At 39.3% G+C, this 72,089-nt stretch overlaps 2 protein-coding genes across 2 annotated transcripts; one reads left to right on the top strand and one right to left on the bottom strand.

The window, feature by feature from the left end:
• Positions 1–43,941: 43,941 nt before the first annotated feature.
• LOC141602550 (2-oxoglutarate dehydrogenase, mitochondrial-like) lies at positions 43,942–44,828 on the top strand. The gene is made up of 3 exons (XM_074422779.1): positions 43,942–44,070; positions 44,158–44,490; positions 44,589–44,828. Exons 1-3 carry the CDS (start codon positions 43,946–43,948, stop codon positions 44,701–44,703), a joined length of 573 nt encoding a protein of 190 aa, XP_074278880.1. The 5' UTR covers positions 43,942–43,945; the 3' UTR covers positions 44,704–44,828.
• A 13,226-nt stretch (positions 44,829–58,054) lies between these two features.
• LOC141600772 (uncharacterized) lies at positions 58,055–58,884 on the bottom strand. Its single transcript, XM_074421022.1, has 2 exons — positions 58,855–58,884; positions 58,055–58,600 (listed from the first exon to the last, which is right to left on the bottom strand). Exons 1-2 carry the CDS (start codon positions 58,882–58,884, stop codon positions 58,055–58,057), a joined length of 576 nt encoding a protein of 191 aa, XP_074277123.1.
• Between the last annotated feature and the right edge of the window lie 13,205 nt (positions 58,885–72,089).

Below are 72,089 nucleotides of genomic sequence, written 5' to 3'. Positions count from 1 at the left end.
CCTCCTTGCAAGAAATTCGTCCCCAAAGTTCACCACACTACCCGATACTAATGTCAAAATAAAAACCCACTAAACCAAATAACACGGTCTTACCCAACAAAATAAAACAAAAAAGGGATATTCTCTCGTATACTCCTGAACTTTTTCGTTTTCTATTGTGTACCCCTCGTTTTTCATAAAAAATCTTTGACCGACAATAATTCTCTGTTACGAGTTCAGGAAATGGTAATTTTTTTTTTCAAACCAATTATCTCATCAAGGCCTTCAATTTGAAAAAAAAAATTCACCGCTTTTTGAACTCGTAGCCGGTAGTTATGGTTGGTCAAACATTTTTTAAGGAATAAACTTTGACCGACCATAATTCCCGACTATGAGTTGAAACGTCGGTGAATATTTTTTCACACGGAAGACCTCTTAAAGTCGGTCAATTTGAAAAAAAAGTTTATCGTATTCTGAACTTGTAGCCAAGAGTTATTGACGGTCAAAGTTTTTTGCATGAAAAGAGGGGTATATCATAGAAAATGAAAAAGTTGAGGGGTACACGAGAGAATATCCCAACAAAAAAATAGCGGGTATTACATATGCTAAATCTCACGCACAATTTTACTAAATTCCCGCACTTTTCCTTCTTATCCCAAAATTATCCCTCTCATTTTTCATGGGAGAGATAAAAAACCCCACAAAACAAGAACTCTCTTTGTCAATCGTCCTTCTTCCAATCACCCAGCCACCCTTCCCCACCCCCCCCCCCCCCCTCTGCATTGGCCGCCTCTTACCGTTGCCCCTCTCTACTGCAAGAACCACCAACAACTGGTCTGAGCGACGTCCTCCGATTCGATTCAATTAGCAAATATTCAATTCACCCACCACCCGTCGAAAACCGCATCTGCTCCGACGTTCATCGACGATGATAGCGTTATAGAGTGTCGTAGTTGTGCTTAGTGTTTGTGCAGGAGGAAATGGTGTTCGTTTTTGTGTTGGGTTGATGTCGGATCTTATGAGTATTCCCGAAATTGTTGTAACGATTGCGAGAATAAGTTGAGACATAAATCAGTACAACTGAAATTACATGCAATCGTGGGTATTGGTAAGTATACAAGTGTGGGAATTCAATTGATTAGGTGAATTAAATATCTAAACCTTATTGTAAAAAGCTTTTAAAAAACCCAACTTTGTAAATTTGTGTACATGATACCCTTTATGTTTGATTTTTATGCACAACATGCCCGTTTTATCGTTATTAGAAACCTCAATTGCGCATAACTCCTGACCGGAATTCAGAATCGGCCAATTTTTTTCCTAAAATGATTATCTCGTAATAATCTACGATTTGAGAAAAAAAAATTGTCGACTGACACTTTATAGGGTTTTTTTAACGAAAATCTCAAATTAACCATATCTTCGATCTTAAATTTCCGAATGACCATTTTAATTTTATCATTTTATAGATCTCGAAGAGGTAATCGATTTGAAAAAAAAATAGTCAATTCAGATTTCTGGTTTATGATTTATGCTCAATTGAAAATTTTAAGAACGATAAAAAGTGCACGTTGTGCTTGAAAATTAAATCTCAAAGATATCATGCGCACAAACTTAAAAAGTTGGGTACCACGTGCAAAATGGCAAAGTTTGAGGGTAGCACACTACCACGTGAATTTTCCGTTTAAAAAATTAATTCAATCGATTAAAAGATTACGTGTATTAATAAAATTGTTGATAAGACGGATAAATTATATGTGATGTGTGTGAATTACGATTCGTTTAGTTAGTAAAGAATTGATTAGGTTTTGAGAGAGTAAGAGGGAGAAAACTTTTTTTAATTTTTTTAAAGATGAAGGGTAGTTATGGAATAATAGGGGTAAAGTGCGTGAGATATAGTAAACTCATGCACGGGATTTAACAATTACGAAAATTCATTGTTGTTATGTGAAGTTTTTGACAAAAATATCAACTTATGATAAAATGAGGTGGATTGGTTGAAGACCCACAAAAGACGATAAAAACTTATTGTTATCGTGGATGCTATTACATGCACTTCTTGACATTTGACCAACATAAATTAGGCTAGTATTTACCGTATTTTTTAAGTAATGAATAAAACGTAATAGGATTTGTCCAATCAATACTATATATTAAATCCAGAAACCAATGGGTTTAAATGTAATTAAAGAAAGTTATATAAATTAATTATAGAGAAATTCCCACTTGTACCCCTCTGCTATAGGCTAATCCCACTTGTACCCCTACTTTTCGGGAAAGTCCACTTATACCCTTTAATTTACTAGTTATTCTCACTTATACTCCTCAAGTATACACTAGTTTCACTTGTACCCTTACTTTTAAGGAAAGTCCACATTCCAACATCATAATACTAAGCACCAACAACTAAAGACGTTAAGTGAATTCTCGCTTGTCATTATGAAGCGGGAAATAAGTGTTAAGTACCCTTACGTACGATGTTAAGGGCTATGTAAATAATATGATACTTTAATTGAAATATTTGTTTTCTCTCCAACAAACATCCATTTTCCCTTTAAATTCATTTTTACATGCCTCCACTTCATCTTCAACGTTCATCTTTTACCTTTTTACCACATTTCATTCTCAATATTCATCATTTACTATACTTAAGGAGTATATGTGAGAATAATTGGGAAGTTGGAGGGTAAAAGTGAACTTTCCTAAAAAGTAAGGGTACAAGTGAGATTAGTTTATACCGGAGGGGTACAAGTGGGAATTTTCCTTAATTATACTATATAGTTTTAAATCACTAGCACTGTGTGATGGACCCGATTAAGGGATCTCAATGCAAATATTATATAGTTTGGGTTAAAATTAAACTAGATTTTGTGCCCGTGCGTTGCACGGTTTCTAAATAATGTTTTATTTTTAACTGAAGTGGTAGAATATGTAAGTTCTTGAATGTGAGAACGGTAAAATTTGCTATTATAAAGTAATTAATGACTTTGAAAATAAGTGTAGTCGACGTTGTGAATTAATTTCAGTTAGTCTCTCTAATCTCAATTAGTCTTTTGTACGATTGTGTTATATACTGCTCCGTATTATACGGTCTTCATTGGCATATTATAAATCTTTATTGTCATCTTAGATATGCATGATCGTGTTTGTCAGTATGTGGCTTTAATTTATATAGGTGGTGCCCTAATTATAATCAACAAGTCTCAATTGTGACGATGTTTTGTCTTAACTAAACACATGAGTAGTACTTGACCCGTCGCAAGTTTGTGATGAATATACCCGTTATAAATGAGAATATGTGAATTATAATATGATAAGGTTTCCAATATGTCAAACTTCACACGTGTAAACAAAATGCAATTAGTGAAGAACTTAGGGGTCGTTTGGTTCAACAAATTAGAATGAAGTTTGATAGTATGGTGGTATGAGGTTCTAAATCCATACTTGCAAAATCTTGTTTGGTTCATCATAAGTTATAGAAGGATGAAAATGGAGTTTGAATCCAAGGGGGGAAAGGTAGGTGTGGGATTCCAAGGGGTTGAGGTGGAGTTAGAAACCATTGGGTATCTAACTCCATTCCAAATCACCCCAACCAAACAATGAAATGGACTAAATCCATTCCATTCCATTCCAATATACCCAACCAAACACCCCCCTTATACAATCATCTGGCACACACCGCTGCTTCCATAGTCTTGCACACACCGCCGCTTCCATAGTTATAGTTACAAATCAAACATTGAGGATAAAAATAAAATAAAACGTAAAGAGCATATTATATAAAAAAAAATCGAAGATTTGGGATATACCGGTAACTTAATACATACATTAATATATTATCTTTTATTTTATCTTTTAAGGTTAAGATTTATTTTTGGTATTTATTAATATGGTACTTATTTTAGATTAAAATTAATATTTACAAATTTTGTTTTTTTCTAAGACTAATAGTACGTACAGAGTAATATCGTTTGGAGTAAACGGAGATGATGATTATTGAGATTCTCTTTGAGTATATTACTCGGGGAATCAACCCCACTCATATATTATATCAACTAAATAATTAAACTCGTTGCAATAATTATTTTACATAGATATGAAATTTGTACATGAACGGACTATATACTCCATACATATAGAGATGGAGTGCCAGTCAAGACATAATTTCCATGGTTGTCAATTCGCCATTCATCAAACCGTGAATGTAGATGGTTCATCATTGTAATGACTTAAGAGAAATCAAAAGTAAAATTATTAGTGCTAATACCATAAATCCGTAATCATAACTTATAAACAAACCAACTATAAAAAAAAGTTACGAAGTTGTATATGGTAAAAGAACAAAAAAAAAAGAATTTGGAATGTATGCGTATTACATGTACCATAAAATACTGCAGTGTGAATATGTGATATATAAAGGCGCATAGCACAAGAAATCTGCAAAATTTAATCACATCATTAATTTGTGGTGAGAAAAAAAAAATATGTACCATCATCAACTCACGAAAAGAAGCAGGTAACATCCACTAATCTCAAGAATTAAAACGTTATTTTTACATATCAATATCTATATAAATCATACCAGTAAGAATAATTTATTTAAAGATCAATCATCCTGAATTCATCCATCTTTAGTGCTTGTAGTACCTGAGAATTCAATCCAAATTATTAGTATAGAAAATGATGAGCATAAAATACATGAACAGTAAATATATCCATCTAAATGATGTAACATGCTACATGGTTCTATACAAAAATTAATATACAATTATACATATATATACAGTCTATATAAGACCAAAAAAAGGAGTCAACTAAGCTTGGAATTAAGAATAGATCGTAAATCATAAAATAAAATTTGAAATTTCAGTTATGCATCAATGCATGTATATATAATCTTCCTTATACGCTCCTATTGTAACACCCCCATATACCGAGGAGACTTAACCAAACCTTCCTTAGCATATAGAGGCATTACCATCTCGGTTGCCCGAGGTAAGTAATCATCAAAAGTCGATAAAAGAACAATTCTAGTTATATTACATGCGTTACAACCAACTAATATACAACTCGTCAGCTACATGATATCTCTATCAGAACTCGTGACGTCACACCCCTGTCAGGACTCCAGCTATCAACCATATCAACACCTGCTAAGACTGACTGCTCACCATAAGGGATCACGGCAGACACATAAACAAACAAGACAACCACACAAGGTCAGTAACTGAGGCAAGACACAACACTAACCAACAACAACCGTCAAAACAATACAAACACAACCAGTCACACACAATCATACCCACTCCAATCAATCTCCGTCACCGACTGTCCACTGGACCAGCCCTGCCAGTGGGGGACCGCAGCCATTCCCACCTAAGCCCCGCTCATCATACCGAGCGATAACCCTGTCCCATTAATGTGCACATCCCCTCCCGTGGCGGGTTCCACGGAGGGCGAAACTAGGGCGTGAAGTCACTCCCGCAAGTGACTCCACTCAGCCGAGGACGCACCTCGAGAACCAGAGACAAACAACCACAGACAGCTGCAATACAACAACAACAGACACCCAGTCTACACCAACCAACTACCACGTATACTCAACTATACGGTCACAACAACAACACAACACCACACAACAACCAACACTCTAGACATTCAACAGAAACTGAGTAGACGAACCTACCTTTAAGCGACTGCGACGATTCCATGTCCATACACGCAACACCCAGCAAACAAGCAACACCTATACACACAATACAATCATCTATCACTACCATTCTAACCCTAACTGAAAAGACAAAGATACGGGTGATGATGACGACATACCTACATGGGGAAATATGGCAAAGGACCGCTACCCGACTCAAGCTATGCACTCCTAATGCACAAGGACCTTCAAAGGCTCCCATGGAAGGCATATGGTGAAGGGAAGAGGAAGGGACGACATCTAGGTTTAGAAGAAAGAGGTGGAAATGATTTGCGGTTTTAGGAAAACACGATTATAAACCCTCGCTGAAAAGACGCTACTCGATCGAGTAACTAACGTACTCGATCGAGTGGCCCCTGCTCGATCGAGTATCCAAGATACTCGATCGAGTAGTCTTTACTCTATCGAGTACCACCCATAACTCAAGACACAAGATAACTTTGGCACGAATTCCTAAGGATTATTACTGCTCCCAAGGTCGGTCAACGCTGGTCAACGGGTCCCTAAAAGGGCGGGTATTACAGTCTTCCCCCCTTAAAAAGAACTTCGTCCCCGAAGTTCAACTCACCTATCCCAAAGCACAAGATACGGAAACAAGGCGACATCACTACTTCTTCGACATAGGTCACTATTCCCCCGAAATACCATCTCCCATGTCATCATCATCAACTGTCTAACACCCCATCTAGATCGACTTCTACACTCTACCACATAAAGTACCAACCTCACAACATTAAGTACCAACCTCAAGTACCAACCCCACAACATGAATCAGCACAACTAACGTCTACACTGCTACTCCCAACTCTTAGCCACGCAATACGAGATTACACTTTCACTAGCACACGACCATCAACACAAAACATGTCTCATTGACACAACTATGTTACCCAACGATACGATTCTATTCAGACGCATGACATCACAACTATCTCAACCTTTACTTCAACATACTAATTACCCAACAAACAACGAAAATAATTATAGCTTCGTACTAGGAATGTAGCAGAAATAATAGAAGACATTATAAACAGACAACAAACTAATTGTAATATCGACCTTTTTATTGCGACATTACTCTTCCCCTCTAAAAAGGAACTTCGTCCCCTAAGTTCACCACCGAATTATTACTCACATTACTTACAACTTGCCTCTTGTCATTTATCCAACACATACAACGCCTTATGGACATTACTCATTAATCATACAAATATTAAATCATAAAATCATTTGCCACTTGATTCGAATAATTAGCCACAGTTACGAATGCATGTATATATCAATTGTATATATATATATATAGGAAATACACAACTCCGGTGGAATGTAAGTAGAAGACATTGAGGAAGTAAAATGAACACACTAAGAACAAACTACTACTTACACTATTCGTTACGGATCCGTATTCAAAATCCAAACACGACTTCCAACATATGAGATTAACGGTCCAAATATGTTACTGATCATAAACAACCATATTAGACATCAAAACGTGCAATGATATAACCATTAAAACAAATTTAATTCGCGAAATGTTCCTGTAACAGTGCCACTCGATCGAGTATATAGGGTACTCGATCGAGCTGACCCTACTCGATCAAGTGTCTTAGGGTACTCGATCGAGTAGCCTCAAATCAGATTACTCCATCCCCGTCACACCTGCAGCTACTCGACCGAGTGAGGGGCACTCTGTCAAATGGCCACAGGTCAAAATCCTCGAAATCTTCCTGTCATAACACAATATATATATATATATATAGAATGTCACATACGCGCGAGTCGGGATAACACCCCGACCCCCAAAATCCTGCAAACAAGTTTAATCTAAACAAACACGGCCTTATGACCATCCATACAAACCAAATGTAAGAAGTACGAACCGAAAAAGACTACTACCATCCAACACAACCAAACATCATAAACAAAGAGAAAGAAAAGGATTATCACTCCTGCTGCTGCTGCTGCTCATCCATCATCTCATCCCCAGCTCCATCCCCTCCCGAGGTGCCTGCTCCTGATGACCCAAGACCCGTGTCGACCCCCGCTTCCACTCCTGGACTTTCATACCACGGGGTCAAACCACCAAAAGTAAAGGACTGTGGTGTCCCCCATGCCGCCATGTCCACCCCGTAAGAGTGGAAAACCCCACTGTAGTCCCCAACTCCGCTCCACCACACTAGATGCGGTCCCTCGGTCCCAATACCCTGAGCATATGCCATCTCGTTCATGTTCGGGAGTGTCAAGGTAGAGGACACTCTCTTTGCCAAGTAGCTCGAACGTGTCTCCGGGGTATCAAGGTAGAGGTAACAAGGAAATGGGTACTGAGGTGGTGCTGCTGGCTGTGGCAGGGTCTCAATCGTCCTCTCCCTCACACGACGTGGTCCCCTCCCTAGCCTCGGCTCGGGCATAACCTGAAGGATCGTGTCGTTAATGAGGTACGTCTGACGCTGCCGAGGTACATCATCATCATCCTCCTCATCGGAGTCAACAGCTACCACCACTGGGTCTAACGGCTCTGTCGGTGGAAGGTGCTCAGGGGCCGGTATACTCATCCAGCTCATACCCCACACCCTCCAAGCTAGGCTATAATCCAGCAAGGTTCTCAACCATTTCAGGTCGAGGTAGTAATCTCTGTCCATGGTAGGCACTGGAGTGGCTAGAGGAACGTACTCAGAATAAGCCTCAAAGGAAGCTAGCTTTTCAGCTAACAGAGTGGCAAAAGCACCACAACTCAAGTGCCGAGTGGTAGAAGAAACCATCAAAGCAAGGCTGGCACAGACCATGGCAGGAGCATTAAAGACCACCTTCTCGGTCCGCTCCGGGTTAAGATAAGCCATCAAAAGCAATAACTCGTGAGAGTTTAACTTACTCATGTCAGGCCGCTCATAAAGAAGATTCGATATGGAACGAAGGAAGATCCTCAAAGTGACATGCTGCACATCATTAATCAACATGTTGCTGGCGGTGGGAGCTAACTTCCCAGTAAGACAAGGCATAAGGCGGCAAACCCCGCACTCAGCTGGAATCTCGCGGATGGATCCCTTGGGAGGCTTAGCCAAACCAAGGTGAGAAGCAAAGAGGTCCATGGTCAACACAAAACTCGTGTTCATAAGACGGAATTGGACAGACTGCTCATTCGGCTCGTATTTAAACGAGCTCATGAACTCCAAAGTCAGGAAAGCATAGGAATGTTTCCTTAAACGATACAGCCCCGTGAACCCCAAGGTCTCAAAAATGTGACGGACATCCGTCTCAATCCCCGAGTCATCTAGAAGTGTGGTGTCCACACAACGGGTGGGTCTTAATTTTCGGGCCTGCAAAGCTACAAACCTCTCCCTCTGCTTGTAGTCCACAAAGACTACTGAAGGGTATTCCGGTACAGATGGTACTACTGGTGAACTACCCTCCCCAACTTCGGGCTGAGAAGCCCTTCCCCTCTTACTTTGACGGGTTCCCAGGTTTAGTCTCGGCATCTGTTTCAGCATACAGTTTAAGCATACTTACATAGGCACCTAAAACATGTAATTTACACAAATTGAACATGGAGTAAAAACATTTATGTATACACTATCACCGACAATTTCCCAAATTACGAGTAAAATTCAAATTTCTCTAACATTCAGACGGTATTTACAGCTGCGAAAATTTAGCATAATTATCATGAATTACTCAACTACTACAACTTTCAACATGGGCTCAAATACAACCACACATATACTTGAAATCACGTAAAACATTCTTGTATGCTCACAGAAAAGAGTAACCAAGCATGCCCTATGACTGACAATCCAAACTATAAGTAAACTTCTCAATTCTAATCATCAGACGGTCTCTACAGCTGTAACAATTTTGACTTATTTAGCATGAATTAGCATCACTACTACTACTTCAAAGGTTTAACTCTTAACATATAGTCATATTCAACACAAAATTCCAATCCTAGAAAGCTAATTTCAATTTGGGGCACTTTTAAGACGGAGTTTTAAGGCAAATTTTGAGGTGAAAATCAAAAAATTTGACTTCCCACATGATATATGCAACATATACTACTCAATTACATCACTAAATCATGTAAAAGACACACAAAAATTAATTTGATTTCACAAACCCTAGAAAATTCGTCCCCAAATTTGCAATTTCTATTCAATTTTAGCACCTTAGACAACAACAATCATAAGAGGGAAGCATGTGGATCATATTACAACAATTACAAGCAACTTTCCTCCCATATCAACCGAAATTTCAGATTATTCCACCATTCCAATTATTTCTAAGTGATGAAAACATGAAAATAAGAAAGAAATTCATACCTTGCTCAGTTAGGAAGTGAAAGAACGAATCAAAGCAATGAAAACTACCCAAATAAATCACCACAACACAAGAATGCAAGAGTTTTAGAGAGATTTAGGAAGTTAGGGTTATGAAAGATGAAGGAGAAATAGGAAGAATAAGGAAGAATACGGGTTTTATGAAACCCGTGGAAGTCACTGTACTGTAGCCTACTCGATCGAGTGCCCTCTACTCGATCGAGTAGGCGCTATTTCATCGAGTAACCGTAGGAAATTCCTACGTCTCGACGTCATAGCTTCCTAAATAGAGCGAGTGAGGTCTACTCGGTCTAGTAAGCACTCGCACTCGGTCAAGTAAGGTTGAGTATACGGTCGGAATTACAAAATTAACTGAAGGTTCCTGCAAAAACAATATCCTTTGTCGATTCCAAACCAAGTTCGGAAGTTGTCACTGGTTATCGTACTCATTCATATATTACCACTTCTAACCAATTATATCATACCGTCTTATCAAATAAGATTCACATCACATCATTCTATCATGAACTTCACTCAACACGATTTACCTGCTACCGAGTCGTCCATACATGCAACTATCTCATTATATCATGTCTAAATTTGTTTTACTACATTATTAACAAATTTATACTCACGCTATTTGAAGCACATAATTAACAATAAATTTCCATGTATTGTCCAAGTGTATTAGCAACATATTCATGCCTCAACATAAACAAATTATTCTACATAAATTAATCACCACACAAGCGGAAACTTTCAACCATTAAACATTGCATATACCCATTACTATTTTGATAATTCTCACTACAACTCAACACTTCTTTAGCTATCATTATTACGGCTACTGTAAGACTTATAACCCATATAAAATCACCATCACTAACAACCTGGAACAAACACCAACATTACCACATTTCATATCATAGCACACGTCTCTACTCTTTTCACTCGTTTCTACCGTTGTGGACATGGCCCACCTGCATATGCCCAGCGGATCTGTGGACAATGGCAGCGGTCTTTTTTGAAAGCCACGCTCGGCGGCGTAAAAATGCTTTCGACCGGATCGTTTTAGATCAGTCGGTTTCGTCTCGGTAAGGGTCTCGAAACGAGTAGAGATGTTCGGAGTCGCCACCAAGCATTTGTGGGATGCCTGGAACCCGTTCGAATTCCACTTTATACCTCGGTCAAATCGAAGCACAAAGCAGCGTTTGACATAGGTATTAAAGATAAATAAATCGTCCCTCTTTAGCATCCTATCTCTAGAATGACTCTCGTACGCCCTGGATAAGGTCGTCCACTATCCAAAGTTTCTGAGTAAGAGGTGAAGGTACGTATTGGGAAGCCCTTTAATCAGACACCCAATCCCGCCCGCGTTTAGCGGCCTCTACTGATCGATCTTTGTTGGTTGAATGTAAAAGTTGATAAAACGGTTTAAATGCATGAATGCGCATCCAATGATTTAAACCTAACATGTGAGAGCTTTCTAAGACGGTTGATTTAATCCAAGTATCAAGTATAAGATGTCGAGTTGGATTAATGATTGATTTGCATGCAAGACGGAAATTAAACATCCATTTACCGTATTAGGTTTAGGGTGCATAACATGATCCACTTGTCTTAGTAAGGCATTTTGCAAATATGGTTTTGAATAATCGAATAGTCATCTGATCCGTCCTATATCCGGGTTAACCGGAGTCAGGATCGTCCTAGACTAATGCTGGAAGGGAACAGGCCTTATACCAGACGGCTATAAGAGGCGCGAGCCAGCCGGCGGTGTAAGGAGCCTCCCTCTGGTTTTGAAAATGAGAAGGCAAAGGCCTGCTTGAGGCGCGGGTTAGCCAACGGTTGTATGTCGTGTTCTGACTGTTTAGAAAACGTTATAAAACGTGTTAAAAATGGGTTTTTGAACCCGATCTGATTTTGAAAGGGTCGTTTAGACCGCATTTGTTGATTTGAAGAATTAGACTCGAATAATCATCATTATTTGATAATATTCGGTGTCGGGTTCGATTTGACAAACTTAACATGAATATTTTTGAAAATGATTATGGACTAATTGTTTTAAGTCCATTTTGAATGTAATTAGTCGATACTCATCATCGTACCCGGGTTAAAATCCGGCATGGTATGTAGAACCAAGGATGATTTCGTGTTGGTGACTAATATGTTTATTTGAAAATATGAAGAAATGAAATAAAAGGCTTTAAAATATCTTTTAAATGTCATTAACCAAATATTATCACCGAAATACGGATTTAACCGTCATGGTATGAAGAACCAAGGGTGAAAAATGTTTTATGGTTAAAAAATGTGAAATGAAACAAAAAGGTTTCGAAAATACTTGAAATGGTAAAAACCGATTACAAATATGAAAAATGGATTGAGGGAAATGACGAGAACAAACACGGTTGATCTCTGGTCTGAGTACCCCTTTTAGGCGCGAGCCATTTGGCGACCTAAGGGGCTTCTGCCTCAGACCAAAAATCGGTTTTGGCTCGTTTATTCCATGCTTCGGTTCATGTTATGCATGTTTTAGCATGTTAGAGTCATGAAACAAATGAAAACATAATAAAAGAGGATTTTTACACCCTCATACTTACATGTTTGGCTATGGCGAGTGACCGACGTAAGTGTAACAACTTGTTTGATCGGAAAAAACTCGGTTTAAAACCGTTTTGGTAAGTAAAAGAGTGTTTTAAAAGTTTAGTGATGGTGTAGTGGTCGAAGTGGTAGGTCAAGTGGTTTAATGCACGATGACGGTACCAAACAATGTGTAAGGCTCGTGTTTACGATCGGTAGGTCGTAAATACGCGTCGGATTGTGACTTTAGAAGTCGAGTCGAGAATTTTAAGGGAGAAAAGAGGGGGCGGACACTCGCGTAACACTCAAATGGGTGGCATTTGAGGGGTATTTATAGGAGAATGAGTGGTTGTGTGAGTTTTGAGCGACGTGGCCACCTGGGCTGCTCAAAGAGGCGCGAGCCACGTCGCGGGTCTTCGAGCTGTGTTGTCGCTTTCACAACAAACGCAATCATGATTTGTTCTATCCTAGGTTTTGTAGTCACTTGTTTGGTACTTGACCAACATTAATCCGGGAAAACTTAGCATAGAAGGCTTTGAAATATTTTGTTTTTGTGGTTGACTCGGTTTGACTCGTTGTTGGAGTCGGGATTTGAATTTTCGAGTCGGTTTTTGGTCCGGTGCCGGTTTTGACTCTAGTTAGTGTCATCGCGACCCCGTCGCCGTGCATTAAACACTCCAGGTATTTTTGAAATGTTTTGAAGTGTTTTGTTTTTGAAATCGTTTCAAGTTTTCCGACGTAAAGTTGTACACAAACTGTCGATCAAACGCTGCGATCCCAAAACATGTTGTAGTCCGATAATCATCGGGTGTTTGTTGGAATCTTAGCAGATACTGGATATCTACAGAGCCCCCACTTTGACTGAGGCTTGGACAGGGCGAAAGTCAAAGTAGAGTCCCCAGGTCAATCGAAGATTACAACCTGAAGACCCAAGCGACGTCGAGGCGGCTCGAATGGATTCGGGCCAAGGACCTGCCGTCGGGAAGGGCGACGCCAAGGCGACTCGAGGGTACGAGTCAAAGACCTGTCGTCGGGAACATTTTAGAGTCTGTCGACTGTCCGTGCGGGTCGTTTGAAGTCCGTTAGACTACGTACAAAGGCTCGCCAGCCATAAGAAGGAGTCATACCTGATGCATCTTCGGATATGTCCTTGCATGGTTGCGGATAAATGCTCGCCAGCTGCGGTGCGTATGTGAGGAGGGCTCGCCAGCCGCGGTGCGTTGTAAGGCTCGCCAGCCGAGACAAGGAAATGTACCCGAGGCATCTTCGGGATCTGTCCTTGAAAGGGTGCGGACAAAGGCTCGCCAGCCAAATGATTAGGAAATGTACCCGAGGCATCTTCGGGATCTGTCCTTGAAAGGGTGCGGACAAAGGCTCGCCAGCTGCGGTGCGTACGTGAGGAGGGCTCGCCAGCCGCGGTGCGTTGTAAGGCTCGCCAGCCGAGACAAGGAAATGTACCCGAGGCATCTTCGGGATGTGTCCTTGAAAGGTTGCGGACAAAGGCTCGCCAGCCATGGTGCGTATGTGAGGAGGGCTCACCAGCCGCGATGCGTTGTAAGGCTCGCCAGCCGAGACAAGGAAATGTACCCGAGGCATCTTCGGGATGTGTCCTTGAAAGGTTGCGGACAAAGGCTCGCAAGCCATGGTACGTATGTGAGGAGGGCTCACCAGCCGCGATGCGTTGTAAGGCTCGCCAACCGAGACAAGGAAATGTACCCGAGGCATCTTCGGGATGTGTCCTTGAAAGGTTGCGGACAAAGGCTCGCCAGCGATTGTGCGTATGTGAGGAGGGCTCGCCAGCCGCGATGCGTTGTAAGGCTCGCCAGCCGAGACAAGAAAATGTATCCGAGGCATCTTCGGGATGTGCCCTTGAAAGGTTGCGGACAAAGGCTCGCCAGCTGATGGTAAGGAAATGTACCCGAGGCATCTTCGGGATCTGTCCTTGAATGTTTGCGGACAAAGGCTCGCCAACCAAATGATAAGGTCGGTTGATGGACCATGGGAGTAGCCGCGTCAAATGGGCTTACATGATGCCGCTGTGGAAATAGTGAGCTTGGATTTTCACTATCACTGTTTTTGGAATGAGCGAGTTCCGCGAGGAAGCCCCGTGCTGGTGTTGGAAGGAAATAGTGAATTTGGAATCTTCACTATTGATTGAAGTGACGGTTTATGCGCCACCGTTGACATGTGGTGAAAATAGTGAATTTGGAATCTTCACCATTAATTGAGGTGACGGTTTATGTGCCGCCGTTGACATTTGAGAGAAATAGTGAATTTGGAATCTTCACTATCGATTGAAGTGATGGTTTATGTGCCGCCGTTGCTTTCAAAATAGCGGTTTTTGAATTTTCGCTGTTATTTTTGAAGTTGGATGAAAATAACGATTTTGAATTTTCGCTATTATTTTTGAAGTTGGCGGTTTCGATCGCCGTTTGCTTGAAGTTTTTGAAAATAGCGAATTTGAATTTTCACTATTTGGTTTTGTTTGTTTTCGAGGAAATGACGACATTCAATATCGTCAACGAAAATTCGAATTGGTTGTGGGGAATTGGGCCAAAGCCCAAATTTCGCTGAAAAAGCAAAGGGGAGGCCTGGTTTAGGCGCGAGCCATCTGGCGATAGAAGTCGGCTTCCCTATTTTCTGTTAAAAAGACGCGAGGTTGAGCTGCGGATGATTATTCATCTTCAACCTCAACAATCTTGCAAAATCGCCATTAAAGGACCTTCTAGCTTGCTTTCGTCTGTGCCATTGTCAACAAATGTCATCTTAAGGTAAGTATTTCCTCTTGAATCCTTTAAAATTTGTCGATTTTAGCTTGATTAAATTAGGTTGAAATTTTGCACTAAAAATCGAATTGGGCGTTTTTGATTGAGCCAAATTCGAGTGAAATTGATGTTTGCATTAGGTTAGAAACCTGTTTAGGAGTATAGGGGTGCTTTTAGTTTGCATTTTGGTCCCCGTTCCCGCTCCCTATGCTCGAAAAACGTGAGTGAGGCGAGAAACCGCCTCATTTCACAAAGCCAAGTTTATTTGCTTGGGTAGTGGGTCCCACTAGGTTGCATTGTAGTTGGGAAAACTCGTGTTTGCCATTTAAGGACCTTCGTTGGATGTTTGTGGGCAAAATTGGATTTTTGCCTTTTGCGACGGTCTTACGTCTGACAAAATAAGCGCCTGTTTGGGCTTGAATTGAGTCACTTTGCCTTGAAATGGACCTCATTGGTATTTTAGGTCACCTTGAGGCGTGATAAAATCACGTTTGCCTTTTTGCGGTCGTTTTTGAATTTTTGACCGGTTCGGGCTCAAATTAGCGTATGAATTGCCTTTTTGAACCGTAGAAAAATCCCCATTGTGTCGGGAATGTATTTTGGGGTTGTTAGCGGACCTTGTATGGGTCTTGAAATGCCGTTTTTGTGGTTTTGACTCGTCTTTTGCTTGAAAAGAGGGGCGAGTCGTTTTTGTGCTTTTTTGTGAATGGTTTGGGGCAGGATTGCCCCTTGTTTTTTGTATTGCAGGTTGTTTTTTGTCTTTTGGGTTTATCCGTTTCATGCCGTCGTAATGCCGAAATTTCGGCTGACGTTTTTTTTGTTGTTGCTTTTTGATCGCAGGGTATCGTCGGGGACCCATGGGGTCCGTCATTGAGGCTTTGGAGGAGGAAGTCGATCCTGGAGGGGGAGAGACGACTGAGGAGGCTGCCGTATTCGAGGCGGTGGTGGAGGATGCTTCTGTAGAGGAGGATAGGCGGCTGATATGGCCGGTTTGTCCTTTTCGTTGTGGCTCATAGACAGGGTGGCTGATGAGTGGGGTTCAGTATCGGAATGGTGCATTGCATCATGGTTCTGGGCCTCCTCATTATCCGAAGTCTGCAAGACACTGTCTTCTTTTTTGTCGTGGAGCAGGAGCGGGGGGTTATCGTCATGGTAACCTCCTCTACTTTCGCTGTTGCTCCTCTGTTTCCCTTGTTGCTCTCTTTCTTTTCCGTTTGAGAGGATAGAGAGTGCTTAGTTCGGTAGGTGGCGGATAGCCCCCAGTTCATTGTCTTAGGCCAGTGTCTGTATGATAGACGTTTGTTTTAGGCCAGTGTCTGTATGATAGACGTTTGTATTTTACGTAAGGCGGTTTGTATATATGTGTTTTTGGATTGTAGTTTGTTTTGTGATTTTTGGCTTTTTTTGTGTTGCGTTTCGGAGGAGCGCTTGTCGGCTGTTGATTCTCCTTTTGCTTTGCACCAGTTCCTGCATCGTTAGTGTAGAAAAACAGGCAACAGGCAGCACATACGCAAAAACGTAAACACGGAGAAGCATTTTGTTGAAAACACGTAAAGCATTTGTTTGAAAATCAAAATTAACCAAGATAACTTGAAGTTAAAATTTGAAATTTTGAAACGAATTTTGAATATTCCGTGACAAATCGTCACGTTCGGAATTCAAAGGAATTGTTGAGAATTTGAGCAATTAACTCGTGTCGTGAATTAAATTGCATCGAAATTTTTGAAAATTGACTCGAAAAATATAAAATTCAAACCGTCAGGAAAGAATTTTAGAAAATGATTTTTGCGAGTATGTTTGGCTTTTGATGTCAAGACTCGAATTTGTGAGCGCTTGGATTTTTGAGGGAAAATTGATGTCGTATTATCAGTTTTCGATTTTGATAGAAAACGCGAAAAAGCGAAAATTTTTCGGAATTTCGACTGACATGGAAACGATCCATCGCGGATCGGGGCGACTAGCCCTTCCCCCTTTAAAAAAGAAAGAAAAATCCGTATGTTTAAAGCTGCGTCATGGAAACTGCGTCGGATTTCGTAAAACGCTAAAACAAGGAAATGAGAGTATGAGGAAACACAAAATTTCCTGGAATCATCCCGAAGAGGCGCGAGGTTCCTGGCGGGAGGTTTGAGGTATCAGGAGAAAACACATGTTGAAAGAGACAAGTCAACAGCGGGAATCCTGGAGAAGCCTCAAAGAGGCGCGAGCGTCTTGGCGATGGAAGCCGACTCTCCTCTTTTTCTGAAAAAACGCGCTGATCATTTTGTATAAATTGGGACATTTGCGCTTCATTGTTTCATCATCCGAAACACAAAATCATCTCTACAAAACCTCTTCTTCTTCCACAAAAATATTTCATGGATGCTTTCGAGAACGCCTTGCGACAATGGTGCCGGGATTTGTCGCCTCCCGAGAAGTATCAACTTGATTGCATGGGAGTTGGTCAATTGTTGGTGCTTCGTCAAGTCAAGATGCAACCTTCGTTTCTTGAAGCATGTTCTCGGTTTTGGGATTCGAAACACCATATTTTCGTTTTCCCGAAAGGGGAAATTTGTCCTCTTGTCGAAGAAATTGGAGTCATTGGTGGGTGGCCGGGTTGTGCTCCGGTGCTTCCTCCGACTCGGTTGTGCTACAAGGAGAAATTTCGTTCCATGTTGGGCTTATTAACAAGCCAAATCAACTTTCTTCTTGCTCCACATGGTGTGGATATGTTGGCTCTTATCAACATCTTTTCGAACCGGTTAGATGCTAATGTCTCGGAGGTTGCTAGGAAAAGGGCTCTTGCATTTTGCCTTGTCCATGTGTACCTCTTTGTTGATGTCTTGAAGAAGGAGGGGCCAATATGTCATGGTAGCATGACCCTTATCCATGTGATTGAGCAAATGGAGCATGGTAGAGATCCATCATGGTTGGTGCTTGGAGAGATTATCCAAGCTTTGGACAAAGAAGGCTCTTGTGGAGAAGCTCCCTCTTTTGGATCGCCAAGGATCCTCCAAGTGTGGCTATTGGAGAGGCTAAGGTATGTAGAGCCTCCGGTTAATCCTTCTTCTTACTTCTTCCGTCACCTTACTATGAGAAAGAAGTTGTACCCGGATAGTTTTGCTTCCATCGGGGCCTATTGGGCCGCAAGATTGGCGGAGGAGGGCGGTCCTCATATTCGTTGGGTGGTGCCGTGGTGGCACTTGAGGTACTTCACGGGGTTGCCCGCTTCGGGTGCTAGCCCTCGTTCTTTGATGGTGGTGGGTTTGAAGGTTGTTTCCTTCATATATCCCGAAAGGCTCATGAGGCAAATGAGGCGTCAACAAAAGGTGCCCGTTCAAGATACTCTTGTTCAAGAGAATGTGTTCCGGAATTCCGAGCTTGTGGAATTCTTTGAAAGGTGGTGGGCCACTCGGCCACTTTGGGAGGTGCCAAACCCCGCTGCCACGACATGGGTGACTCCCTCTTATGTCAAGTGGTCACGTGCTCCGTCCTTGGAAGAGAGATCCAAATTTCGTAAGGACGAGGTTGTCGACTTGAAGTACCGAGAGGTTGGCAAGGCCAACCGTGCCTTCTTTGAAGAGTATGTTGATGGAGCTACTCCCGATGTGATGAGACCACCGAAGAGGAGGAGTTCCGGCCCCAGGAATATGGTGGGCCGTGCATTGGCTCGTCTTGGGTCGAATATGGGGTCTTGTGCTAGACCCGAGGCCGTCGCCGTCCTAGATCCGTTGAGGATCCGTTCCGAGGAGGAAATCCATGCTAGGCGGACCAACAAGAAGAACAAGGGGAAGATGTACGAGGGAAAAGGCAAGGGTAGAATGGAAGAGTGAAGACCTCCATTACCCACTTTATTATTATGTTGTATTATTGTTGTAGGTTTTTATTATGTTGTACTAGCTAGTTGTTATGTGTTTTGTGCTAGTTTTATTAGGTGAGGTGTGTTAGTTGACACCTTAGCTTTGACAAGTTGTAGACTCGTCGAGCTTTATTTGTTGTTGAAATTGTAATCCTTCCTATTATTAATTAAATAAGAGGATTGCTCGTGTAGAAAATTGTGAACGCTTGTTTCTTCCATCCATTTTGTAAAGGCAATTCGATTTGAATCGTCCTAAATGTTTGCACTTGGGAAAGTGGTATTTTGTGGAAAGGGAGAAAGGCTCATTTTTGTATTTTTGTGGGAAAGGAAACGGTTTTCCCTTTCTTCCTTTTTTGATAGGGTTTTTTGTATGTGGGTAATGTTTTTTTTTTTGATTGTGGGGATGGTTGTATCCTTCTTGTGTAAGAAAGGACTGCCTACGTATCCACCTGAAGAGGTGAAATCAAACCATGATCGTAGTTCGAAATGTTTTGTGAATTCGAATTGGGTTTTGTGGTTGTATCCCTCAGGCATAAGAGGGACTGCCTACGTATTCACCTGAAGAGGTGAAATCAAACCATGCTCGTAGTTCAGGGGGTTTGTTTTTGGTAGTGCAAATGGACGTTGCCTTTGACGGATCAAAGGACATTTGAAACGGGCAAGGTGTCGCAGCTTAGACTCGATAAAACATGCAATTTCAAATCAGAACGTATTGAGGAACTTGACTTGAAAAGGGTTGAGGTTGATGCTAGTTTGCAAAACTAGGCTAGGTTGTTGGTTGCTATAGTTCAAGGGTAGTATTTCTTGAGTTGGTCTAGGTTGGTCAGGTTTGTAAAGTCCTCCCCGTCTAGGTCACTCAGTCTCACAGCGCCTCCCGAAAGTATTTTCTTGACCAGGTATGGCCCGGCCCAGTTGGGTTTGAATTTTCCCCTCGGATCGACGGGTAATGGTGCTCGGACTGACTTGAGGACCAAGTCGCCCTCCCGGATGTTTCTGGGTTTGACCTTCTTGTTGAATGCCCATTGTATACGTCGTTGGTATAGCTAGACGTTGTGCAAGGCGTTGAATCGCCGTTCGTCTAGAAGAGTGAGTTGTTCGTACCTTCGACGGGTCCATTCCGCCTCAGGGACTTGACTCTCTAGTAGGATGCGTAGAGAAGGGACCTCTAACTCTACTGGTTGAACCGCCTCCATACCATATGCTAGGTAGAAGGGTGTGGCGCCTGTCGGTGTTCGAATGGAGGTTCGGTATCCCCAGAGTGCGAATGGGAGTTTGCTCGGCCAATCGCGGTAGTTGTCTTGCATTTTCTTGATAATGGTAACAAGAGTTTTGTTCGCTGCCTCCACCGCTCCGTTGGTTTGGGGACGGTAGGGGGAAGATCGATGTCGTTTGATCTTGTATTTGTCCAGCAAAGCTTGAGTTTCCGCCCGGAAGTGCAAGCCTTGATCGCTGATGATCTCATGGGGTACCCCATATCGGCAGATGATGTTGTTTTGAATGAACTTCGCCACTTGTTTGGCGGTCAAGATTGCATATGACTGTGCTTCTACCCATTTGGTAAAGTAGTCGATGGCGACGAGGACGAAGCAATGCCCCTTGGTGCCTATCGGGTTGACTTTCCCGATGATGTCGATGCCCCAGGTTGAGAAAGGCCAGGGTGATGTCATGGTGTATAAAATGGATGGTGGTATGTGTTGTATGTTGGCGAAGCTTTGGCAATTGTGGCAATGTTTGACGTAGTTACAGCAATCGGCTTCCATGGTTGTCCAGTAGTAACCTAGTCGCATGATTTTCCGTGTAAGCATCATTGCACTCATGTGAGGGCCACATTCTCCGTCGTGAACCTCTCCCATTACCTTCTTGGCTTTGTGATGGTCAATGCAAAGGAGGAGAATTCCTTGGGGTGTTCTTTTGTATAGTTGATTTTGGTTTATCACGAATTGTGATGCAAGTAAACGGATGGCTCTTTGTCCTCTTTGATCAAAGTTGGGAGGAAATTCGTTTTTGGTTTTGTAATTGAGGATGGCCTGGTACCAAGGTTCATCATGGCTTTCCTCGTCGTCGATAATGGCACAAATATGAGTTGGCTCGCTCCGTCTTTCGACACACAGAGGCATCGATGTCATGTCGTCAGGTATGTTGACGAGCGAGGCAAGTTTTGTCAGGGCATCAGCAAATTGATTTTCCTCTCGTGGCAAGTGGAAGTAGTCGACTTGGTCGAAGAACTCGGCCTCTTGATTGATCTTTGCTCGGTAGGGAGCTAAGCTGTCAGATCGGATTTTCCATGATCCGGATACCTGATTGATGATGAGTGAGGAATCGCCATGGACCCTCAATCTCTTGATGCCAAGTGTGATGGCTGCCTGTAGGCCGATAAAACATGCTTCATATTCAGCGGCATTGTTAGTGACGGCGAAGTCTAGCTTGACCGAGATCGGAACGTGTTCTCCCTCTGGTGATATTAGAAGGATTCCTACCCCATGCGTCGGAGTCGGCACAAAGGATGTCTTCGTCCGGAAGTGACCATGTGTCGGTCGTTGGATCCTCGTTGACGGGATTTTCTGCTAGGAAATCGGCGACTGCTCTTCCCTTTATAACCTTGAGGGGTACAAACTTGAGATCAAATTCGGACAGCATGAGTGTCCATCTAGACAGCCTTCTGTTTAGTACGGGTTTTTCGAAGATGTATTTAACCGGGTCCATCTTGGAGTAGATGTGGACCGAGTTGCTGAGCATGTAATGTCGCAGCTTCTTTGTTGACCATACTAGGGCAAGGCATGTCTTTTCCAGTTGGGTATACCTCGTCTCGTACTCAATGAACTTTTTGCTGATGTAGTAGATGGCTCGCTCCTCGTTGCCAACTGTTTGTACTAGCATTGCTCCCATGGCTGTGTTGGTAACAGTCAGGTATAGGGATAGAGGAATCCCCGGTTGAGGTGGCATGAGGACAGGAGGTTTGGATAGGATTTCCTTTAACCTGTCGAAGGCTTTCTGACAGTCGTCGTCCTAATCGGTGTGATCGGAGGCGCGAAGCTTCTTGAATATCGGTTCACAGATCATAGTGAGCTTGGCAATGAACCGGCTGATGTACTGGACCTGACCGAGAAATCCCCGAATCTCCTTCTCGTTCCTAGGCCGAGGCATTTGTTGAAGGGCTTTAATTTTGGTTGGATCAATCTCAATGCCTCTTTTCTTTGACACATGTCCCAAGAGTTTTCCGGAGGTGACCCCGAATGCACACTTCTGAGGATTTAGTCTCATGTTATATTTCCGCAGACGAGCGAAGAATTTTCGGAGGGCATTGATGTGGCCGTCCCGTTCTTTTGATTTGACGATCATGTCATCGACATATACCTCTACCTCCTTGTGCATCATATCATGTAGGAGAGTAGTAGCGGTTCTTTGATAGGTTGCCCCGGCGTTGATGAGGCCGAAAGGCATGACCGTGTAGCAATATGTACCCCACTGTGTAGTGAACGGAGTCTTGTGCATGTCTTCCTCAGCCATCTTAATCTGGTTGTACCCGGCATACCCGTCCATGAATGATAGGAGAGCATGCTCGGCAGTGTTGTCTACCAGAATGTCAACATGTGGCAAAGGGAAGTCGTCCTTTGGACTTGTGGTACGGTCGTCAGGTACCAAAAATAAATACCTAAGTACAACTAACTAATAGCTAGCAGTAAGCAGGGTCGATCTCCACAGGGAGGCTATTTTGCTAATTATCTGTTTAATTCAGTCTGTCGGGTGTCACAATTTGGGGGTTTTGAATGTGATTTTCTAAACTAATAAGAGTAAGGAAAAGAGAATTAAAAGGGAAGAATCAAGCAGATAAGAAGAAACAGCTAAGACAGACGGTTCACCATAATCATTCAGTCAAGTAATTCTGGGTCTCAGGTCAATGCAAATACGGTCTAAGGGGTAGCGAACGTCACCTTTCGGTCCTTAATTCACCCTAAAGCGTAAACAGCTTAACTTTCGCCCTCACTGCAATACCCTATTGTTCGCTACTAGTCTCGCCTTTTCCAACCTTTCGGTCCAGGTCAAGGATCACTAAGAATTAAATGTCTAATTGCGTCGACTCAATCAGACGGATACAATTAACTGCAGCATTTAACCAACAAAGACAATACCAGCATTAACTCAATAAATCGATTACTCTCCCCTCATAATTATGGATCCCCTATAGTCTTAGCATAAGAAAATTAGCTACTCATGATTAACGAATTAACAATAACAAGAAATAGATAATTGAAGTTCAACATAATAAAAGACTAAAGAGAATTGAATTAGAATAATCACGATAACTAATATATGGAAGAAGGGATTAAAGCAATAAAAAGGATTAAAGATTTAAAGAAGGATAATAATACCAATACAATAAATGATCCGAGAAATAGAGAAAATGAAGAACAAGCAGTCGTCCGTCCCCTCTACTGACTCCAGGGAATGAATGAATGCTTTAGGTCTAACTTAGTATCTCTTATATAATGAGAGATAATTATTATTAATCTAATTATAAGATAAAACTAAGATATAATCTAATTATTATCGACTAATATCTTCTCGTTGTAGCTAGTACTCGATCGACCATAATTGTACTCGATCGAGTACTTTCCAGCGCGCATTTCCTGCTTTGCGCACTGAACTTCAAACGGCTGCCATTTCTTCGTTACTTGGGAAAACAGGGCGATTCCGGTGGCGTTGAAAAGCTAAGAGGACAAACTTTCATCCCCAATTGGAATCACCTGAATATCTGTTGTAAAACTCGAGATATGGCTCTCCAAATCAGGCACTAGCAATTTGAAGTTCTTCCTTTGCTCGCCTAGCTATTTTACTTCTTTGCGCATCTCAAGACAACTACATTTCCGCTCCAAATTCACTCTTCCTCCAAATTTATGCTAAGCGAACGGTAAAAGGCTTGATTTCACTACTTTCTGGTTCATTCCTGCAAATAAGACAAAACAAACCAAAGTAGCATACTCGGGGCATTTCGTAGCATAAACTACGATAAAAGCGTAGAAGTACGTGCATGAAATAGGCTAAAAAGACTATATGAAATGCACGTATCAAATCTCCCCAAACCAGCCCTTTACTCGTCCTCGAGTAAACTAAAATGCAACTAATGGAACGGAAGTGATAACTCAGAGCTAGCTTAACTTGTCTACTTGAACCAGTTTAATGCAAACTAAAATCAACGATTCTGACTACAAATGGTCATTACGCAAACGAATTATAAGATGTCCATAAATAAAGCTGACCTATCGACCTTGCAAGACTAACAAAATCGGACTCTCAAGTGGTCACTCTTCTCTCATGAAGCAAAGGGTGAATAATATATGTAAAAGAGAGAAAGAGAAACAGTCACTCACCTAGACTGCGACCTACATAACATGCATACAACAAAAATGATAGACGATTCAAGTACTACACATACATTCCAACCAACAATGTCCGTCACAGCTGAGGGCTTACAAATGATATGGGAAAGTGAGGTTCAGGTGAGAAAAGGCAAAACAAATTATGGTAGTGTGGAGGTAAAGCGTCAGGCTAGTTCCTAAACAAGACCATATAGGACCATCCAAATCTCAACTGACTGAAAAATCAAACACAAGTGCCCTTCTTTGGCACAAAACTCACTACCCAAAACACAATCTCCTCAAAAAGATATGAATAAAACGGAGGAGTGAGACCGTCACAATATAAAAGTGAACACATACGGTCTCAAAATCAAACCAGCTCAAATATTCCAACTTTTCTTCTTCTGGTTAGTTCACTGTATAACGTGATTTTTGATGATTCAATTTTTTTTTCCTTTTTTTTTCTTTTTTTTTCACGTATCACTTTCTTTTTTTTTCAATTTCTTTTTTTTCTCTTTTCTTTTCATCCTTCCTTCCTTTATTTTCCACCAACTCCAACAATACACACGAGCCATACTTGCAGACGGAATAAACATACCACAAAAGACATACTAAACTAGCTTGACTAGGCAGGCTTAATTTTGGATGTAGCTAATGGGTCAAAAAGGCTATATTTGGCTAAAGTGGAGCTAAATGGGTGAAAAATATAAGAAAAGGGGAAAATTTATAAGCACCTCCCTGCATGTGACACCGACCACAAAACCGAATGTATGCATTTGACAAGAAATCGAATGTCATAAAAGTGCAAAAATAATGAACATGCTATGCAAGGAGTACTACTCTCAATTCCTACATGAACCGGTCATGAATGTCACCAGTTATAAGGCTCTAAAACTCAAAAATTGTAGAGTAGGTTGCCAATTTATCGTCAAGTCTAAACAAATCGGCTAAATTTGAACAAAAACTCGTAGAAATGCGCAAGACTCAGCTAATAAGTGTCAATAAAGTGCAAGGCTCAAGTAAAAAGACAAGTTAAAGTGCAATTTCATCACGGAAATCTACCGTTCCGACTCAACCTATATGCAAAAATAAACGTGAATATTTTTTGAAAAATTGAAATTTTTCAATTTTTATGAGATTTTTGATTTTTATTTTTGATTTTTATGAAAATAAACAACAATGCATACTGAAATTAAACGTGATAACAGAAATGCAATAAAAACAAGATGCAGACACAGATATGGATGCATAACCTCCCCAAACCAAACTGTACAATGCCCCCATTGTACCAAAACATGGGAAGGAAAATGCAAACTAATGGAGGAAGAGAGTAAAAGCGGAACACTTACAAGACGTCGTAAAGAGGGGACCTCCCCAAACCGACCATGAACATGGGAGGTCAAAGAAAGTCAAACAGTAGCTCCATAGACGGAAAACAAGAAATGAGTCAAAACTACTCGATCGAGCACTTGGAACAGCTCGATCGAGTGAACTGGTGCATGGAAGGACTCGATCGAGTGACAAACCACTCGATCGAGTAGGCGTGTTATTGACTTTGATCGATCGAGGACGAGTACCACTCGATCGAGTGAAGGCTTCCCCAAAAAGTGCTCGATCGAGCAATAAACTACTCGATCGAGTACTGTGTCCTGCAAAACACGCATTCCAAAGCTAGAAAAGCATAAAGAGTTCGTAAAACAGCGTTTAAAGTTCAACAATAAGCTAAAGAGAAATAAATAGTTCAACAAAAGTAAAAAAAAAAAAAACATCCGGCCGCCTCCCGTAGCGCTAGCTTCGAGTGTCCCGGCTCGACCTTCTTCTCATCATCCAACAAAGACAGATCATTGGCCCACTACTAGGCCTCGACTAGACGCGGTAGCTTCAAAGAATCGTCAGCGGACATCCGCCTCCACACTTGGCAATGTAAGAACAAAGCAGACTTCCCACAAAGATCCGGTCCCAATCTATCACCTCATCAAGCAGCTTTTTCCTAGACGGTGTAGCTTTATCAACACCTCCTCTTGGGTCATCTATCCAGGCAGTTCCAGACTTCATGCTAAGAGCACCCATCTCACCTCCCGGGTCTTTGAACTTGTCAAGACCTGTAGAAAGAGAAACAAAGGCATGTTCCTCCAATTCGCTCCCAGAATAGGGCGGAGGCGTCATAAAAGCAGCAATAAAATGTGACTCAGAAGGACTATCAGACGGTATATCAAAGGACTCTTCATGAGGGACATCATCACATGGCGTGATGTGCATGGGTTCCCTAGGGTCATCAGACTTAGTAAAAACCAAGTCCTCCCCTCCGACCTGAAAGGTAAGTGTCCGAACCCCGACATCGATAATTGCGCCAGCAGTGCACAAAAATGGTCTTCCCAAAATAACGGGAATGTTACGGTCCTCGGGTATATTTAAGACAATAAAATCTACGGGAATAAAGAAATTCCCGATCCTAACAGGTACATCATGTAAAGCTCCTGTGACCCGAACATACAAATGGTCAGCTAGCTGAACAGTCGTTTTAGCGCGTGTGAACTTAGTCAACCCAAATTTCAAGGCAAGAGACAAAGGTAAAACGCTAATACTAGCTCCTAGGTCACATAAAGCATTCTCAATCGAATGGGTCCCTATTGAACATGGTATAGAAAAACGACACTGGGTCGACAATTTAGGCGGGTCCCATTTCAAGAAGTGCGCACTCTTGATCATAGAAACATTCATTACCGTCTTAACATTACTAACATCCCTCTTAGACCAATCAATTTGATCAAGAAATTCAGAATAAGAGGGTACCTGAGCAATCATTGCATTGTAATGATCAGCGACATTAAGATCTCGGATACGGTCCAGGAAATTGCAGTCACTGTATGGTAGCGACGATTTTGAAAAAGGAACTCGAACGGAAGAGGATTTAACCGTATGTTCCTTTGTATCGTTACTTGGAATAGGCATTGGTGACAATTTCACGCTTCCCGAGGCTTCAAGGATCGATCGAGGTGTGTCACTACTCGATCGAGTAGTTTCCTCATGATAAGTAGTCAATCTAATGTCAATGGGAACTCGATCGACTACTGTTTGATTGTTGTTACTCGATCGAACAGGTTCAGGTAGTCGATCGAGATGATCCTCTTCAAATGTGTTCGATCGACTCAACGAAGTAGGTCGAACGAATGAAAAATCCTCCAAATAATTCGATCGAGCAGTGGTAGGCACTCGATCGAATTCCTCGCTCAGGTCAGCACGCACATCAGTACTGTGAGCTGCGTGAATGGTACCAGTGAGGCTCGAGTTATCAATAGTAGCGGTAATAGGCGACTCGGGCACTATATGAGAGGGAATGATATCGGTATTCATAGCACACACCGTCTTATCTTCCTCTTAGATTTGCTCATATTGCTCTTGGGCTTGCTCAGCAGCTAGTTGATGCACCCAAGACTGTAGCTTCTGTATACGGATGGCAAATTCCTCACCAGAATTATGATACTGTTGATACTGTAGTGCAAGTGCCCTTATCATTGACTTAACTTCTTCAACCTCATCATTCCTAGCAAGTGGGGGAATTGGCGGCTGTGAGAAAGAATAACAAGGCAGTGGGTAGCCTTGTTGCAGCAACGGTTGTGGTCTAGGCCTCGGTGGAGGAGCAGCATCATAGTAATTACCACAACCCCAAGATTCTTTCCTCTTCCAATTAGTAGATCTTTCAGTTTGAGCTTCAAACTGAGCAATAAGTCGAGAGACGGACGTCATCTTGGCAAAAGAATCGAAGGTACTCAAGTCTTCCCTTCGATAATCTTTCTCTAAAAACTGACTAATAGACCTGTACACCTATCAAAACAGCACTGAAGAAAAAGATTAGAACGGCCTCAAGGTACTCAGTCTTCTCTTGAGGCGAAAAACAGACAAAATTAAAACAGATAAAAAGCGTCGCCTCCCCGGCAACGGCGCCAAAGTTTGGTACGGTCGTCAGGTACCAAAAATAAATACCTAAGTACAACTAACTAATAGCTAGCAGTAAGCAGGGTCGATCTCCACAAGGAGGCTATTTTGCTAATTATCTGTTTAATTCAGTCTGTCGGGTGTCACAATTTGGGGGTTTTGAATGTGATTTTCTAAACTAATAAGAGTAAGGAAAAGAGAATTAAAAGGGAAGAATCAAGCAGGTAAGAAGAAATAGCTAAGACAAACGGTTCACCATAATCATTTAGTCAAGTAATCTGGGTCTCAGGTCAATGCAAATACGGTCTAAGGGGTAGCGAACGTCACCTTTCGGTCCTTAATTCACCCTAAAGCGTAAACAGCTTAACTTTCGCCCTCACTGCAATACCCTATTGTTCGCTACTAGTCTCGCCTTTTCCAACCTTTCGGTCCAGGTCAAGGATCACTAAGAATTAAATGTCTAATTGCGTCGACTCAATCAGACGGATACAATTAACTGCAGCATTTAACCAACAAAGACAATACCAGCATTAACTCAATAAATCGATTACTCTCCCCTCATAATTATGGATCCCCTATAGTCTTAGCATAAGAAAATTAGCTACTCATGATTAACAAATTAACAATAACAAGAAATAGATAATTGAAGTTCAACATAATAAAAGACTAAAGAGAATTGAATTAGAATAATCACGATAACTAATATATGGAAGAAGGGATTAAAGCAATAAAAAGGATTAAAGATTTAAAGAAGGATAATAATACCAATACAATAATTGATCCGAGAAATAGAGAAAATGAAGAACAAGCAGTCGTCCGTCCCCTCTACTGACTCCAGGGAATGAATGAATGCTTTAGGTCTAACTTAGTATCTCTTATATAATGAGAGATAATTATTATTAATCTAATTATAAGATAAAACTAAGATATAATCTAATTATTATCGACTAATATCTTCTCGCTGTAGCTAGTACTCGATCGACCATAATTGTACTCGATCGAGTACTTTCCAGCGCGCATTTCCTGCTTTGCGCACTGAACTTCAAACGGCTGCCATTTCTTTGTTACTTGGGAAAACAGGGCGATTCCGGTGGCGTTGGAAACCTAAGAGGACAAAATTTCATATCCAATTGGAATCACCTAAATATCTGTTGTAAAACTCGAGATATGGCTCTCCAAATCAGGCACTAGCAATTTGAAGTTCTTCCTTTGCTCGCCTAGCTATTTTACTTCTTTGCGCATCTCAAGACAACTACATTTCCGCTCCAAATTCACTCGTCCTCCAAATGCATGCTAAATGAACGGTAAAAGGCTTGATTTCACTACTTTCTGGTTCATTCCTGCAAATAAGACAAAACAAACCAAAGTAGCATATTCGGGGCATTTCGTAGGATAAACTACGATAAAAGCGTAGAAGTACGTGCATGAAATAGGCTAAAAAGACTATATGAAATGCACGTATCAACTTGCCTTGTTCAGATCCCTGAAGTCCACGCAAACCCGAATTCTCCCGTCTTTCTTTGGTACAGGAACAATGTTGGCCACCCAATACGAGTATTCAGACACTTTGATGAACCCAGCCTTGAACTGTTTTTCCACTTCTTCCTTGATTTTTAGGGCCCATTCAGGACGCATCCGGCGTAGCTTCTGTTTCACAGGTTTAGCTCCGGGTTTAATGGGTATCCGGTGCTCTGCAATTTCTCTGTCAATCCCAGGCATATCTCTGTAAGACCAGGCGAACACGTCCTTGTTTTCGTGAAGGAGATCAATGAACTGTTGTCTTTCCGAGGGGTCCAGGGTTGTCCATATCCTAAGTTCTTGAGGTGTATTGTCGGTTCCTACGTTAATAGGCTCGGTTTCCTCAATGATGGGGGTTCTGGTTTCCCGCTTGTCAAGTTCTTTGGCTAAGTGAGGTGGGTAGTCACTCAAGTCAAATTCCTCATAATCATTCAGAATTGCATTGCAGTTAAATTGAGAAAAGTCATAAGCAAACTTAGCGTTCATTAAGTTGACACGAGCGAAAAGCTCGGAAAGGACATACATCTCGTGATCAGTCAGAGGCGACACGACAGAGGAAGTGGCCCCTGGAACAGGCTCCAGGTTGTCACCTTTCACGGGAGTGGGGGTGACCTCAGTAGACTCAGCCTCTGAATCAGTCACGACTTTGTGATAAAATAGTGGGAAGGGGACCTTGACTGGGACATCCGGAGTGTTAGGAGTTATAACAGACTCTGACTCCGACTCAGACTCAGACTCGGATCCTTCTTCACTTCTCTCTTTGAACATAGGGCCTAATCCAGTTGTTATCTTGAGAATGCGGCCTTGGCGATCGGTCCACTTGATGGTTTTCCTCCAGCCTTGGGTAGCCTTCTCCGGGTCAGTATCGGAGATCAAGGTGGTTGGATCAAACTGATTGTCTTTCAGAGCGATGTTGATGATGTCCTCATAGTCGAGGTGTTTGATGTTATATTCCCCGAAGAGGAGTGTGACAGCTTGTCCGTCAAGGCATGGTGACGGTTTGGACTCAGTTGATGCAGCTTCGATGTTGTCGAGAATAAAGTAGCAGTCCTGGAAGACTTCCATTCCCGGGTATCTAGCCCTTGCCACAGAGTCATAGATCGGCTCTGGAAAGCCGTGGTAGAGTTCAGACTCTCCATAGGGGACAAAGTATCCGTTGAGAGTCAGGTGGTATGGACGGAGGATGACTTCATGCTTCTTGCGTTTTCGGATTAGGAGGTTCATCTCCCGGATGTCTTCATTGGTAGGTTCGTATCCCAACCCAAAGGGAATGTTGGGGACCTTAGCCTATTTCAAGGGAGGCAATGGGTCCTTTAGTGGATTGAGCGGCAAACCCGGGAAATAACACTGACGCATCATGATACGGTTGATCATGAGGTTGGTGAACGGGTCACACTCAGAGGTTGCAGGTTCATCAGTTATGGCGTTTACGGCTTGGAAACCCCACATTTCATTGTCGTCCTCCTCAATGGCTTGGGAGGCTACCCCTCTTCTCATAACTGCTTTGATTGGGGAAGCGGGGATCGTGATCGTTTTCCCGTTGAAGGGGGCCCTGATCTTTTGGTGGAGCGTTGATGTGACCGCCTTGACGGCGTGAATCCAGGGACGTCCCAGGAGCATGTTGAAGGACGCGTCGATGTCGACCACTTGAAAACTGGTTTGTCTTTCTAAGGTTCCGGTTGCGACGGTCAAAGTGACTAGCCCAGCGACCTTGCGACGAGTGCCGTCGTAGGCGCGTACTCCTTGATTCGTTGGGATTAAATCAGATTCCTTGATGCCCAGCCTGTGGGCAGTTTTGAGAGGAATGACATTCACGGCGGAACCGTCATCCACGAGGACCATTGGTATATTCTTTTGGAGGCATTGTACGGTGATGTACAGGGCCAGGTTGTGATTGGCTCCGAACAGGGGCATATCCTCGTCGGAGAAGACGACCGGGTTACTCAGATCAGGGGAGTCTCTCGTTATGTGTGCCACTATTTCTTCTGGGGAAGAGGTGGAGGGCACGGTTAATTTTCCCAAGGCCTGCAGCAAGGCCTGTCGGTGCTTAAAAGACGTTGCGATCAATTGCCAAATTGAGATTTCGGCTTTTGCTTTCTGGAGCTGTTTCAGGATTGAGTTCTCGGGGGCCTTTGGTTGAGTGTCCATCTCTGGGACAGTTTGGTCATTCGTTGTTGGAACGACCGCTGGGTTGCTCGGATTCTGATAGGGACGTCCGGACCGGGTGAGGTGTCCGATTTCCTTCGTCCACTTTTCCTTCCCCGGGATGACATAGACATCCTCAACATCGTCCTGCCATATGCCGTTAATTTCAGGGTCTCGAGGATACCTTGGAGGGGTATTCCTCGGTGGGTAGTTCTTGTGGGGAATATTTTTGTGAGGGCGATTTTTATGGGGGTAGTTATTTTGAGGGTAGTTATTTTGAGGGTAGTTATTTTGAGGGTGATTTTCATGAGGTCTATGCCAGAATGGTCGCGGGAGCAATCCATCCTGGGGTGGGTAGTTTTGAATGCTTAGGAAATTTTCCCTCGGACGCGGTGTTGGGGGATTGAAAATGAGTCGGCGGTAGGCGTCGTCGAGTCGGGTGATTCTCTCAGAGAGGCTAGCTATGGCCTCTTCAACTTGCTGAAACATAGTGAGCATGGTGGCAGAACTGAACACGAACACTCCGTCTGAAGGGTCCTTTTCCAGAACATTCACCTCGTCGTCAATTGGCAAGATGACATGAGAGCAGTCTAGGGTCGGCTCATCGTCAGAGATGGCGTGAATTCCCAGGGGATTCGTTTTGTTGTTCGGTTTGGTTGGCGGGGGTATGGGCAAATCTCCTTTCTCAATCATGTCTTGAATGAGGTGCTTGAGTTTGAAGCAATTTTCGGTATCATGCCCTTTCCCTTGATGATACTGGCAGTAGGCGTTGGGGTTCCAGAATCGAGACTTCTTGGCATCGGTCGGATCCGGAGTGGGTCTGATCGGTTGAAGCTTCCCTTGGTCCATGAGCCTTTTCAGGGCACTTGCATAAGTCGACCCTATGTTAGTGAACACTCTCTGGGGGCGTTCAGTTTTCTTGGCAGATGGTTCGACGAGGTTAACCTCATCAATCTTGTTTGTCTGACCGTAAGAGCGAGATCCGGTTGAGGTGGATCCTTGATAACCCCTGCCGGTGGTCTTTTCTAAGACACCCTTTCGGAGGTCGTCCTCAATACGGGTCCCCAGAATCTGCAGATCTTGAAAAGTTTTGATATTCTGATACCTTAGCAGGTTGGCATAAACCGGGCGGAGGTTATTGACAAACTTCTCCACCAGAGTTGATTCACTCGGCTTACTGACCAATTGGGTACTCACCCTCCTCCAGCGGGTTAAAAACTCAGTGAATCCTTCCTTGTCGTTTTGGGTTAGCACCTCGAGAGTACGGGTGTTGGCCTGGATTTCGACGTTGTCGGCATACTATTTGGCAAACTCAACTGCGATCTCATCCCAAGTGATAAGGTTTTTTGGGTCGAAGGAGTAGTACCATTGGCGAGGAATCGGCTCCAAAGAGGATGGGAAGATTCGAGTAAAGAGCTCATGTTTGACCCCCTTGATGGCCATATAGTCTTTGAAAGCACGGATGTGGTTGAGTGAGTCCTCCACTCCCTTGAACTTAGGCACATCAGTCAGGGTGAAGTTGTCAGGTAACTGGTCCCCAACAGGTTCGAACCTTCGGTTATTTTCAAGGTGGATATTGTTGCCCCGAGCTAGGAGCTATTCTTCCAAGAGTTTCAGCCTCTTCTCAGTTTCAGTCAGAGGTGGGGTATTATGTTCCCCAATTTCCTTGTTCTCGAGGGCGTCGATACGGGTCTCGACGTGATCCAGGGTGACCTTAAGAGCGGTAAGCAGGCTGGCTAGCTGATCAGTAGTGACATCTCTGTTGTTATCATTGTTGTTGTGGTTGACAGACGAAGTTGAAGACGGGGCCATGGCTCTGAGGCAGAAAAATGGCTCACATTACAACTCAATCCGACACGGTTCCAAGACTGAACGCAGACAACACAGAGGACGGGACAAAGACAGACTCAACAAGACGGGGCGACCGTGTGTGGTCTCTCGGTGCTGACTCGATTTATGACGTGACGGTGTTGACCGAACCTTTGACACGAGTCCTACATGACGGCGTGGCACCATTGGACGGGTCTCGTGGTGAGACAACTCATAAGTAAAGACCCATAAGTACGTTTGCTTTGACTCGATAGACACGAGGCGGAATTGGAATGGTGGACTGAAGTTTTCGAAAATAGAAATTTCAAAAAAGATTCATTTGTCGCTTTAATGGGCGGCTTCCGAAGATAAAGATCTCCGCAAGTCGATCAGTTGAAAAAGGTTTGTCTTAAGTTTATTTGCAAAAGACGGTTTGAGTTTGAGTCGGCTCGGAAAACAGTGTGTTGCTTCCCAAGACGGTTTTAAAATTCAAAATTGTATGTTTTGAAAATCGAGTTTGAAATGCTTGAAAAGGTCTCGGGGACGGTGCATGGTCCTCAGGATCTCGAAAGTGTCTCGAGAAAAGGGTGTGTGCTTTTCTCGGGTTTTGAAAGAGCCATTGTCGGCGCGAAACGGGTTAAAATCCGTGTCTAGACGCGGCGATTATAACGGCGTAAAAAGGTGATTTGAAACGGTTATACAAAACCGGGTTTGAAAATCGTCATTACGACGGCCTAGAAAGGCGTGTTGAAATGGTTATACAAAACCGAGTTTGAAAATCGTCATTACGACGGCCTAGAAAGGCGTGTTGAAATGGTTATACAAAACCGATTTTGAAAATCGTCATTACGACGGCCTAGAAAGGCGTGTTAAAATGGTTATACAAAACCGATTTTGAAAATCGTCATTACGACGGTCTAGAAAGGCGTGCATCGGTCGGCCAAAAAGACCAAGGTTTGGAATGGCCATTATAACGGCGCAAAAAGGTGTTTTTTGAAAGTTTGAAAATGACACGGAATGACTTATGATCAGATAGCACATAAGCACTCACAGTTCATTATATTATGCATCATGCTGACACGGGTTTTGGCTTAAAAGGGTGGGTTACACACCAAGCAATCAAACCACAATTTGCGAGAGGGATACCAATCCAAACAAAATGTGTAAGGAGGGTGCCCTAGCCACGTGCTCGAAAGTGATGAAAGCTCTTTGACGAAACAGAAATGTGTAACGTCAATGGTATGCTTGACTCAATCGGGATTCGAAACGCGGGTATGAGAAAACTCATGCCGACGGGACGAGCCAATTGGTCGAAAAGGGTTAGGTTGTGGGCCCGGACAAGGAACCCGACCGTGACCGTAATATCAATTAATGCATTCCAATCAAGACCTCGTTCGAGTCTCACCATCTAGGGATCACAAAGACGTAAGTGTCCTAGTTCTCCCCAGCGGAGTCGCCAATCTGTGGACATGGCCTACCTGCGTATGCCCAGCCGATCTGTGGACAATGGCAGCGGTCTTTTTTGAAAGCCACGCTCGGCGGCGTAAAAATGCTTTCGGACGGTGTAAGGAGCCTCCCTCTGGTTTTGAAAATGAGAAGGCAAAGGCCTGCTTGAGGCGCGGGTTAGCCAATGGTTGTATGCCGTGTTCTGACTATTTAGAAAACGTTATAAAACGTGTTAAAAATGGGTTTTTGAACCCGATCTGATTTTGAAAGGGTCGTTTAGACCGCATTTGTTGATTTGAAGAACTAGACTCGAATAATCATCATTATTTGATAATATTCGGTGTCGGGTTCGATTTGACAAACTTGACATGAATATTTTTGAAAATGATTATGGACTAATTATTTTAAGTCTATTTTGAATATAATTAGTCGATACTCATCATCGTACCCGGGTTAAAATCCGGCATGATATGTAGAACCAAGGATGATTTCGTGTTGGTGACTACTATGTTTGTTTGAAAATATGAAGAAATGAAATAAAAGGCTTTAAAATACCTTTTAAATGTCATTAACCAAGTATTATCACCGAAACACGGATTTAACCGTCATGGTATGAAGAACTAAGGGTGAAAAATGTTTTATGGTTAAAACATGTGAAATGAAACAAAAAGGTTTCGAAAATACTTGAAATGGTAAAAACCGATTACAAATATGAAAAATGGATTGAGGGAAATGAGGAGAACAAACACGGTTGATCTCTGGTCTGAGTACCCCATTTAGGCGCGAGCCATTTGACGACCTAAGGGGCTTCTGCCTCAGACCAAAAATCGGTTTTGGCTCGTTTATTCCATGTTTCGGTTCATGTTATGCATGTTTTAGCATGTTAGAGTCATGAAACAAATGAAAACATAATAAAAGAGGATTTTTACACCCTCATACTTACATGTTTGGCTATGGCGAGTGACCGACGTAAGTGTAACAACTTGTTTGATCGGAAAAAACTCGGTTTAAAACCGTTTTGGTAAGTAAAAGAGTGTTTTAAAAGTTTAGTGATGGTGTAGTGGTAGGTCAAGTGGTTTAATGCACGATGACGGTACCAAACAATGTGTAAGGCTCGTGTTTACGATCGGTAGGTCGTAAATACGCGTCAGATTGTGACTTTAGAAGTCGAGTCGAGAATTTTAAGGGAGAAAATAGGGGGCGGACACTCGCGGAACTCTCAAATGGGTGGCATTTGAGGGGTATTTATAGGAGAATGAGTGGTTGTGTGAGTTTTGAGCGACGTGGCCACCTGGGCTGCTCAAAGAGGCGCGAGCCACGTCGCGGGTCTTCGAGCTGTGTTGTCGCTTTCACAACAAACGCAATCATGATTTGTTCTATCCTAGGTTTTGTAGTCACATGTTTGGTACTTGACCAACATGAATCCGGGAAAACTTAGCATAGAAGGCTTTGAGATATTTTGTTTTTGTGGTTGACTCGGTTTGACTCGTTGTAGGAGTCGGGATTTGAATTTTCGAGTCGGTTTTTGGTCCGGTGCCGGTTTTGACTCTAGTTAGTGTCATCGCGACCCCGTCGTCGTGCATAAACACTCCAGGTATTTTTGAAATGTTTTGAAATGTTTTGTTTTCGAAATCGTTTCAAGTTTTCCGACGTAAAGTTGTACACAAACTGTCGATCAAACGCTTCGATCCCAAAACATGTTGTAGTCCGATAATCATCGGGTGTTTGTTGGAGTCTCAGCAGATACTGGGTATCTACAACCGTATAGAACCTACTAAGTTTCTCATTTCCATCACATATGCACCTTAACTCCACCACAAGTTCTCCATACACGATTCTCAAGTAGCGATTGTACCGATACTAACTTCAACAAAGACTCAATCACAAACAATTCTCACATAATCACCATACACGTTAAGCACATACTTACTGACTCCACATTCCCATACCCAGTGACTGACTTAAGTATAATGGGGCCAAGATTTTGAAATGAGGGCGCCTACTCACCCAAAATCTAGCATCACCTGGGGCTCCCATTACACATACACCAGGTTCATTTTATTAGACTCACTACGTTCATTAGGTTCATTGGTTAGAGGTTCCAAAATCGTCTCTCTGATACCACTTTGTAACACCCCCATATACCGAGGAGCCTTAACCAGACCTTCCTTAGCATATAGAGGCATTACCATCTCGGTTGCCCGAGGTAAGTAATCATCAAAAGTCGATAAAAGAATAATTCTAGTTATATTACAAGCGTTATAACCAACTAATAAAATAAAGGTACAACTCGTCAGCTACATGATATCTCTATCAGAACTCGTGACGTTACACCCCTGCCAGGACTCCAGCTATCAACCACATCAACACCTGCTAAGACTGACTGCTCACCATAAGGGATCACGGCAAACACATAAACAAATAAGACAACTACACAAGGTCAGTAACTGAGGCAAGACACAACACTAACCAACAACAACCGTCAAAACAATACAAACACAACCAATCACACACAATCATACCCACTCCAATCAATCTCCGTCACCGACTGTCCACTGGACCAGCCCTGTCAGTGGGGGACCGCAGCCGTTCCCACCTAAGCCCTACTCATCATACCGAGCGATAACCCTGTCCCATTAATGTGCACATCCCCTCCCGTGGCGGGTTCCACGGAGGGCGAAACTAAGGCGTGAAGCCACTCCCGCAAGTGACTCCACTCAGCCGAGGACGCATCTCGAGAACCAGAGACAAACAACCATAGACAGCTGCAATACAACAACAATCGACACCCAGTCTACACCAACCAACTACCACGTATACTCAACTATACGGTCACAACAACAACACAACACCACACAACAACCAACACTCTAGACATTCAACAGAAACTGAGTAGGCGAACCTACCTTTAAGCGACTGCGACGATTCCATGTCCATACACGCAACACCCAGCAAACAAGCAACACATATACACACAATACAATCATCTATCACTACCATTCTAACCCTAACTGAAAAGACAAAGATACGGGTGATGATGACGACATACCTACATGGAGAAATATGGCAAAGGACCGCTACCCGACTCAAGCTATGCACTCCTAAGGCACAAGGACCTTCAAAGGCTCCCATGGAAGGCATATGGTGAAGGGAAGAGGAAGGGACGACATCTAGGTTTAAAAGAAAGAGGCGGAAATGATTTGCGGTTTTAGGAAAACACGATTATAAACTCTCGCTGAAAAGACGCTACTCGATCGAGTAACTAACGTACTCGATCGAGTGGCCCCTACTCGATCGAGTATCCAAGATACTCGATCGAGTAGCCTCTACTCTATCGAGTACCACCCATAACTCAAGACACAAGATAACTTTGGCACGAATTCCTAAGGACTGTTACTGCTCCCAAGGTCGGTCAACGCTGGTCAACGGGTCCCTAAAAGGGCGGGTATTACAGCTATAGAGTTTGAAATCAATTGAACTTTTTTTTTAATATTAAGTTACATAGTTTAGCTGGAATTGGGACGTGATTGTTATCTTATTTGAATTATTTATTTAAAATGGCTTTAAAGTTATCTCAAAAACTTGAACTCTCTATAATCGCTCAAAAAAAGCTTCTTTTAATAATATAGATAGATACTCCCTTCGTACCAGACCAAAGGTAACACTTACTATAAACGGACGTACCATACCAAAGGTAACATTCCTTATTTGGCCCACAACATTACCACGTTATCCTTATCCCCATTTGATATTTACACAAAATGCCATTACATACCCCACTTACTAACCCACAATTAAACTCACAATTACATACCCCACCTATTTTTTCCCTCTTTACCCTTACTTTTTCCACATTTAATTAAATACTCCAATTTTCCCTACGTTACCTTTGGTGTGGTACGGAGGGAGTAGATATTTAAAAGTTCTGTTTTTTTCTAAGACTAATATTATTATTTTAATTAAAGCGTTTCAAAAAATTTGGAGTCTCTAGAATTGCACTCGAAAAAAACCTAATATATATATATATATATATATATATATATATATATATATATATATATATATATATATATATATATATATATAGAGAGAGAGAGAGAGAGAAAAAGAGAGAGAGAGAGAGATAGGTTCACATGAGTCCACAAATTTGGTTGAGTCCTTAAGTCCTCATCTCTACCATTAGATCATACAAAATTAATAGTTGAGATTAAAACAAAAAAAACCCTCAACAAACATGCAATTAATGCTTTGTCTCTAGTAAATTCAATTCCCAATTTATCTAATCAATTACTTTCTCTTTCTTATCAATTAATTTATTAAATTAATATGATTTATTTATATTTCAAATATCAAAATATAAGATGTAAAAAATAAATTTCATACCCGCGTAAAATAAAAGTGGGTTTTTAAAATACCCCGTAAATCTTCATTCGGACTCCGATTAAGGCGAAACAAAAGTCTAAATTTATTATTTTTTCGAGCCTAACACAGTGGTAATATTTTCTTATACAATTGAGTTTTAAAATTTTGAGTACTGCTAATTTTCCGGAAGTTCCAACATAAAATGACACTATGAAGGATTAAAGTTACACTCGTAAAACACTATATCTTAATTAAAGTAACACCATATTCACTTGAAGTTACACCTTTTTTACTTGAAACTAAATAATTAATTACTCACTAATTAAAATACACGAAAGTTACGCTCATAAAAGACTAAAGTTACACCCGTAAAAGGCTAAAGTTACATCCGTAAAAGACTAAAGTTACACTCATAAATTATTAAAATTATATAAACTTATGCTAAAATTAAAATATATTCAAAATAATATTCGACAAAATCAATTTGTAGTATAAAATTACACTACTAAGTATTAAAGTTACAGTCGTAAAAGACTAAAGTTACACTCGTAAAACACTATATCTTAATTGAAGTTACACCATATTCACTTGAGCTTACACCCTTTTTACTTGTAACTAAATAATTAATTACTCATTAATTAAATTATACTAAAGTTACATTCATAAAAAACTAAAGTTACACTTATAAAAAATTAAAGTTAGTCATAAAGGACAAAAGTTACACCATCAAGAACTAAAGTTATACTCGTATACGGTATACCATTAAAGTTACATAAACTTGTAAAAAAACTACATAAATTCAAATTAATATATTCAAAATCACGCTATCAAGTACAAAAGTTACACTCGTAGAAGACTAGAGTTATACTCGTAAATCACTAAAATTACATATATATAATAAATAAAAATTTCTTCATCTCTTCATCCATCAATCTAAATCTCACATTTTCATCGTCAATTTATTACGCCAAAGACTCAATAAGATCTTCATCGTCAATGTATACTGCCAAATACTCATCATCATCATCTTCATCATCATCATCTTCATCATCATCATCATCATCTCCATCTTCATAAAACAACTTTAATTTATAGTTAAAAAACGTAGATATATTCAACAAAAAAATAATTATACAAACTACTATATTTCGGATTAATAATATCACCCATTATCCAAAAACACTAAGTTGCACAATTAAATTATTCCAAATACATAACCAACATTTCTAACAAAATTCAACAAAAATTTCACAAGAAACAAATACACAAACGACAATATTTCAAGCACAACCGAGCAGTACTGGATATTTTGAAAACTAAATGGTATATGAAAATATTACCATTGCAACGGCCTCGAAAAAATAATAAAGTTAGGCTTTTGTTTCGCCTTAATCGGAGTCCGAATGAAGATATACGGAGGTTTTTATGAAACCGCTTTTATTTTACGCGGAAATTGTAAAGATGATAAAATGGGAGAGAAGAAGAGGAGAAATAGTGGAGTTGATAAAAAAAAATCAGATTTTTGTAATATGATTTGATGAGAGGGAGAATAAAATTATATGAAAAGAAATTAATTAGTGTATGGGAAATTGGGGTATGGGAGACAAAGAATTAATTATACATAGGGAGTGTGTTTTTCTCTTTTAATCTTAACCATCCATTTCATAAGATCTAATGGTTTACATTAGGACTTATGGACTCAACATAAAACATAGGACTTACATGATCCTATTCCTATTTATATATATTTAATTTGTTTTGCTAACAAACGCAGAAAAATTAAGCGACTATTAATTACAGAAAAAACCATGACGGAGAAAAACACATGCAAAGAACATGTATAACTCTGGGCACAGCCTGTATAACTTTTAGCATATAATGTATAACTCTAGTCATACATTGTATAACTCTAGTCATACATTGTATAACTCTAGTCATACAATGTATAACTCTCCTCACACTGTCGAACTCTGGGCACAGAATGTATAACTGTAGGTAGATAATGTATAACTCTAGTAACAGTATTTATAATTCTAGTCCAAAGATGTAAAACTCTAGTCACACTTTATAACTCCAGACATACAATGTATACCTCTAGGCATTTGATGTATAACTCTGTGCACATACTGTACAACTGCAGGCATATAATGTATAACTCTAGGCACAGTCTGTATAACTCTAGTTATACGATGTATAACTCTACCTTCACAATGTATAACTCTTCGCATAAAATGTATAACTGTAGGCATATAATGTATAACTCTATGGATATAATGTATAACTCCAAACACAGTCTGTATATGCTAAGAGTTATACATTATATGCCTAGAGTTATACATTGTAGAGTGTATTACTGTAGTTCCAGAATGTATAACTCTAGTCATACAATGTATAATTCTTACCTATATATGGATAACTGTACTTCACAGAATGTATAACTCTAGGCATATAATGTATAACTCTATACACAGTCTGTATAACTCTAATCATACAATGTATAACTCTTGACACAGCCTGTATAACTCTAGGCATATAATGTACAACTGTCCACATCCTATAACTTCACTTAATGAATGTATAAACTTCAGCTATAACATGAATAACTATATCAAAATTGGTTGTTTAGTAAGAGTTTTTACGCACAATTTAGGGTTTGAGTTACTCTGTTACTTGAATCTGCAGGAAATTGTCAAAGAGTTTTACAAAAACCCACGATGAATATAGAACTGCATGTTGACACTGTATTACATATTTGGGTCAGAGTTATACTAAAACCCACTGAAGTTATAATTCGTACTTTATCAAGCTTTTAAATTTCCATCATTTTTTGCCATCAACAACAAGCTACCAAAATGAAATAAGAACCTGTTATTTTTTGCCATTAACATCAAGCTACAATAATAACCTAGACACAAATAAGAAAGTAAACAACTCACCATTGACGGCAACTTCAATCTGCATATGATCCATTTCACGAACACTGACTGTCATTTCCTGCTTGTTTCTCTGATGAACACTGAGAATTTATTTCTCTTCAACAAAGTTATTTGATGATGATCACTGATGTAGTTTTACATGTGCGCTGAAATTTCTCTTATTTTTTTGATGATTGATATTGTATTTTACAGTATTTAGGATCGTTTTTTTGAGGATTTTTTAGGGGTTTTGCTTGTTCAGATGTTTTGAATGGTGAAAAGAGGAGGGAAGCATGCAAAATGATATAGGAGGCTTTGTTTATTGCTATTGTCCGCGGGATTTGATATGGACGCAGTACATAAACAGTGAAAGTGGTCCCTCTCTCACACAATCACCATTTCCTTTTTTTTTTTTGCTCTAAAAAACACGCCCTCTCTCCTCATCTCATCCCTTCAATCCCTTCATCCAAGGGCTCTTATAAAGACTTACGGCCTTATAAGGTATGAAGGCCTTATAAGAACCCTTCTCTCTCTCTCTATATATATATAGAGAGAGAGAGAGATTGAATCATGTGAGGCACCCTTCTTAGGGTGAGGCGGTTGGACACCTTCTAAACCATTGGATTAAACAACTACAAGTGCCTCAGATGTTGACACGTGTCCCTTTATATAACCCAACAAACTGTTGATTTCCCCATATTCATTTACTCAATCGCGTTTACTCCGTTCAATTTCCCTCTCTTCAGCCCAGATTTCTCCGCCATTTCTCACCGAGCTTCCATCCACCATTATCACTAAGCTTTTCGATCTCCATTATCATCAGTGTAGATTGAGTTCCGTTAAACTGGAGTTTCTGGTGTATCAGTACCGTCTTAACAATCTTTGTTTATTGAACGAGGCGATTAGGCACATATATGTCTCCCTTGATACTGCTGATGTGTTGGCCTGAGCTCATTTTGCTGATAATTTTGGGACACTCAACCTCACTATGGAGGCACAAGAGGTAATCCTTGGTTTGATCTTCACCTAGTCCTTACATTTCGATGATGGTGAAAAATGAGTGTGGTTGATGTGGCTATTCATTAACACTGATTTTGAATGAGATTCACAAAATCATATCCTAAATTCACAAAATAAAGACCCAGTTTCATAAAATTAGGTCTTAGATTCACAAAATCAAGTCCAGCATTCACAAGATTAGCCCCAAGTCACAAAAAGAAAGTCCTTTAATCTGGGGCACTGTCAAAAGAAGAAGTCGATGTCATTCAGAAAAAGGTTATGACAATTCTCAATAAGGAGTTTGAAGCTAGCAAGAATCATCAAACAAACAAGCAGGACTGGCTTTCAGCTTACTGGCTCGGGTTCAAGTCTCCTGAGCAGATTTCTAGAATCCGTAACACTGGGTATTTTCTTAAGCCCTTGGGAGTTCCTGTCTCTTTAGCTGTAGAGTTATGGTCTTAATCAATGTTGCAATCTTTGATCTTGTACAGGGTTAAACCAGAGATTTTAAAGCATGTTGGCAAGGCAATCACCATAATTCCCGAGAATTTCAACCCGCACAAAGCTGTTAAAAGGATTTATGACCAACGTGCCCTAATGATTGAAACCGGGGAAGGCATTGATTGGGCTGTTGCAGAAGCACTGGCATTCGGTACATTGCTAGTGGAAGGAAATCATGTTCGGTTGAGTGGACAAGATGTTCAGAGAGGTACATTCAGTCATAGGCATTCTGTGATCCATGATCAGGAATCCGGTGAAAATTATTGTCCTTTGGGCCATGTCACCATTAACCAAAATGCGGAACTGTTTACTGTCAGTAACAGGTGCATTTCTTCTGTCAATTTTTCTTCGTATTGTTTTATTATCGTTCTTGTTTAGTTAGTTCTGTATAATAACACTATGTTTATTGTTATGGGTACAGCTCCCTTTCTGAGTTTGGAATTCTTGGATTTGAATTGGGTTATTCTATGGAGAACCCGAATTCTCTTGTTATCTGGGAGGCTCAGTTTGGGGACTTCTCTAATGGAGCACGGTGATTTTTGATCAGTTCCTGAGCAGTGGCGAAGCAAAATGGTTACGTCAAACTGGGCTTGTGGTTTTACTTCCTCATGGGTATGACGGTCAGGGACCTGAACATTCTAGTGCAAGATTGGAACGATTTCTGCAGGTATATTGATCAGTTACAATGCTACATGATTGGAAAAACTGGTAATTTCATTTCCGCTGTCTTAACTTTTCATTGCAGATGAGTGATGAAAATCCCTACATTTTACCTGATATCGAGCCAACGCTTACAAAACAAACCCAAGAATGCAACTGGCAGGTTGTCAATGTGACAACACCAGCTAACTATTTCCATGTCTTGCGTCGTCAGGTTTGTATTCTCAGTTTCCTAATGAATGAAGTGCAGTCATTAGGTCCAGGATTCACAAGATTAGCTCCATGTCTTGCGTCGTTAGGTCCAGGATTCACAAGATTAGCTCCAAGATTCACAATATTAGCTCCAAGATTCACAAAATAAGGTTCAAACATAGACCTGATTTTGTGAAACCTGGACTTGATTTTGTGAAGCTTGGAGTATATTATGTGAACCCTAGACCTAATTATGTGAAATCTGATTTTGGCAAACATAGACCTGATTTGTGAAACCTGGACTTGATTTTGTGAAGCTTAGACTAGATTATGTGAATCTAGGGTTGTTCATGTGAGACTTTCAGAAGTTCGTTCCTGATGCCCGTTCTACAATCACGGAGTCATATGGTAATGAATCTAGGGTTGTTCATCACATTGACAATCAATCGCAGGTTAGGCTTTTCATTGTTGCATATCTAAAGGCTATTAGCTTAAGGTTCCCCTTATTTAATCTTTGTTATGTACTCGTATATCTTAACGGCTATTAGCTCAAATGGGAGAGCAATGTGCAAATCTTGCACAAAGGTATGAGTTCGAATCTCATATAGCCTAGTTAATTTAAGAATCTAGTGTATTAAACTTAAATACAATAACATTGAGGATGAGTTAGCCAAATCCGTACTTAGATGTGCAAAATTGAGGATGAGTAGAAGAAGCTCAAACTTAGATACGCACAAACGGCGTGCATAAGCCAAAACGTCGTCAGTCAGAGCCACTAAAGGAGCAAAGGATTACAATTTTGAGTCCTTTGTAAAGTCAATGTTAGAAATTATCTAAATTGGGTGCAATTGGACATGACAGAAAATGCCAAAACCCAAAAGTCCACTAGAGAAATACCAATTAGGCTTTGAAGTAACAGTAGCAGTCAATAACCAACATGGGAATCGAACCCACACCTTGTGCATTGCACAACGCTCTGCCATTTGAGCTAATTGGTTTTAAAATAATTAAATCATTCCACTAGTTTTCATCATGTGAGTTGTTCCCTTATCTCTACTCCCCCGCCATTAGAGGAACGATCAAGAAATTGATTCTCGAGGTGTGCTCTAGTCCTTACCACTTATGATGACCAAGTTTCACAAGACAAGCTCTAAGATTCACTAAACAAGGTCTGGGATTCACAAAACAAAGTCTGAGATTCACCTAATAAAGAAAAGAGCAAAATAGGTTATTTTAACCACTTATGATGATCAAGTTTCACAAAACAAGCCTTAAGATTCACTGAATAAGGTATGAGATTCACAAAATAAGGTCTGAGATTCACCAAATAAGGAAAAGAGCAAAAAACGTGATTTTAACCACTTATGATGACCAAGTTTCACAAAATAAGCTCTAAGATTCACTGAACAAGGTCTGAGATTCACAAAACAAAGTCCGGATTCACCTAATAAAGAAAAGAGCAAAATAGGTTATTTTAACCACTTATGATGATCAAGTTTCACAAAATAAGCCTTAAGATTCACTGAATAAGGTATGAGATTCACAAAATAAGGTATGGGATTCACCAAATAAGGAAAAGAGCAAAAAACGTGATTTTAACCACTTATGATGACCAAGTTTCACAAAACAACCTCTAAGATTCACTGAACAAGGTCTGAGATTCACAAAACAAAATCTGAGATTCACCTAATAAAGAAAAGAGCAAAATAGTTGATTTTAACCAATTATGATGATCAAGTTTCACAAAACAAGCCTTAAGATTCACTGAATAAGGTATGAGATTCACAAAATAAGAACTGAGATTCACAAAATAAGGCAAAGAACAAAATAAACAAAAAGAACTACGCCAACCAAGAACAACTCCCTTGTATTGAACTTCATGATTGGGATAAAACCCAATGACATAAATGTGTTTTGAAATCGAGTAAGAAGCTTAAATCCTCGACTTGATAATTGATACTTATATCTCATCAAATTAGCAAACAAAAATAAGCTACCCGCATGCTTAACACTAAAATCTTCTCATTAACATATCCACAACTGCTAAATGATCCTCAGTAATCATCACAGTCCATCTTAAATAGCAACAAAATGGTTCACAAAAATTCAATTATTCACAAAAGAAGCTCTGTGATTCACAAAATAGACTTCGAGATTCACAACATCAAAACAAAGACCTGAAGTTCGATTATCATCAAAATTTCACAAATTAAAACTGAAATAGAAAACAATAATTAGAACTTCAATAAAAGAAAATACTTGTTTCACAAACACTATTATCATCAACCATTGTTTTATCTACAATCTCCATGGCAATTTGAGCTGCAAAAATCGTCAAAAATTATGTAATAAGTAGTACAAAATCGCTAGGTAAAGGAAATCGCGCAATCTGCATCAATTTCGAACATTATATTTACAAAATCGCTCAATTTGATGAAATTCGAACCAAATCTTCCGATAATTCCAAAAATAGAGATAAATTCCAAGAAAGTTTATTGGTTCCGTCAAATTATCGTTCAAATAATTTACAACAAAAAAGAAGAAGAATGTATCCTGGTTTCTCAATTAAAACAAAGAATTAGCAATGTTATCGAAATTTTCGACTCAAACATCATTATAGTACAATGTAATGCTAAATTGACAATTATCTTGAAACATAGAAGAAATTCATGAAGAACCCGGATGAATTAAAAATAATTAAACATGAATACGGTAAAATAATGGTGTAAAACTGTAAAAGTCGGAGTTTAATCACCTATTTCTTGAGAAGAACGCTCGGTGTGTTGGCACTTTTTTCTGGGAGGAAAAAAGGGTTTTGTTATTGGAAATTATTGTAAACATGCATCAAGAACTCGGTGGGCCAAATTTTGAGCCCAAATTTGAAGCGCAACATTCACAAATCCGCCCCACATGAATGAATTTGATGAGACCGGCCGCCTCGCCGTAATGAGGTGCCTCACCGGATCCGGCCTATATATATATATATATATATATATATATATATATATATATATATATATATATATATATATATATATATATATATATATATATATATATATATATATATATATAGAAATAGGATCCTGTGCGAACCTAAAGTTCGGTGCGAATTAAAAATCCCAACCCCTTACTCAATCAGATTTAGACACTCCCGTTATTTTCCTTTCTCCCACTAAAACTCACTCTCACTCTCTCTCATAACTAACGACGACGACGACGGATCTTCGTCTTCTCTGCGACGGTGACGGCTCTACGTCTGATTTGCGACGGTGACGGCATATCTTTCTTCGATCCTTACTGTATGTTTCCCCCTTTTGCAACCCTAATTTTTCCCGATTTTCATTGTTCAACTGCAGTTGTGATTATTTTTCCCCTTTTCATTACTATAATAATGTTAAATTTTCATTTTCACAAGCTATTAGTTGGTACAACTGTTCAATCCTTTATTGCTGTGCATTTGTTGATACAATTTTAGTTTCGATTATTTTTCGAAATCTGATTGTCTGGAACCTAGGTAGTGAAAGCCTGAGTTTATCTTGTCAAGCTACATAGAATCCTTTATGTTGTCGTATACACTCATTCGTTATGCTAGATACACCCTATTAACTTGTATATTTCCTCAGATTTCATCTCATTCTCTGTATTTTTGTATTGGGGTACGTAGATACAGTTTGAAATGCTTTTAGAAACACACCTTCAGCTGGCTATATACACTTTACTTTGTCATTGTTATACATTGTTTACAATGTTGATTTTTGCCTTACTTTTCTTTTTTCATTTGTTTTTTGTATTCCTGTCTGTTGTGAGAAAATATTGGCCAACATGGACAATGTAATTTACCTTTGACTCAATGAACCAAAACCAAAAGCGTCGTCTATATACAAACCCCGCAATTTATTTGCTCAACCTAGATACAATCCTTCACATAGGTATATACACTCAATTCTCAAGCTAGATACACCCCTGTTAACTTTTGTTTGGGTAGCTAGATACAGGTTGAAATGCTTCTAGAAACACACATTTAGGTGGCTATATACACTTTTTAGTCCATTTTTTATATTCGTCGCTTACACACATTTTCGTAATTTTTTGTGTCACTAATAGTTCTATTTTCAGTTGTTTCATATCCAAGTATGCCAACTTGGTGCAATGGTTGTGTTGTCAATCTTCTTGATGAGGATCAACGGTCGTTTCGTGCCCTTTATGTCGGTGAGAAACAATCGGCTATGGGTTTCTTTTTCTCCGTTAAAGGACGTTATAGTGATCGGCCGTCACTATCAAGCATATGATTCTGTGTTTAATAATCAAGATCTTATGCATAAAATCTTCTCTAAAATTGATCTTCATGAAGATAAAGCACATATGGCGCTCGTATGTCAAAATTGGGCTCAATCAAGCTTTTCGATACACCCAAGTGCACCTGGTGTTAGCATGGCTTATTGGCTTACTGTAGACATAAATGATGTGAATGGTGTTCGCATTATTCGTAGGGGTCATAGAATAGTCTTCCAAACATGCAAATGTTTCTTAACGGAGGATATGATTGCCAAATTCTTAGTGCATTTTCAGCAAGCAAAAAATCCATCTCAGAGTACTCATCTTAATGTTCTTGATGATGTTGCACGCGCCAAAGTGAATGAGTCGTTGCATGCTTTAGCTGCTTCTAGTGAGGAACGAGATAGAGCCATTGGCATTGCTGCGGACTTACTAGTCACTCGTGACAACATATCCTTTCTTGATTTACCTTTGATGTTGTATATATAGCTCATGTGTTCCCACTATTTGTAATTAGGGTTTTGCATGTTAAGGTTTTAACGTGGCCCTTTAGGTAGCTGTCTACTTGTTTATTAATTATAATCTGATGTACTGTCAACCTTCTTAGTTTAACATTTTGGATAATATTAAATTTCATGTAATCCCTGTACTTTATTTTCAATATGAAATGGTTCACTTTTTCTATGAACTTGTTATGTATTTCCAAATGCAATGTTCTTTACTTATGAGTTTTCATTGACTTTTACATCTGTTATACTTCCTTCTGTTGTTACAATTTTATTTTGTTACATTTTTTAGGATACCCTGCCCCCTACTTTTCTTTTTGTATTCTGCCGCTCTTAACTAGATACACTTTTTTGATGTTGCTAGACACACACCTTCACCTAGCTAGATACACTTTCTCCCCTCTCCATTACTAACGAGTTCCGCTTTAGTTAATAACTAGGTACACATCTTTAATCAGCTGCATACACTGTTTTAGATCTGGCAGATACACACCCATAAGATAAAGTTGGCTAGATAACCTTTTCTCTATTGATTTGTTTTAAGATACATACACTTTGTGAAGTCACTAGTTACACATCTTCGGGCTGCTACATACACTGTTTTGCCAGCTAGATAGACTTACCTTAGTTCTGAGATACATGACTTTTGGCAGTTACATACACTTTTCTAAACTGCTAGACACACATACTTAATCAGCTACATACACTGTTTGAATGTGCTAGCTACACAACTATAAGATAACGCAATATAATCTGGAGATAGAAGATAAACTTGGCTAGATAGCCTTTACTCGTTTATTTTTTTTCAAGATATATACACTTTTTTTGAGCCGCTAGTTACACGACTTTGGGCATTTACATACACTGTTTTTGATCTGATAGATATAGACCTTCAAGACAAAGTTGGCTAGATATCCTTTACCCTGTTGATCTGTTTTAAGATACATACACTTTATGGAGTCACTAGTTACACATCTTCAGTCTGCTACATACACTTTGTTCTTAGTTCTAAGATACACGACTTTTGGCGATTACATACACTTTTCTAAACTGCTAGACACACATATTTGATCAGCTACATACATTGTCTTAATGTGCTAGATATACAACTACAAGATAAAGCAATATAATATGGAGATAGAAGATAAACTTGGCTATTTAGCTTTTACCTTGTTTTATCTGTTTGAAGGTATATACATTGTTTTGAGCTGCTAGTTACACATCTTAGGGAAGCTACATACAAGGTAAAGAAAGTAGTTGTCGGGTTCACGACTTTGGGCATTTCCATACACTTTCCTACAACACTAATCTCTTGTTTTACATATACAGAAATGATGGATTTAACGATCAGCAATCATGGTGCGAGTACAAGCAAAGAACAAGCTATTACTGAGGCAAAACTATGTAAGAGAACCACTAAAAGGAAGAGAAGTGATGATGATGGTGGTGGACATTGTTTTCTACGTACTCGTATGTCTCCTAAAATGCTGATGTCATTTATCAACAGTGGTTTAAGTGAGAAACAAGTATCTGATATTAAAGACATGGGATTTGGTGGCCTTCTCACTCTCAAGACAGATATGGCGCCGGGTGCTCTTGGTCATTGGCTTGTTACCCGTTTTAATTCTCGTCTTGCTCTTATATGAAAGGTCGGTTTCATATAACGGATGAAGATATTCATTTGACGACCGGTATTCCAATCAGTGGAAATGAAGTCCAAATAGCTTCCTTAAATGATAAAGATAAGGATTTTCTTGAGTTGAAGAGTAGTTGGATGAAACAATTTGATAAAGAACCGGGCACAGTGGAGACTAAGGACATCCTTAGTCCGCTTATCACGCAAAAAGGAGGGCGGGGAGCAGTTTAAAAGGAACTTCATTGTATTTTTTGTTTCTACTTTTCTTATGGGTGTAAAGGGGACCCTTGCAAGTCTTCGAGTCCTGAAATGTCTTAAGGATGTTTCATCTGTTCAAACGTTAAACTGGAGTGGGTTTACCAGAAAACAGTTTATTGAAAGTGTTGACTCGTGGAGAAGTTCGAAGAATGATTGGTTTGGAGGTCCCATCATGGTTTTTGTCTTTTGTTATTTAGATAGGGTGTGCTACAAGTTTTTCTCGGTTCTCGTGTATTCCCCACGCTAGCAAATTGGACAAAAGTTAAAATTTCAGAGAGGCTTAAGAATGAGATGCAAGATGGGTTTGGAACAGGAGTTGTTCTTCCTCGGATTGTCAAGGGTGTAGTTAAGGAGATAAGTTTCATTGTTCCATCAGCAGTGCCTGAGTATTCTAATCAGCAAAAACAGGAGTCTGGTGATGAACTGAAGGCTTCCTCAAAGGCTGGTCGACCGATACTAAGCGGATAAATGCTATCAAGGTTACGCGAGAATCTGCAACTATTCTTGCAGATTCTTATGCAATGTTCACAAATTCTTTGGAAGTAGCCAAAGTTGTTCACCCTGACTCTAAACTTTTACAACATCTAGCTTTAATGGATGAAGCTCTTGGTGCATCTTTGTCCTTCATCACAACCAACAGATGACACTTTGAAAAAGATAAAGAAAAGGAAGCGTTTCTAATTCGGATGAACATGACAATCAAAATCTAATCCATGGTCTAAGCTAAATGGCAAGTCATTTGAATCAAGATGAGTTGTAGGCAAAATGTTGTAAAATTAGAAACTGTCTTGGGAAAACGGCCGGTTAATGTTCAAAGTAATGTTAACAAGAAAGGGAAATCTACTATCGGTTTCTGCCAGTCACAAGAGGAGTTGTGTGAACCGTTGAATATTGATAAAACAGCTAAAGCTTCAACTTTGTTCCGTCGATCACCAAGGTTTACACACCAGTCCCCTTCATGTAAACTTCAAAGTTCAGAACCACAACAAGTTGTTGAGAAAAAGTTACACGAGGATGGTTTACACATTGCGGGCGAACATATGGAGAGTAATGTTCTCAAGAAATCAAAATCGTTAACCTTTTCGATTCTAAGACTCCAGCTCCGGACTTGCCAAAGTCAACTTCTCCTATCCTTCGGACTCTCGATCACAAAAGGACTTGTTTGAACCGCTGAATTTTGAGAAAAGAGCAGAAGCTTCAACCTCAATCCGTCGATCACCAAGGTTTACACACCACTCCCCATCAGCTTTTACACCACCTTCATTCAAACTACTAAGCTCAGAATCAGAAGAAGATGTTGTTAAAAATATGTGTGATGGTTTACACGTTGGAATAAAAACGTTGTAAAGAAAGCAAAATCTGCTAACCTTGTGGAATCCATCATGGTGCGTCTGAAGAAAGCAGAATCTGTTCCATCCGAAAAATTGTCTAAATCAACTTCTCCTATCCTTGTGGAATCTGAGTCACAAAAGGAGGAGTCGAACCGTTGAATGTTGAGAAAACAAAGACAAGCGGGAACCTCATTTCGTCGATCGCCAAGGCTTATACACGACTCCCCACCAGTGTTTACTCCTCCTGTGTGTCCATCACCTGATCCCTTGACCCCAACTGAATTCTCACTAGTTATTAGCTCAGAATCACAAGAAGATGTTTTGCAAAAGATCGTTGATGATGCTTTAAATATAAATGTAAATGTGGAGCCACTTGAAGTTGTACCACTTTTTTCTTTGCCCCCAGATGAACCAACAAGGGCTAAGAGGGTTAGAGTTCAGACAGGAGCTTTTCGATCTCTTTTTCTTCAAAGAAGTATCAGACTTGTCGGCAAGGTGAATAAAAATGAGAGAGAAGCACTGGACTATGTATTTTCAGAATTTTCTGATGACAGGTTTGTACGGTACTTCAAATTTCTTGCTAGATACATTCCAAACAATTCTTCATTTCATATTTATAGTTAGGTAGATACAGTCATTACTTTTCTTAATTTATTTTCTCATTTCATTTTGATTGAACAATTATGTATGCAGTGAGATCCTGTTCAAAATTGGTACAGACATTTCAGTTACTCGAGCAAATTTGAAGATGCTAGTATCAGGTGATATAGTGCCTAAACAAGTGATACATGCCATGTGTTGCGTTTTGAATAAATGTGAAACAATTAGAGCACATACTTCACCTTCTAGGTTGTATCTCCCACTGTCTAGTGAAGTAAGTTCTCAAATTGATGACAATTTTACGGGGGCATATTTGGTAAGTATTTACATTTGCTAACCTTCTTGTATGGTTTTCTGATATAGACATTTTTTAAGAACAAATATTATACAATTGCAGATCTTTGTACCTATAGTTTCTGAGAAGCCATTTGCAATGTGTTTCAACTTCCTAACAAAGAAGTTGGAAATCTTGCATTTGATGAGGCCGGAGATGGTAAATTTTGCACCAAGTATTGAGCCTACGGTATCCACATTTCAGCCTACTTGTTTTGTTGATGCTATCATACGATATTAATATTATTTGCATTTTTGAGAAATGTTTGAATTTATATGTCCTATGCAGAAAGACTTTGTTATTAAATGCTTGCTCAAGAAAATGCCGTCTATAGTAGCTGTCCGTGACATGAAGCCAGAGGAGATTATTCTGAGGTCAAATCTTGGTAATGGAAGTGATTCAGAAATTTACCTCATGCGGTTGTTGGAGAAATACAAAGGAGAAAGAAGGACTTGTGTGTTGGGACTCCAAGATGTAAGCTGCTTTACAATGTTTTTCCCTATTTATTTACTTGTATGTATATGAGTAGTATAAATCAATGTTCCTTGTTTTGTAGAACAACCAAGTTAAGGTTTTTGGTACAAGGGCATGCTATGAGTTGTTGTCTTTTGCTGGTAATCAAGACTTCCAAAATCTAACAAAGAATCCCAGAGGTGCCACCAAGGATACCCGTCAATGTCAGTTGTTAGACACATAAATATTGGCTCGGGTAATCAATGCCCGCAAGGATGACAAGTAATTTCTAAACTTTTATTACATATTTGTTTGATTTTTGTTTTAGAAGTTGTGCTAATTGTATTGGTTTCTAGGTATTTGGATGAAATTATCGTGGCCACGGAATGGATGAATGTCTGCCGAAAAGCAATGAAAAGTTTGCAAAATCGTCAATGGATAAGGGATACGGTTACTATATAAACATTTTTCATTTAATCGACCAGATAGGTGATCAAAATTTTGTAACAATATTTACATTTGTAGGTGATTGACATGTTTGGTGTGATGTGTACATATAATCGACCAGATATTCTGTACTTGCCTTCAACTGTGAGGGTATGTATCTAAGTAGTACATTTTGAATTTACTTTTTACTTTTCCCTTTTTTACTTCATTTTTGTGAGGAATAATATGTCATCTCAACTATGTTCCAAAAGAAAAAACAGATGTCATATATTTGTTAGTATAGTTTATTAACTTATTTTTTTAATTTGTCAGTATGCTAAGCCACAATTAAAGGTTAACGAGGTAAACTTTGTTTGGTGCCCTCATCTTAAGATGCACTACACGCCAAAAGATGGAGCTACTATTGAGAAGGTAAAGTTACTAATGTCCAAACTGTGATAATATATGCATAAAATACTAATTACCATGCATATCCTAGTTACTTACCTATGTAAATCATTTTGCTTTTATGTAGGTTTTTTTCACAATCGGCAAAGATGGTAACCATTGGTTAGCTTGTGTGTCTGATCTCAAGGAGGAGAAGAACTACATTTTGGACTCTCTCAAGAAATATAAGAAAAATGATAAGAAAGTTGTGGAGGAATATAATACTTATGTGGAGGATATTGTATGGTCGCCATTTTTTATTTTAATTCAGTCTAGAAGTCACAATCTAAGATATTCATACAAGTATTTTTGTTGATTGTTTGTTGTTCACAGATAGTTAATGTTGCAAATCAGATACCGAGCACCAATGATTACAAGCGCGTCAAGGCCATCAGTTTGTTTCCTACTGAAGTGAAGGATGTCCCTCAGCAAGCAAACACGTTAGTTTGTTATATATTTTTGTGTTATTTTTTGCTTAATGTTAATTATTTTAATATCATTTTCAATATCATATGTTGCTTGAATAGTTTTGACTGCGGAGTATATGTCATGAAGTTTTACGGAAGGTGCAATGTTCAATACAGATTTGTGGACGGACAAGAAACATTACAAAGTGAGTTTAATGGACTTGATAATTCATATATATTTTATCTTAAATTTTCTGCCATTTTATCTTAAATTTCTGTCATTTCTGTCCCATGTTTTAAGAGATTCGACCAGACTTTACATTACCTTTGTAGACGGATTTGTAATGATACCCTAAATGCACCCATGCTAAACTGTTATGTGGGAAATGCACCTGTCTTTAAAAAAAGCACATTAGCGTTAATACACTCAGGGAAGAATTATGGGAACAACTTGAATATCCCTAGTCCAGTCAACAGAATCACTAACAATGAAGACTGCTTGGACCCTGGTGGAGGATATGTACTTCTTTCGGGTTGCCATTTTATCTTAATTTTCTGCCTTTTTTTGTTTTGTTTTGCGGGACTTGATTGCTTATCGTCGACAAATTATGTTGCAAATGATAAAATGGGAGAAAAACACTTCTCGGGTATCCTTTTTCTGTATTTTTATATGTTTGATTTGTCATCTTAGGAGTCGTTCAGGTTGGTACAGTTTTTTAATTGCTAGATACACTCCTTCAGGTTGCTACATACACTTTTTTAAATTGTTAGATACACTTTTTAAACTAAAAAAAAAAAGTCAAAAACTTGAACAAGGGGTAGTTTAGTCATATTAGGTGCGATGTAAACGAATTAGGATTTCGTAGTCAATATTTTTTCATTGTTCAGGGAGATGATCTCCCATTATAGTCTCTCGTTTCGTGTTATCTTTGCTTGTAAGTTATAAGTCTTAATTCCGTTAGTCTACTGAAAGACGTATCACGTTTGAATTATTGTGTCGGAATGCTGTAATTAATTTAATGGTCAACTGAAAGGAAGAAACAGTAGGAAGGAAAAGACTAAAACTTCAATCATGAGGTGATGAGAAAAAGAGGGAAGAGTGTGAACCTTGCGGTTTTCTGAGATGCCTACTGTCAGCCAGCAATTGCGATTACGTTTTTTGAGTTGTAATCTTTATAAATTAAATATGAAGTTCCGTTAGTCTACTGAAAGACGTATCACTTTTTTCAGGTTGGCTACATTATGTTTTTTGAACCGCTAGATACACTCGTTAAGATGGCTACATACACTATAGTCTGTCACTACATACACCGTACACTTCCATATGTTGCTTTAAAATAATTCAACCTCATGTCATTCTTTTTTTAATCTCCAGGCGATTTTTCACAATGGTTGATGATGAAGATTATTGGATCATTTTTTTTTAATCAAGCCTCATTTCAAAGGATTCGGCATCAGTTCACATTTTTATTTTTCTTGCAAGAGTGGTTGTACTTTGAAGAGGTTGATTAAGTCGGGGTGACTTTTGTCTAGTATTTCACATTTTTTAGTTTCCTTGTCTTTGTTTGTATCCTTTCAAAGGAAATAACTTGGAACATCTGTGAGCAACTAGATACACTTGTTTGGACTGCTAGCTACACTTGTTCGTACTGCTAGATACACTCCTTCATTATTTTTAGAAAAGGATGTTCGATACAAACGCCATCTTTGTAGGAGAATTCAGAACTTTTTGTCCATTTTTTCATCTAAGAATATGAAAAATTTAAGACTAAATTTATATAAAAGAGATGATGTGTTTTCCTAGTTTATATAAACAAGTATACAATGACGCATTGTGACCATACACTTTTCCGGACTGGTAGTTACATTCCACGAGTCCATAATAAAGAAAAAAAATGATTTGGTTGGAGTAATTTGATGTTCAAGAGTTCATTGAAATGATGTTGCATCTTAAATTTTGGCTTTTTCAATTTTTCGGAATCCTATTTTTTTTAACTGCTAGTTTCACTTGTTCAGTTGGCTACATACACTTTGTTTGCCTCCTAGTTACACTCCTTCCGCAGCTACATACACTCTAGTCAGGCCACCTCCCTATTTGAATACAATTTATACACTAACCCCCTCTATACTCCGTCAATCCATAGTCAGTATAAAAACAGTAAAAAAACAACAGCGTAAAAACGTAAATAAAAAAAAAAGTTGGAAGTTTATACAAAACCAGTCTTTCCAAAAACTACATAAACCAAAAACCCATTGAAATCGGTTTTTAAAGTGAGTACATAACATTACAAAACATAACAGACTTTTTTAAGTGACATCTACAAATGCCACATAAACAAAAAACCCACTGAATTCAGTTTCAAGGGAGTCGACTCGGGCAATTTCTACTATCATGGTTACTCATTTCACCGCAAGCACGACATTTTCTCAGAGGCTTTGCATTTTCCAAGACTGCCTTTTCCTTGTTTGATGTTATCCTCTTTCCCGATCCCTTATTCTTGCACTTCTCTGGTGGTAAAACAGTAACTTCAGTTGGAATTTTTGACCCAAGAAGCATCTCAATCTCAGCTTTCTTATCTTTTGACTTTCCCGACTTAATTGAAATAATCAACTTTTCATTGAAACTCCGGAGCAATTGAAATAGCGCATCAGAATGTTCCTCACTATCCTCAACAAGTGAGACTGCACTAAATACCTCCGACCATAATTCACTTATATTGTTCTGGCGACTTTCGATTGACACACAATCAGCTAGTACAGTTTTTCCAACAACAGTAGAAAGAGGGTGGGAGGTTGCAGATTTGCTCCATCTCAGTGCTAAATACTCTTTAGGTATATGATCAAACCCCCTATCTTTCAACACCCATAAAATGTGCCTACAGAGTATCCCAATTCTTTCAAACATCTTACAAGAACAAGAGAACTTATTATCACTTAAATCAACTTTGTATTCCTTGTCTTTCTCACGATCAATTATTGAAATATTATCATTCGCACCACTTGCATTTGGTGATGGTAAATGGCCACAAGTATAACATGCTGCTTGGACTTCTACTTGGAAAATATAAAATATAATGATTGTGTAAACTCAGAAGCTTGCTTTTCTAAAAGGAGAGGGGTTGTCAATTTTGGATAACAATTCTTATCATCAGTCATTACCTTAGAATATTTCCATCTCTGAGCATCCATTCTTTGTTTGGAAACGCATCCAAAACTCGACAAGTGTGACATGTGGGTTGGTGAAGTTTCCAAAGAAGCTATTTTCGACTCGATCTTGATGTTGTGCGCAAAATCCCACCCAAATATGTGTCTCTAATGTAAGCATGAATCCAAATAGCACGGTGCTTAAACATTTTCTTCAACCACTTGTTATCACAAAGCTCATATGAGGAAATTATCGAATTCCATTTCGATTCAAAATCTTCTGGAGTGATTTCTACATCCCAAACAACTGAGTTAATTTCCTTCAAAAAAGTTGTGTCTTGGGAAATCGATGGACCAACCTTGTCAGGCAACTTCTTCATTATATGCCACATACACAATCGGTGGCGTGTTTTGTCACCAAACACACCCTTAACAGCTTTTTTGATGCCTCTACATTGATCAGTTATTATAGTAATAGGATAGCGATCACCCATAGCCGTTACAAAATTTTGAAACAACCACGAAAATGATTCTGCATTTTTGTTTCGTATCAAACCCGCTGCAAAAGTAACGCAACCCTTATGGTTATCAACACCCGTGAAAGGGACAAACACCATTTTATATTGGTTGAAGTTATAAGTGGCATCAACAGAAACAGCATCACCAAAAAGGGCATAATTTTTAAGTGATATTGGATCTGCCCAGAAAAGCTTAGTTATTCTGCTTTGATCGTCCACATCAAAGTCAAAATAGAAAGATGAAGACATAGCCTTTTTCTGCATGAAGTTCTCTATTAACATCTGGGCATCATATTCTTTGATGTATTTCTTTACATCCCTTGAAAAATTTTTGAAATCTTGTAAAGAAGCACCCACATTTTTGTATCCCTTCACATACTGTTTGAACATCCTAAATGTTTGCACAGGACCATGGTTTACATGAGCATTATCCATTATCATTTTTTTGTGAACCAAGTTTAAATCCCTACATGGTTTCAAATGTATCATAGTTGTTGGCGTATTCATAGCATGTGAGTGAACCTCAACAAAATCATAAATCTCGTATTCACCCGTTTGAATTCTTCTAAAACTAACCTTAGCCTGACAACCAATTCGCGTAAGGGTCCTCTTCCTTTTTGTACCCTTGTGATTACTTTTGCCTTGTTTATTACACACGCACCACTTGTGTGTAACTATCCCGTCAACTAATTTTGTTGAGTCTAATCTAGTAAGGAACCCACAAACCTTGGCATATTCCTCATAAAAATGTATGCCTTCTTCCAAAGTTGCAAATTTCATCCACAATCTTTGGTTTTAATTCTGCTGAGCATCTTGGCAATCCCACTATTTGATTATCGAAATCAACTTCTGGGGTGGCTACAACATCAAAAAAAAAAAACAAAAGGAAATGATTTTAATTTTATCTGTTACCACCTACACAAGCTTTTTAGACAATACATTACTTAATTAGAAGCTAAAATTTAATACCTGGTACATTAGTGACAAGCAATTGATTTTCTTTTGAATTACTTGAAGACTCTTGCACATTAGTAACTTCTACAATGTCTGCACAGAAAATCAAAGAAAAGAACTGAATTCTGGAATCAAACATAATCCCAAAATCCTAGGTAGTGGAACACGTAATTTTAATTTGTCAAGTTACATACAATCGTCTACGTCGTTATATACACTCATTTGTGAAGCTATATACACTTTGCTACCTTTTGTTTATTGCACTATTTTCATCCCATTCCCTCTATGCTATCTAAGGGTAGCTAGATACAGTTTTAAGTGCTTCTACAAACACACCTTCAGGTGGCTGTATACACTTTTTAGACCATAATTGATAGTCGTTGCTTACAAACAGAAACCCAGGATCCTGAAATCAACTACGACAGTTTATCCAAACAAAATCTCAAAATCCAAACAGGGCCTTAATATCTAAGTCGATCAAAGTAATACTCCCTGCAAATTTACAATCATACATTTTTTAATATTGACAGAAACACATCCTCAACTACCTAGATACACAGCCAATGAAAGCAACTTATTTTGGGTCACAATTAGCAGCAATAATAAAATAATGTATCACGATAATTCCCTTCTTCAAATTATATGTAAACAACAAGATTTGAAGACACATTCATACATCTACATACATACACATCTTTAACTTGCTGGATACAAAGAACATGCAACAGTAGTTACCTATAACTTCTGCCATTACCGAATCTTCTTTTTAATTATTACCATCTGAAATAAAAATTCGTTCTTGTTAGATTATTACCCAAATTAGATGGTTCTATCATCAAAGAAACTCTAATTTTTCGATCACAATAATTTTAATCAACTAATGAACCAACAAATCTAGAATCAAAACCACAAAATACCATCTTAAACCAAAAAACTAATCAAGATAAATTTTTAAGCAAACCCTAAGTTTTTAAATTGAATTTGTTTCAAAATCTGAATTAAAACTTACCTTGAATTTGTATTCCGAGGTGCAATAATGGAGTTTGATTGATGCGCAGCAATGGTGTCGGAAAGAGAAACGAAGAAATCAAGATGAGAATTTGTTATCGCATTAATGGTGTCCGAAAGAGGAACGAAGAACTGAGAATTTCGTATGTTATATAGGGGGGTCAGTTCGTACGGTTCGCACCGAACTTTAGTTCGTACCTGACCCCGACCCTATATATATATATATAGAGTCGGGATCCGGTGAGAACTTCTAAATATTTGAGGATTGAGTAACGAATAAAGTATCACACCATATACAAAACAATATCGCGAGGAAAATTGACAAACAAAACCACCTAAAACTCAAAAAATCAATCGTCATTTCTCTCTCTAAAATTTTTACCAAAATCAATCAAACATCTCAAACGAAAACTATCACAAAATCCTCTCTAAAATCTCGCCGAAAATCCGCAAAAACTTAAAATTCAAAGACGATTTCAACTTCATTTCAACATTATAGATGTATTCGTTCACTAGATTGAATAATCTCACCATAATTCTCTCCAAAATCGTTGAGGTACATTTGTTTCTCATCTTTATCCATTTCTACGATTTTTTTCAACTTTTGTAGCAATAAATTGATTATACATTTTGATTTTGTTCGAAATTATTATATGTATGTTGAATTAGATGAATTTAATAGGATTAAATCAACAAAATCGAACTAATTATCGAGTTATTTAGGGTTCTTTCGTGTTCTTGCTGTAAATTTCTAAATATCTTACTTATAAATGATTTTAAACGTTTTTCGTTCATAATATCGACACATTGAATCAATTACTATCATCAATTGAAGTTTTAGTTGTTTATAAGATGTCTTTTTTGTTTTAATCGCTAAAATTAGGGTTTAATATTGATCGATTGTGAAAATTAGGGTTCAACTTTGTTTAATTGTGAAAATTAGGGTTTCATATTGTTTTAATCGCGAAAGTTAGGGTTTAACATTGTTTACTTGTGCAAAATTACAGTTTCATATGATAGAATTGAAGTAATCGTTTGTGTTCAGTAAAATGAGTAATGTCGAATTACATGTTGGCTATGATAACGGAAAACGTGTGATATTGTTGTTTGTATGATGTGATACTGAATGTGAATATTCGTGGTACTCTATTTTCATACATTTTGGCAGGTTGATTACTACATAATTAAGTTGTAAAATGTCATCAAGGCACTAAAATGCTATAGTATGGTGTTTTCGCTATAAAATGTCACTAGTTTGCAGTAAAATAATGTAAAATGTTACTGTAAATGATGTAATATGGTGTGTTTTTTATATTTGTTGTATTTTCTTTTGTCTGAAAGATGATGTTTTGTACATTTTTTCCTTTTTTTTTTTGCAGATTTCTTCGCTTTTGGAGGTTACTTAAGAGTATGTGTGCATGTTGACGAAGTCTATAGTGCATGATCAACTAAACAAATCATGTTTTTTTATTCATTTCTCCTATAAAGACAACTTCTGTATTCTTAGATATTGTTTCAAGCGATTATAAATTTGTATTTTTTTTTTTGCATTTTGGAGTTGGAATGTAAAGTAATGGTAACAATATTATAGTTGTATCAGGATTTGCCTCTTTTTTTATGTTATTAAATAGAGAATATATGGTTCTTAAAGTATTTCATTTTTTTGGTAAACAATATCACACGTTTGTTTTAACAATATCACAAGTTTTAGTAAACAATATCACATTTAATTATAAAAAATATCACCTTTCATAACACAATATCAAATGACTTTGAGAATAATATCACACTATTAGTTTAATAATATCACAACATGTGGTAAACAATATCACACTACTGGCTTAACAATATCACAAGATGTGGTAAAGTATATTATAAAACAATATCACCATTATTGTGTTAATAATATCAAATGATTTAGTTCTTTCAAAAAAAAATATCAAATGACATGGTAAACAATATCAAGTTATTGTGCTAATAATATCACACTATGCTATTAACAATATCATATATTTATTTTTATTTGCTAGTTTACAAACAGTTATAAGAAACAATATATATCTTCATAAGTATCACGTCATATTGTTCTAGAAGCATTACCGAACAATATCAAACTTCACACATCCCAGTATCACACTTTATCCAAAACAATATCACATTCACAAGGAATCTTGAAACACTCAAACTTTTTTGCTATTGAGAAACAATATCACAGCATATAAGATAAAATATCATTGCTGATTCTAAACAGTATCACAAAATTACAACGGCAATAATATTAATTTATAACGACTACAGCAGATTACTATCCTTTCAAAATTACATCAATCAGTGCATATTCAATTAAAGTTTTGTCAACACAATCTGAGTACACAGATTAGTTCCTTTCTCTTCTTCTACCTTTACCAATTTCTTTTTATTATCCTTTTTGGCATCTTTTTCCAACACAATCTTCAACTTCTTGCTTGATGTTTGTTCAACCTCATCTTGTTTTAAACACCAGTACAACCGTTTTATATAACCATTTCATGACCGTTCAACTTAATTCAGCCACCTGACTATCTACTCAACTTTCAGGAACTCAATTACATCAAACCATTAGTACGACACCAATGAAGAATATCATGAAACTTCATATCCCCTTGGAAAGTAACACTGATCCTTAGCTTCATTTATGACTTGGTTTTATCAATTAGCTTCTCTGGACGCATCATGAGACTTCATATCCCATTCAAAGTGGATCTGCCATTCCCAGTAAGCAAACATGTGAGAGAGATATACAAGGATGCAAAATGAAGCTCGTCGAGAGGAATGAACCATATTGTGCTGTGGTGTCTACTTCCACTTCATCGATGATCCATCTCAAAGAAAGAAAAGGTGGCCAACACATTTACTCCGCATGATTCTTCACCTTTAAGCCGCTTAAACAACCTGGTTTATGCAACCAACAATCTAGTAGAACAAAGTCCAACCTATTGTACCAATAGAAGAAAGTGGATTAATCAAAACCCGAATCCACCAATGAATTAAGAGCACTCACAAAAAAAATATGAGCAAGGCCACCACTAAAATTAGACAAATCCGATCTAATTTTTTTCAATACCTGATTAAAACAATGGAATCAGAAGAACCAACAACAATATCTTAAAATTTATGTTGTGCTTGCTGCTCAACAAGATGAAATGGTGATGGTCAAACAAAATACCGCAACTCAATAAACAAGCAGAATGTAAATCAGAAACATATGATGACAACTCAACATCAAATCTATACCAAAACCAAACATACATCAAACTTGGAGACTCATTTGGCAGGTAAATTAAGCCTTAAGCCCAAAGCTTCTTAGGCCAATTTGGACCAAGTAATATCTTTGTCCAATAGGCCGCTCAAAGCTAAACAACTTTCACGATCTGACAAAAAATAGCACAAAAAAATACAATGTAAACAAACAAGTAGTAATTGATTTAAAATATCAAAGTAAAAGGGATGTAATAAAACAATATCACACAGTCTGCTAAACAATATCACATAGTCTTCTAAACAATATCACACTGGATACTTTAGCAGCAAATACGTGATATTTATAAGATGTCAAACAATTTAGAACCTAAATCGGCGAAATATATACTACTACTAGCTAACAATAAAGAGTAACAATGTAAAACAGATGTAAATCAATCTGGCACAAATTTAAAAAAATTTGAAACAAGATACTACACATGTAAATTAGGTTTACATGACAACAAAACTCGAACAAAGTGAAAAAAATTTAAAATCCCAATCAAATAACAAGACTATGAATCAATCTCATCAAAATTATAAATCGAGAACAAAAAAATCATAACAACAGGTGAGTTTAACATAGATCATGAAAAATTACTGAATATATAACAAATTCGTAACTTGTTCGAATTAAATTAACCTAGATATATGAGAAAGAAGACCAATAAATCATATGAAATCCTTACAAATTAAACCTAATTTAGGAAAAAGAGATACAAAGCATTGAAATCACGATGAGTAGCTACAAAATCATAACAAACGTGGTAAGATGACTAGTAATTGCAAATATATGTAGCGAAACAACAATCACATGAAAATAAAACTGAAATTAAAAACTAAAGATAAAGTAGATGTACCTGACATTGCAATTTCGATTGAAAGAGTATGATCGTTGATAAGAAATAGAAGAATGACAAATGATTGAGTTGAGATTGAATTCGAAACAAAAAAATCACGAAAACAGGAAAATTAGGGATTCATCGAAGAAGATGGAAGGTAGAGAGAGAAAGACTTTGGGTGAGAATGAATGAATTAGGTTTGTTTCGATGGAATAAGGAGTATATATGAGCGTCCGCAAAATTACCATATTACCCTTACTTTTCCACACTAAATCATGGACGTTGGATCTCTTAGATCTGACAGCTAGTATTAATCCTCAATCCTCAAATATATGAGTCATACTCACATGATCCCATTCCTATATATATACTAGGTTTGGTGCCCGGCTACGCCCGGGCTACCATTATTTAATATTTAAATTTTATTTTCTATGAAATATGATTTTTCTAAATTTGGTTAGCACATATATTTACAATTTATATATTAAAATTATGATGAGAGGTAAAATTAATCAACAAATTGTGAGACACGTTCACCTCTCCCGCTGTTAATATTATTACTTTTACTACATCTCCTGTTAATATTATTACGTTCACTCCTTCTTCGGTTACTGTTGTTTGTTTTACTATTCCTGCTATTTTTACGATTAACCCGTTAGTTTTGTCAAACTCGTATATTTAAATAAATTAATATTTTCTTAAAATCGAATTGTTAGTTAATTTTTGATACTCTTTCCGTTGTTCCTATTGTTACTTTCATTAAATGTGTTTTGACTACTATTACTTTCACTTCTCCCGCCGTCATTATTTTTTCTATCACTACTCCCGCATTTATTATTGTTAATTTCACTACTCTCGTTACTGCTAATATGACTTTCATTACTCCCGTTGCTATATATTATTGTTGCTTTTATTACTCACATGGAAGGTAACTATCATAATAGTTGATTATCTAGTTGTATTAGAGTTATATATTTAAATAAATCTAAAATATTAAATTAGAATATTATTTAAGAGTCATCATTATTATTTACTAATTAAATTACAAATCTAATGAATTATGGAATATTATATTTTTTGGAAATCTGAATTGATTTACTTACCTTTAAATAGTTTTCAAAATATAACATATACTTATATTATATTAATGTATGTTAAATAATTAGCATATTTATACTAATTAATACCATAAGTGGGACCCGTTTATTTAAGGAAACTCGCCATATTCTAATATTCTCTAAATATATACTTTTAACCAAAATTATATAATATTTACATTGAAGTCCCTTGTTCAGGTCCATCACACGGCGCTAGCGATTTAAAACTATATAGTATAACTAATGTGTATATATTTATTTAATTACATGGAAGTCCCTTGGTTTCTGGAATTAATATATAGTATTGATATTATATATATATATATATATATATATATATATATATATATATATATATATATATATATATATATATATATATATATATATATATAGTCGGGATCCGGTGAGAACTCCTAAATATTTGAGGATTGAGGATTAGTGAATACAATATCACGGGTTCTTCAATACAATATCACGAAAAAATTAGACTTGTCCAAAAAAAAATTTTTTTTGAAAAAAAAAAAATTTTTTTTTTTTTTTTTGCCAAGTGTTTTTTTCGTGTGATATTGTTTCGAATAACTTGTGATATTGTTTTGAACAACCTGTGATATTGTAATGAAATCCTCAATCCTCAAAAAGATAGTGTATACTCACATGATCTTATTCCTATATATATATATATATATATATATATATATATATATATATAATAGTATTGATGCCCAGGTTCGCCCGGGCTACTATTTCCTACCATTAATTTTTCTTCAATAAATAAAATTATTTAAAGTTGCATAACCCATAAATTTATCATTACTATATTGAGCATATTGAGCAAGGTCAAAGATATCCACAGCAAGTCAACAACTTGGACAGCCTAACCGACGCAGCCTGTCGGCCTGTCTCTTGTGCCTCGGTCACGGCAGCCAGCCAACCGAGGCACATATCCGCGAACTCATATCCAAGAACCCTCGGCGGCGAGTCAACAGGGCCCGCCGGCCTGCCATGGGTCCCTCGGCCGAGGGTAAAACAGACTTTCCACCTGCTCTGCCACTTGGCCACTACGTGACAAAAGGTGAAAGTCTATAAATACTCCTCAAGTCTCATTGAGGAAAGGATCCAATCGATCCACAATTTAACCTAAGAATCACTATTCATCTGGTAATATCTTCCTTATCTCTCTACAATATATACTTCGCCAAGTAACAACAACTTTTCTCTCTAAGTTTACTGACTTGAGCGTCGGAGTGAGTTCGCTCGGCCCAAAGCCGAGCCCTCAGTTTGTTCATCGTTTCAGGAGACCGCAAGGAGAAGCCAACCAAAGACGTCATTCTACAAGCACGGGTGGTGACAAATAACTGCTCTGGAATTACACCCGGAACAATTGGCGCCGTCTGTGGGGAAAGATACTAGAAGCTAGTCACATTCATTCCCAAACAAAAAAAAAACTCAAAACAAAAACCCACCCAAAAAGCTAAAGAAGATGTCAAAACAACCAGAGAAGGTGTTGGTGGAAAACGAATTCTACCAAGACGACACATTCCACCACTCGGAAATCGGGCAGTCCCCCACCGGCCGTATCACTGATACGACGAACGGGACGCCAAAGGAACAAGATACGCCGCTGCCCTCCGACCAGGTCACCATCATGGGACATGTGGTTGATGCAGCAAAACTGAAGCTGCTCCTGGACCTAATTGGTAGTACGCCGGCTCACACTGTCACACCGACAAGAGCGGCGGAACCCGTTCAGGAGACCAGGGCCCTAAATATAACTCCGAGAAACTTGAACGGAGTCCTAGAAGAAGCAGGCCGAACGAAGACAACGGGGGAGCCCAGAGTGCTAGTGGTAGACCTTAGTCCTTCCCGTACTCGCGGGAGGACGTCGTCGCCGCAGCACCGACGAGGCATGCCCCAGAGGAGTGAAAGAAGTCCGACTCACCAGAGTCGGAGAAGAAGCCCGGCTCATCAGAGTCGGAGAAGAAGCCCGACTCACCAGAGTCGGAGAAGAAGCCCGACTCACCAGAGTCGGAGAAGAAGCCCGACCCGCCACGGGGAGGGGAGCCGGATTAAGGATACAAGGAGCCGATCGCCGCGTGTCGTTCGACACGTGGTCAGACAGCCCCTCAATGACTATGTCCTTGACGTCCCGGTGCCGACTAAGCTAAAGTTGCCGCCCATATCATACAAAGGAGAAGGTGACCCAAGCGACCATGCCGAGGCCTTCGAGTCTCACATGTCGGTATGGTCACATGCCAAGCGACCATGCCGAGGCCTTCGAGTCTCTGCTGCCGAGGTCTTCGTCCTGAGCAAGAGCGAGGGTCAGAAGTGGGAAAGACCTCCCGGTAGGAGTGACGGTGACACGAGCCAGTACTGCGAGTACCACGGCCACACCGGTCACTTAACTGATAACTGCCGGCATCTGAAGAATGCCATTGAAGAACTGATCCGGAAGGGGAGCCTCAGCAAGTATGTAGCTGGAGGCCCAGGAACAAAGTAAATACAATCGAGCCAAAACCTCGATCACCTCGGCCAAAGCCGGGAGTGACGGGGGAACGAGCCGGTAAATGCAATCGAGCCAAAACCTCGATCACCTCGGCCAAAACCGGGAGTGACGGGGGAACGAGCCGAAAGATGCAATCGAGCCAAAACCTCGATCACCTCGGCCAAAGCCGGGAGTGACGGGGGAACGAGCCGGTAAATGCAATCGAGCCAAAACCTCGATCACCTCGGCCAAAGCCGGGAGTGACGGGGGAACGAGCCGGTAAATGCAATCGAGCCAAAACCTCGATCACCTCGGCTAAAGCCGGGAGTGACGGGGGAACGAGCCGGTAAATGCAATCGAGCCAAAATCTCGATCACCTCGGCTAAAGCCGGGAGTGACGGGGGAACGAGCCGAAAGATGCAATCGAGCCAAAACCTCGATCACCTCGGCCAAAGCCGGGAGTGACGGGGGAACGAGCCGAAAGATGCAATCGAGCCAAAACCTCGATCACCTCGGCCAAAGCCGGGAGTGACGGGGGAACGAGCCGGTAAATGCAATCAGGCCAAAACCTCGATCACCTCGGCTAATTAAAACCGAGGGCGACGGGGGAACGAGCCGATATGCCTAGATATTTACAACGGCAGTCAGAACGTAAACTCGATCACCTCGGCTAACTAAGACCGAGAGTGACGAGGGAACCACGACTTGCCCTCGGCTAATTAAGACCGAGCTTAAGAATGTATAAGTACCGTTGAGACGCAAATCTGACACCTCGGCGAATTAAGACCGAGCGTGAACGAGGACGCAATCAACAATGGTCTATAGATAGGAACGCTGTCGCGCCGTAACCCCGATTCCCTCGGCCAAGGCCGGGAAGCAGCGGGGCCACAACGAGCGATACGCTAACATGTTTACAGCGGCGGTTAGGACACGCTCCTTGACAGAATGCCAATCGACGTATCTTCTTCAACACGCTCCTTGGTATCTACTTGCCAAACGGTCCACTCTCAACCCTGGTCTCGGCCAACGTCTCTCTCTTTTCCACATCGGATGTCCATTACACATCCATGTGGAGGGGGGATAGGGATCGGCCTAAGCAGAACCAAGCCGAGGTAGAAGAAGCCGGGGCAGAAAATTTTTACTTGCGCAGAATATACGCTCAACACACATCGGAGCCCATACCACGGCATAGACTACGCTGGGGGCAAATTGATGGGGCATATTCTGCACCCGCTGACCGAGTCAACATATTGAGCAAGGTCAAAGATATCCACAAAGAAGTCAACAACTTGGACAAACCCTAACCGACGCAGACTGTCGGCTGTCTCTTGTGCCTCGGCCACGGCGGCCCCCGGCCAGTAGAGGCACATATCCGCGAACTCATATCCAAGAACCCTCGGCGGCGAGTCAACAGGGTCCGCCGGCCTGCCATGGGTCCCTCGGCCGAGGGTAGAACAGACTTTCCACCTGCTCTGCCACTTGGCCACTACGTGACAAAAGGTGAAAGTCTATAAATACTCCTCAAGTCTCATTGAGGAAAGGATCCAATCGATCCACAATTTAACCTAAGAATCACTATTCATCTGGTAATATCTTCCTTATCTCTCTACAATATATACTTCGCCAAGTAACAACAACTTTTCTCTCTAAGTTTACTGACTTGAGCGTCGGAGTGAGTTCGCTCGGCCCAAAGTCGAGCCCTCAGTTTGTTCATCGTTTCAGGAGACCGCAAGGAGAAGCCAACCAAAGACGTCATTCTACAAGCACGGGTGGTGACAAATAACTGCTCTGGAATTACACCCGGAACAATATATATATATATATATATATATAATAGTATTGATGCCCAGGTTCGCCCGGGCTACTATTTCCTACCATTAATTTTTCTTCAATAAATAAAATTATTTAAAGTTGCATAACCCATAAATTTATCATTACTATATTTTTCTATGACGTATCCTAAAATTACGATGAAATATATGTTGAGACAAATTCACTACCCGCTATTAATATTTTATTCTTAGTAGTGAAACAATAGTAATAACATTTCACTACTTGTCGGTAATCGTTGTTACTTTCACTACTCCCCTCGTAAATGTTAAATAATTAACATCTCTATACATTTAATAAATTATAAAGTTTAATAAAACTGAATAGATTTTAAATTTAACATATAATTTTGTGATGATTAATAATTAATACCACAAGTGTGCATGTTTATACTAATTAATTATTTTATTTTAAGGAAATTGAACATCCTCTAGTTTTCTATAAATATTTCGGAAAATTAGCAAGCATCTTGTTTATTTTAGTATCCTTGAAATTGACCATCTTAATTAATTACTTTATTTTAAGGAAATTGACCATTTTAATTAATTATTTTATTTTAAGGAAATTGACAATGCTTTAGTCTCTTATAAATGTTTAGGAAAATTATCAAGCTTCTATATATATATATATATATATATATATATATATATATATATATATATATATATAGAGAGAGAGAGAGAGAGAGAGAGAGAGAGGCCGGATCCGGTGAGGCACCTCATTACGGCAAGGCGGCCGGTCTCATCAAATTCATTCATGTTGGGGCGGACTGTGAATGTTGCGCGCTTCAAATTTGGGCTCAAAATTTGGCCCACTGAGTTTACTGATGCATGTTTACAATAATTTCCAATAACAAAACCCTTTTTTCCTCCAGAAAAAAAGTGCCAACACACCGAGCGTTCTTCTCAAGAAATAGGTGATTAAACTCCGACTTTTACAGTTTTACACCATTATTTTACCTTATTCATGTTTAATTATTTTTTAATTCATCTGGGTTCTTCATGAATTTCTTCTATGTTTCAGTATACTGTCAATTTAGCATTACATAGTGTACTATAATGATGTTTGAGTCGAAAATTTCGATAACATTGCTAATTGCTGTTTTAATTGAGAAATCCGGATACATTCTTCTTCTTTTTTGTTGTAAATTATTTGAACGATAATTTGACGGAACCAATAAACTTTCTTGGAATTTATCTCTATTTTTTGGAATTATCAGAAGATTTGGTTCGAATTT

This window comes from Silene latifolia, chromosome 9 (assembly GCF_048544455.1).
Source record: "Silene latifolia isolate original U9 population chromosome 9, ASM4854445v1, whole genome shotgun sequence".
Classification (NCBI taxonomy): Eukaryota; Viridiplantae; Streptophyta; class Magnoliopsida; order Caryophyllales; family Caryophyllaceae; genus Silene; species Silene latifolia.
The sequence above is the reverse complement of the archived record's forward strand: the minus strand, read 5'-3'. Positions and strand labels throughout refer to the sequence as shown.

Excerpts from the sequence above, each read along its gene's own strand:
- LOC141602550 (XM_074422779.1), top strand. The coding sequence starts at position 43,946 with ATGACAATTCTCAATAAGGAGTTTGAAGCTAGCAAGAATCATCAAACA. Across the intron at positions 44,071-44,157 it reads TCTAGAATCCGTAACACTGG|GGTTAAACCAGAGATTTTAA; the intron begins GTATTTTCTTAA and ends GATCTTGTACAG. Across the intron at positions 44,491-44,588 it reads CTGTTTACTGTCAGTAACAG|CTCCCTTTCTGAGTTTGGAA; the intron begins GTGCATTTCTTC and ends TTATGGGTACAG.
- LOC141600772 (XM_074421022.1), bottom strand. The coding sequence starts at position 58,884 with ATGGATGCTCAGAGATGGAAATATTCTAAG. Across the intron at positions 58,601-58,854 it reads AGAGATGGAAATATTCTAAG|ATGTTTGAAAGAATTGGGAT; the intron begins GTAATGACTGAT and ends TGTTCTTGTAAG.